The sequence below is a fragment of the Delphinus delphis genome, chromosome 19, assembly GCF_949987515.2.
Source record: "Delphinus delphis chromosome 19, mDelDel1.2, whole genome shotgun sequence".
NCBI classification, from domain to species: domain Eukaryota; kingdom Metazoa; phylum Chordata; class Mammalia; order Artiodactyla; family Delphinidae; genus Delphinus; species Delphinus delphis.
Genome location: NC_082701.1, coordinates 14,187,989 through 14,260,077, shown reverse-complemented (window position 1 = coordinate 14,260,077; position 72,089 = coordinate 14,187,989). Strand labels below are relative to the sequence as shown.

At 43.5% G+C, this 72,089-nt stretch overlaps 1 protein-coding gene and 1 non-coding gene across 3 annotated transcripts; one reads left to right on the top strand and one right to left on the bottom strand.

The window, feature by feature from the left end:
* Positions 1–46,484: 46,484 nt before the first annotated feature.
* Positions 46,485–56,375, bottom strand: KPNA2 (karyopherin subunit alpha 2). 2 transcript variants are annotated; one of them, XM_059996513.1, is made up of 11 exons: positions 56,266–56,375; positions 54,831–54,928; positions 54,541–54,678; positions 52,621–52,709; positions 51,477–51,745; positions 51,117–51,211; positions 50,757–51,020; positions 50,332–50,565; positions 49,908–50,090; positions 48,264–48,413; positions 46,485–46,852 (listed from the first exon to the last, which is right to left on the bottom strand). In XM_059996513.1, exons 2-11 carry the CDS (start codon positions 54,903–54,905, stop codon positions 46,760–46,762), a joined length of 1,590 nt encoding a protein of 529 aa, XP_059852496.1. In that variant the 5' UTR covers positions 54,906–54,928; positions 56,266–56,375; the 3' UTR covers positions 46,485–46,759. The 2 variants fall into 2 exon arrangements, with proteins under 2 accessions (XP_059852496.1, XP_059852497.1); XM_059996514.1 differs by lacking the exon at positions 56,266–56,375 and adding an exon at positions 56,175–56,190.
* A 3,864-nt stretch (positions 56,376–60,239) lies between these two features.
* TRNAR-CCG (transfer RNA arginine (anticodon CCG)) lies at positions 60,240–60,312 on the top strand. The gene has a single exon. It is a non-coding gene; the product is annotated as a tRNA-Arg (tRNA).
* Positions 60,313–72,089: the final 11,777 nt, after the last annotated feature.

Below are 72,089 nucleotides of genomic sequence, written 5' to 3'. Positions count from 1 at the left end.
AAAAAAAGAAAAGAACCACAAACACAGTGCCCGGCATAGAAATGGGCAGATGCATTAATTCAAGTTCCCAGAAGAACAGAAAAAGCAAGAAAACTCTCTCAACACTTGGCGTGACCACAGCAATCTCCAGACAAGCTCTGGGCCTTGTGTTTATGATGAAATGCAGTGAGCAGCTCAAAGCTTGGAAAGTTGTTATGAACATTATGAGTATTATAAGAAAAGCTGAGGTATTTTGTCTTCTTCCTCTCTGAAAACCAAAGCAAGAATCTTTAAGCTTGTCTTTGATAAGACGTTAAAGGTAGCAGGAGGTCTCATCCTGGCAGGCTTCTTCTAATACATTTATTTACAGAAAAGAGCTCATATGGTGCAAAGCATCTGCAACCTACTTTTTTTGCTTAAGCAATTTGTCATGAGCATCTTTTTACATCAATATGTAAAAATCTGCATTCTTCTATGTGCTTCCTGTAGACTGAGAAACAAAGGGATCTTTCTTGATGGAAGACATGGAATCATCTTGGGAATGGCCTGGAGGTGGGCCCCAAAGCAGGCATCCATTCTGCTAAATTCTCTTTTAAATGCTCCCACAGGAGGAGCTCCCCACCCCAGCCCTTGGTCACGTTTAGCAGAAACTGGTCCATCTTTTTTCTGAGCCCCCTCTTCTGTGTGACAGCCAGAAAGGTGGGGACACCTCTAGGCTGTCTTGAGTTCTCCTCGCCTGTAATTTCCCCTCACCTTACTCCCATCTCATTTTTTTCCTTTCTAGAAGCTGGAGATGGAAGGCTAAGCAACCGATCTTTCCGGTAGCGTGAACAACCCTTCCAGTTTGCCTGAGAATGAGGGTTTTTCCCGGGACATGGGACTTTGAGTTTTAAAACCAGGAGAGTCCCAGGAAAACCAGGAGGGTTAGTCACCCTATTCCCAGAATCATGGGGGGTGAGGGGAGACATGGTCAAGTTTGACTAAGTTGCTAGAGATCCCCTTTTCACAGTTCTACCCAGGTCAGGTTGGAAGTTTCTGAAAGGCACGCTCTCTGAGATTCGACTGGGCCTGCTTAGGTCCCATGTCCACCCTGGAAACAGTCGCCAGGACAGGGGATGGACGCTTGGGAGGCAGAGGAGAACTAGCCACCAGGAAGGGGACCCGCTGGGGACGCTGACCCCTTCCACTCAGCAGAGGCTTCACCGGGCTGAAACCAGCCACAACCTCTCCCCAGACTCTCCCACTTGGCCTCACGTGAAATGGCTTAATCTCACTGAGCCTCTGTTTCCTCATCTGAAAGTGAGAAGAGGATTAGAATGCAGTAACATACGTGTGGCCCTTAGCAATATCGAGAAATCTCTAGTGACATGTGGAGGAAGCTCCAAGGTGCTGGAGTGGAGGTCAGGGGATGGTTCAGTAGAAGGTCATGCTGTCACCTCCCACTCAGCCGGGCAGTTCCCCTTGTCCTCCCAGAGCCAGCCAGCCATTCACTCATCCTCCACGAAAGGCAGCAAGGTCAAGGGCCATTCAGACCCTCTGGGTCAGTTTGGTTAGGGGGCGGTTTGCACAAAGCTTTGCTTGTTAACTTTATTGGGCCCAGAAGGCACACATTATAGAACACAATGTTCATGCCAGTGTCTCCGACCACAAACCCCAAGAGTCCAAATGTTGAAACACTCAGGAAGTCTAAAGGGTCCTCTCGTCTTCAGAGGCCCAGCCCAGCTCACAGGAATGGCATGCATCAAAAGGCAGGAAGTCCCTACAAGTCTGTCCCATCAAGCCACCAGACACTGGTCACCTTTCTGTGTCTGTACAAGAAGTCGAGTTCTCAGGGAAGGGTGAGGTAATCTGGGACCTTCGGGGCCAGGGTGGAACCCATGCCTGAGAAACGAGGCCACCACAGGAAGCGGGCTCCCCTCTGCCGATAGAGGGACTCAGAACTGGGCCTCAGCTCCCTCATGGGATAAGTGACATTTTGGTTCCTGTTTCCTTCCCTCTCTGTTTTTCTTCTTTTTTTTTTTCCTGCATACATTCTCCAAGGAAGTATCAAACATGTACTGCAACTCCCAGGAACAAGCCCCCAGAGAAATATGGAGAAGAGTGGGTGGCCTTCCTTCAAGATCTGATGTATCAAAGGCCCGGGACAGTCCTGGCCCAACACTCTCCACTGCCAGCCGTGCCTCACCACTGACTTGGTGGCCCAGGGCGCCAGCTCCCTGTCCTGGACTTCCTCAGGGTTAAGAGGGAAGGTAAAGGAAAGGAAAGGGGATGGCTTGCACCGACGGGATGGCCTGGCGGGTCACAAAGTTGGGCTTGGTCACCATGGCTCCGGGGGGATTTCTCTGCAGCCCATGGTCCGGTCCCGTGAAGAGAGAAAGAAAGAGAGATAATCTCCTAGTGAGCTGAAGCAGCATCTTTGCAGAAGAAGGGAGAATAAATAACAGGTCAGCCAGGAAGACCTCCTGGCCTCCTGAAGGCATCTAAAGGTAAAACACACCAACTGGTCATAGGAGTCCTGCTTAAGGCAGAAGCAACCCAGAAAGTGAAAGTAAAGAAAGCACAGGAGATCAAGAACAGGATGGGAGGAAAAGAGGCAGACAGGGAGACAAATCCCTAGGGAGAGAGGGCAGTGGCGTGCAGCTCCTATTGGCTAAAGCCCTGTCTAGGCCACTGAATGCTGCTAGAAGATTTAGTTATCACAGCATCTTACACATAAGAAAACCAAGCGAATTCCCTGGCCGTCCACTGTTTAGGGCTCAGCGCTTTCACTGCCAGGACCCAGGTTCAATCCCTTGTGGGGTAACTGAGATCCCACAAGCCATGCAGCACAGGCAAAAAAAAAAGAAAAAAGAAAAACAACAACTGAGACCCATGAAGTTAAATTCTTCACCCTAGGACCACAGGCAGGTATTAGCTGAATCAGAATTTGAACCCAGGGCTGTCTGACTCCAAGGTGCAGGCTTTTAATACAACTCTACACTTTATCAGTAATTGCCTCAGAGCTGCCTGCTCTGGGTCCACACTTGGTCCATGGCTGCTTCTCATTGCTTATAATTTTTAAAATAATCATCATGTAAAAGAAAATTTTAAATCATAAGGTTAAGTCAATATATACTGAATGGTATATTAAATAGGAAATAGATTTGGCTGCTGTGACAGAGAATCAAAATAACAGTGGTTTAAAGAAGCTAAGTTTCACTACCTAACAGCATACACAAAAATAAACTCCAAATGGCTTAAAGACTTAAATGTAAGACCAGACACCATAAAACTTTTAGAGGAAAACATAGGAAAAACCCTCTTTGACATAAACCACAGCAAGATCTTTTTTGGCCCACCTCCTAGAGTAACAGAAATAAAAACAAAAATAAACAAATGGGACTTAATTAAACTTAAAAGCTTTGGCACAGCAAAGGAAACTATAAACAAGACAAAAAGACAACCCTCAGAATGGGAGAAAATATTTGCAAATGAAACAACAGACAAAAGATTAATCTCCAAAATATACAAACAGTTCATGGAGCTCAATACGAAAAAAACAAACAATCCAGTTAAAAAATGGGTGGAAGACCTAAATAGACATTTCACCAAGGAAGACATACAGATGGCGAAGAGGCACATGAAAAGATACTCAACATCACTAATTATTAGAGAAATGCAAATCAAAACTACAATGAGATATCACCTCACGCAGGTCAGAATGGCCATTATCACAAAAGCTAGAAACAGTAAATGCTGGAAAGGGTGTGGTGAAAAGGGAACCCTCCTACACTGTTGGTGGGAATGTAAATTGATACAACCACTATGCAAAACAGTATGGAGGTTCCTTAAAAAACTAAAAATAGAACTACCATATGACCCAGCAATCCTACTACTGCTCATATACCCTGAGAAAACCATAATTCAAAAAGAGACATGCACCACAATGTTCACTGCAGCACTATGTACAGTAGCCAGGACATGGAACCAGCCGAAATGTCCATCGACAGATGAATGGATAAAGAAGATGTGGAATCTTCTGGAATGGAATATTCCTCAGCCATATGGAATATTACTCAGCCATAAAAAGAAACAAAATTGAGTTATTTGTAGTGAGGTGGATGGACCTAGAGTCTGTCATACAGAGTAAAGTAAATCAGAAAGAGAAAAACAAATACCGTATTCTAATGCATATACATGGAATCTAAAAAAAAAAAAAAAAGTGGTACTGATGAGCCTAGTTGCAGGGCAGGAATAAAGAGGTAGGCATAGAGAATGGACTTGATGACATGGGGTGGGAGGGCGAAGCTGGGGAGAAATGAGAGTAGCATCAACATATATACACTACCGGATGTAAAACAGTTGGCTAATGGGAAGCAGCAGCATAGCACAGGGAGATCGGCTCGGTGCTTTGCGATGACCTAGAGGGGTGGGATAGGGAGGATGTAAGGGAGGCTCAAGGGGGAGGGGATATGGGGACATGTGTATGCATATGGCTGATTCGCTTTGTTGTGCAACAGAAAGTAACACGGTATTGTGAAACAGTTATACTCCAATAAACATCTATTAAAAAAAAAAAAGAAGTTAAGTTTCTCTCTCTGTTAGCTGTCCTTAGCTGTCGGGGCCAGCCTCTTTCTGTCTTGTTGCTCCTCCATCCCAAGAGCATGGTTCAAGACGGCTCAACCCATGACATTCACACTCTAGCCAGAAGAAGCGGGTGAAAGGAAGGGGAAGGCACAACTTTCCTTTAAGGGCACAGCCTGGAAGTTGAACACATTATTTCTCCTCACATTTTACAGACTAGAACATGGTCATAATAACCACATCTAGGGGCAAACGGAGTAGAGGTGAGCCTGAGAGGGTGGTCCCCTCGGCCCTTCAGGCAATTAGGGGAGGCCGGCATGGTGGGTATCTCCAGCCACAAGCAGCCTGGTGGATTACCCCAGCACACCAGGCAAAAGTCCAACTTTCTGTGTGTATCATGATGTGCAAATGTTGGGCTCCATTGACTTGTAAGGCTATAACTAGGTGGCATAGAGATCTGGAAAAGAACAGGAAAACATTTTTAAAAAAAAAAGAATAGGAAAATATTCTCCTGGTATTGTATGGTGGGGGATGGATATTAAGGACAAGACTCTCACAAAAAGAAGAATCACCAGTACAAGGACATTTCCCTCAAAACTAACTGCAACTGGGGAAACGATCCTTTTGTTGGCTAGAAAATAAAAACAGAGAATTAAAAATCCCAAACAATATAATTGCCGAGTAGAGTCATTAGGGAATAGAAAATAAATTAAAATGATCAAGTAAGATTGATCTCAGGAATTCAAGAATTGCTAAACATCAGAATTATACATATGATAATAATAACAGTCTTGCTGGACATTTTGACCCTTCAAATCCACTCTTCACCCTTCCCCATCCTGTTTTATGTCCCTGGTAACTAAGGGCCACATCAGTGGGCTTCCTCACCCTGGTTTCTGATACGCTCAGCCAATGGGGGCACCAAGAGAACACCAGAGGAAGGGACCATGGTCAGGGTGCTCATTCCTCTAGCTCCCTGTCTGAGAGCTTGCCACCGGGCTGCTACATCCCTCGACCGAAGGTCACAGCTCCTGTCAGGCAGCCCTCTCCACCTCTGGATTTCAGTCACCACTCCTGCCCTTGCCCTTTCAGGACCAGGCACGGCAAAGCATTCCACTCTTCCTTGTTTTCCTCACCTTCCTTTCATTAAGCTCTCCTCATATTACCCAATTTGAATGGGCTACCTGTTTCCTGCTACTAATTGGTACCAGGGGTGGCCCGGTACCCAGGGCAGCCCCTCAAAATAGAATCCTGTGATGGATTGCTTATATAATTGAGGAGAGCGGCAATAACCTCCTTGTAGGAGCGGTGGGCACAGATGGGTCATGTGTCATCAATGGCGTTCGGTGGCATTATCATCACTCAGCTTATTGGGGGTGGCATGGGATGAAGGGCAGGTAGAGGATAAGGCACTAGGATCTGGAAGGACTTGGGCACTTTTATACTATGGCAATAATGGTCATTATAAAGATTGTGGAGTCACTTGGCTTCTAGTGACATCACCAGAGAAAATATGTGGGGAAAAGGAAAAACTGAAAGCTGTGAACGTCGAACTGAGAATCCAATGGACAGTGAGAAAGGCTTGGTGGCAGCTTTGAAGGAGCCCTCATTTCCTGTCCTTGCAGACTGTATATGGCTGAAGACTGAACCCAGGACCTCACTCTACATAAAGCAGAAATGCAGCTCCAATTAAATGTTCAGAGAAGGGCACAGTGGGGAAGTGGTGGGACCCTGAGGCTTAGAATGGGGACATCTGAGTAGCTACAGAGAAGGGTGAGAAGTCTGAACTCTCAAACCCCCTTGAACTTCCCTTTTCATCTCAGGTAACCCTTCTCCTGTCTGGGGGACCAACTCACCCCTGCCTTCAGTGACTGCGTTTAGCATGGTTGCTTCACAAAACGGATGTCCAATCTCCTCATTCCTCCAGGACCAAAAGGAGTGTTAGATTCCCAACTTAGCCCAGCTGGCCTGCCCCAGAAGGAGATGGCCTACGCACGGAAAGAGCTGCAGGACCTTGCCAATTCACAGGAAGAGTCCTGGGAGCATATATGCCTGGGGATGGATTCTAAGCACAGTAACCTAAGGAGGGTAAATAAAGGTTTGATTGGGTTGAATTCACGGACGTGGATGTAGCCAGGTTCGGGCATTGGAGTTTAGCATGAATAATCTCCTACAATGGCTAACTCAGACTGAATTTAATTGTGACCTAAAGTTAATGAGGTTGAGGTGCCGAAAATTCCCTGGCATGCTGACTGTAGAAGGAGTCTGAAAACTCAAAGAAATAGGGATGTTTAAATGAGTCAATTATATGTGACCTCTCAGCCAACCATATCTCCCTTCCTCTACCTCAAGGCCTGGAGGCTACTCCCTTTACCAAGACATTTACAGAAATGTGAGGGGGCACCAGTCTCCTTCAGGAGCTCTGTGGTGACTGTCACTGTGGACTGGAGGTGAGGTCAAGGGTGCCACAGAGGAATAGGAGTCTTTGATCTCAATGAGAATAGCCAAATGCCAGAAGGGTAGAGGTCAGGTGGGTGTTTGTCAGACACCACATGGCACAATTACTACTTAATAAACAACAGAGAGGAATAGTAATCAGACTACACTGACATGTGGGGATCTATATTGATGGCCATTTGATCACAGGGTTCCTGGGAATTAAGTAGGTGAGCGGCCTCAGAAGATGCTACTTGACACATAAGGAGGAAAAATTCCAGGTCTGGTGGGTAGAAATCTAACTCAAGTTTCCCTGATAGTTGCCGTGGCGTCCTGTGCAGTTCCCAGAGCTACCATTTTCCAGATCCAGGTCCCACTGACTGAGACAGAGGCCAAGACCTTTTGAGACAAGGTCTGTAATGCAGTCACAGGTATATACTGTGAATATTTCCCCAAACCCCCCATAGAGGGCCCCAGGGCCAGTTACCATGGTGGCTGTGCACTAGGGGAAAAGATACACCGAGACTTTCTCCAGGTTCTTAGATATTGGCTCTGAATGGATGTCTCTGGAGACCCCAAAGACCACTGCAGTCTACTAGTCAGAATAAGAATTTATGGAGACCAGATGTAAACAGAATCCTGGCCCAAGTCCAGGGCCCTGTGGTTCTTTTCCTAGTCCCTGAATGTATACAAGGAAGACACATACTTCGTGTGGTAGGCAGAATAATGGTCCTCCCCCACAAAGATGTGTACATCCTTATCTCCAGAACCTGTGAATATGTTACTTTACAGGGCAAAGGAGAATTAAGGGAGCGGATGGAGTTAAGTTCGCTAATCAGATTTCCTTGAAATAGGGAGATTATCCTGGAGAATGTGGTCCCAATGTAATCACAAGTATCCTTAAACGTGGAGGAGAGAGGCAGGAGAGTCAGGGTCAGAGTGATGCAGAAAGATTTGACCAGCCATCTCCGGCTTTAAAAATGAAGAGGCCACAAGCCAAGGAATGCACACAGCCTCCAGGAGCTAAAAAAGGCAAGAAAATGGATCCTTCCCTAGACCCTTCAGAAAGGAATGGAGCCCTGTGGACACATTGATTTGAACTCATTGAGACCCATTTCAGACTTCTGACCTCCCAAACTGTGAGATAATCACTATGCGTTGTTTAAAGCCACAAAATTTGTGGCGATCTGTTACAGTGCCATACACTCAATAAAGGGCAGAATTCCCACATTGGTGCTCTGACCTGTGCAGTGAGGATATTATGGTAGGAATGTCCAGATAGAAGCTATGGAACTTCCCTCTTACCCAATGCCCCACCAGGATGGCAAATCAAAAACAGGACCACAGGCTTCCCTGGTGGCACAGTGGTAGAGAGTCCGCCTGCCAATGCAGGAGACGTGGGTTCGTGCCCTGGTCTGGGAGGATCCCACACGCCGCGGAGCGGCTGGGCCCGTGAGCCATGGCCGCTGAGCCTGCGCGTCCAGAGCCTGTGCTCTGCAACGGGAGAGGCCACAGCAGTGAGAGGCCTGCGTACTGCAAAAAAAACACAGGACCACACCCCAATATTCACTGCAGCACTATTTACGATAGCTAAGCCATGGAAGCAACCTAAATGTCCATAGACAGATGAATGGATAACGATGTGGTGTATATATATAATGGAATATTACTCAGCCATAAAAAAGAATGAACTTATGCCATTTGAAGCAACATGGATGGACCTAGAGATTATCATACTTAGTGAAGTAAGTCAGACAGAGAAAGACAAATATCATATGATATCACTTGTATGTGGAATCTTTAAAAAAAAATACAAATGAACTTATTTCCAAAGCGAAAGAGACTCACAGACATAGGAAACAAACTTATGGTTACTAAAGGGGAAAGGGAGGTGGGGGGAGGGCTAAATTAGGAGGTCAGGATTAACACATACATACTACTATACAGAAAAAATATAACCTACTGTATAGCACAGGGAGCTATACCTGAATACATATATGTATGTATGTATAACTGAACTGCTGTGCTATACACTTGAAACTAACATGACATTGTAAATCAACTATACTTCAATTAAAAACAAAACAGGACTTCCCTGGTGGCACAGTGGTTAAGAATCCACCTGCCAATACAGGGGACACGGGTTCGAGCCCTGGTCCGAGAAGATCCCACATGCCACGGAGCAACTAAGCCTAGTGAGCCTGCGCTCTAGAGCCAGCAAGCCACAACTACTGAGCCCACGTGCCACAGCTACTGAAGTCTGCGTGCCTAGAGCCCGTGCTCCACAACAAGAGAAGCCACCGCAGTGAGAAGCCCGCACACTGCAATGAAGAGTAGCCCCCGCTCAACGCAACTAGAGAAAGCCCACGCGCAGCAATGAAGACCCAATGCAGTCAAAAATAAATAAATAAATAAACAGAAAAAACAAAACAGGGAGTTCCTGGCGGGCCAGTGGTTAGGACTCGGCGCTTTCACTGCCATGGGCCCAGGTTCAATCCCTGGTCAGGGAACTAAGATCCCGCAAGCTGTGTGGTACGGCCAAACAAAAAACAAACAAACAAAAAACCAAAAACCAAACCAAGGCCAAACCCCTAGGGAAACTGCAGTAATTAGTGCCTCCATCAAAGACCTGAAATATGCAAGGACAGGCCCTATAACACCCCTGTCTGAATATGTAAGTCCCAAGTGGTTATGGAGAATGTCAGGAGATTTACCCAATGTAATCAGGTGCCAGCTGTGCCAATTACAGCTACAACTCTAGGCACTTAATACATAGCTACTCACCAGAAAAACACTTTTTCCCTATGCCCAGCAGGAAAGAAAATCCCAAGGAGGTACCAATACAGATGATCTTTACTGTTTTGCCTCAGGGCTCCCTTAGCTCTCCTTTCTCCCTCATATTCTAGTCCAGAAAGCCTCGATAATCTTGCTAGCCCACAGACATCACGTTGGTTCATTACAATGATGAGCTGCAAGCAGTAATCACCTTAGATATCTTAGTAAACCAACACATTCCAGAGGGTAGAAGATAAACCGCATAGCCTTTCAAAGCCTACCGTATTGTGAAGTTTTTAGGGTCCAGCGGTCTGCGGCATGTGAGAACATCCCTTCTAAAATAAAAGATAAGTTTTTGCACTTTGCATTGTTCACCATGAGGGAAAAGGTGCAACCCTGGTAGACCTCTGAATTTCAGAGATGGCATATATCACATTTGGACATGCCACTCTGGGTGACCTGAAGTCTGCCAGTGTTGGTGGGGCGTAGAGTGAGAAAGAGCTCTCTAGCAATCCAGGCTACAGTGCAGACTGCCCTGCCTTTGGGCCTTATGACTCAGCACACCTAATGAAACTGGAAGAGCGTCTGGCCAACAGAGATACTCTCTGGCGCACTGACAAGCCCCAACAGGAGAGTGACAGATTGGAGAAAGGTCGTGTCTTCTTCTACCAGTAACTATTCTCCATTTGAAAAGCAGCTCCTGGTTTGCTTCTGGGCCCAGGTAGAGCGTCAACACCGGATCACAGGCCACCAAGTCACATGCACGGCAGCATTCCACTATAAAATGCAGTTGGTATACCTGGATCCAGGCCTGAGAGAATCCAGAAAGCACAAGTGTTCAAATGAGCGGGTGACAAGGTGTTCCCGCTGCTTTGTCATCTTTCCCTCAATCCTATACCTAGGGACTCAAGGCAGTTTCCTGATGACCAGTTAAAAGAGGAGGAAGAAGAACCAGTAGGCCTGGTTTCTGGCTGAGTTCATACTGTCCACTGGCATCAGCTGAAGTAGATGACAACTACATCCCACTCAGGCATAGCCCTGAACAGCAGTGGTGAAGGAAAATCTTCCCACTGGGCAGAACTTCAGACCAAACAACTGGTTTGTCCCCTTTGTATGGAATGAAAGGTGGCCTGTGATATGGATCCACACTGACAGACTGCCAGTGGCTAATGGGTTGGCTGACTGGTCAGGGGCTTAGAAAGTACAAGACTGGAAAGTTGGTGACAAGAAGTTTCTAGAGAATAAACCCACATACCTACAGTCAATTAATCTTTGACAAAGAAGGCAAGAATATACAATGGAGAAAAGACAGTCTCTCCAGCAAGTGGTGTTGGGAAAGTTGGACAGCCACATGGAAATCAGTGAAGTTAGAATACTCCCTCACATAGGCAAAACATTCTCTGACATAAATCGTACCAATGTTTTTCTAAGTCTCCCAAGGCAATAGAAATAAAAGCAAAACTAAACAAACTGGACCTAATCAAATGTATAAGCTTTTGCACAGCAAAGGAAACCATAAACAAAATGAAAAGACAACCTATAGAATGGGAGAAAATATTTGCAAACGATGCAACTGACCAGGGCTTAATTTCTAAAATATACAAACAGCTCATACAACTCAATAACAAAACAAGAGAACTATATCCAATCTCCTGGGATAAACCATAATGGAAAAGAAAGAATGTCTCTATGTGTATAACTGAGTCACTTCACTGTACAGCAGAGATTGGCACAGCATTGTAAATCAACTCTATTTCAATAAAAAAAAAAGTTAAAAGACAAAAAAAAGCAAAAAAAAAAAACCAAACAACCCAATCAAAAAAATGGGCAGAAGACCAAAATAGACATTTCTCCAAAGAAGACATACAGATGGCCAATAAGCACATGAAAAGATGCTCAACATCACTAACTATTAGAGAAATGCAAACCACAATGAGATATCACCTCACACCAGTCAGAATGGCCATCATTAAAAAAGCCTAAAAATAACAAATGCTGAAGAGGGTGTGGAGAAAGGGAACCCTCCTAGGGACTTCCCTGGTGGTCCAGTGGTTAAGAATCTGCCTTCCAATGCAAGGGATGCGGGTTCAACCCCAGGTGGGGGAACTAAGATCTCAAGTGCCGTGGTGCAACTAAGCCCACGTGCCACAACTAGAGAGAAGTCTGCGTGCCGCAATGAAGATCCCATGTGCTGCAACTAAGACCCAATGCAGACAAATAAATAATTTTTTTTAAAAAAGGGAACCCTCCTACACTGTTGGTGGAAATGTAAATTGGTGCAGCCACTATGGAAAACAGTATGGAGGTTCCTTAAAAAACCAAAAATAGGGCTTCCCTGGTGGCGCAGTGGTTGAGAGTCCACCTGCCAATGCAGGGGACGCGGGTTCGTGCCCCGGTCCGGGAAGATCCCACATGCTGTGGAGCGGCTGGGCCCGTGAGCCATGGCCGCTGAGCCTGTGCATCCGGAGTCTGTGCTCCACAACGGGAGAGGCCACAACAGTGAGAGGCCCGCGTACCACACGCACACACACACAAAAAATAGGGACTTCCCTGGTGGTCCAGTGGTTAAAACTCTGTGCCTCCACGACAGGGGCCGTGGGTTCGATCCCCAGTTGGGGAGCTAAGACCCCACATGGCTCGAGGCCAAAAAACCAAAACATAAAACAGAATATTGTGACAAATTCAATAAAGACTTTAAAAATTGTCCACATCAAAAGAAAAAATTGTCCACATCAAAAGAAAAAAAATTTTTTTAAGTTTCTGTGGGAGACCTATGAGGATGGACCCTTTGGAATGGGCCCAGGATGTGAAAATATTTATGCCCACATATATGCTTAATAAGAGCCACATATATGCCCATAAATGAGGTGGATAGGAGGATCCACCCTGTGGATGTCATTTGGGCTCTTTTTCCTTTCACCCCAGTGCTTCCTCAATGCCCATGGCCAAAGTGGCCATGGCAGCCAGAATGGAATCTATGCCTGGACTCAGCAACAAAGACTTCCCCTTACCCAAGCTAATTGGACTACTGCTACTGCTAAGGGCCCTTTCTGCAAACAGAGGTCAACACTAATCTCTCAATATGGCATCCTTCCCAGGGTGGAGAGACCAGCCAGCCACCTCATAACATGTGGACTCCTTCCATCATGGGCAGGGCTGTGTCTTATCCTCACAGGAACGGATGTATATTCCAGGTTCAGATTATCTTCCCTGCTTGCAGTGCTTCTGCCAATATCATAATCTGAGGATTTACAGAATAGCTTGTCCATCACTGTATACTCCACAAGATGTCATCTCTAAACACTTTTAATGCAAAAGAAGTACAGCAATGGGCTCACATCCACAGAATTCACTGGTCTTAACACATGTCCCACCACCCAGAAGCAGCTGGTTTGGAAAAGAGAAGAATGGACTACTGAAGCCTCAGTTACAGGATCAACTAGGAGATGACACCCTGTGAGGTAGGTGTGTTGGCCTACTAGGTGTGACTTTATGTTTTAAAAAGCTGCCAATACTTGGAGTTGTCTTCTTCAAAACTAGAAAGCATAGGTCTAGGAAACAGGAGTCGCACAGGAATGGCCACTCTCACTCTTATACCTAATAATGCACTTGAAGAAGTCTTGCTTTACCTCCCTTTGGCCTTGGATTTGGGGGTTTGAAGGTTCTAGTGCCTGAGGTGGGGACTGTTTCCACTAGGTAATTGTTCCGCCACACTCATGGTTCTAAGGAATTGGAAGCTTAAACTTCTCCCTGGCCATTTGGGGATCTTCATGCTACTAAGCCAGCAGGCGGAGAAGGAGATCCCTCTACTGGGTGGGGTGATTGATTCTGGTTTCAAGGGAAATTTTGATTTCTGCTGCAAAATGGAGGAAAAGAAGGATCATGTCTGGAACCCAGGAGATTCCCTGAGGTGTCTCCTAGTTCTTCCTTCCTCGGGGATACTGATCAATGAAATACTCTGGTGCCCAATAAAGACCAAACCACCAAGGTCTCATCAAGCAAAGACGCTGTCCAGTGGAGCTGGTAGAAGGCAAGGGGACAGTAGACTTAGTGGTAGAAGCTGGTGGCTCTGGGAGCAACTTGGGCCTCATGATCTGTTACAGAGGCTGGGGTTGTCACCTCGTTTTTCTATCCTTTAGCTTATATGAAGAAAAGCTGAAGTTTCAGCTGAGAGTGGTAGTAGGGCCAAATTGACATCACTACGCAATGACATAATATTAATGAGACTCAATGGGCCCCCTTTACCAAAGCCACTCATTTCTCAATGGATGAAGGAAGAGTGTCTGCTGACAGGCAAAATTGCAGACTGGGATGGTAGCTTCTGTTTGCCCTCTCCTCCAGATTCACTTTCCATCCTCCTCTGTGCCCTGCTCTGTGCCATAGGAGGATGCCCTGTGTGAACTACAATGATGGGGCCCCTCACCTCTGGTAACCACTCATGTTTGACCAAAGGGAGTGCTCACAAGAGATAGGAGAGTGGGTTTAGAAGACCCATTCCCTTTTCTCCCTCCCTGAAGGGTCACTGTAGATTGGCTACATCCCTTGACCAAACACCCTGCCAAATGAGCAGTCAAGGGGCCCAATCCACACAGCCTTCTCTACATCTGTATCCCAGTAACTGCCCTTCTTCTTACCCCTCCGGGTCTAAAGGTGGTAAAGGCTGCCCAATGTTCCTAATCCTGGCGACCTCTACAACTGCCCCACACCGTAATGGTTAATTTTATGCATCAACTTGACTGGACTTAGAGATGCCCGGACAGCTGCTAAAACATTATTTCTGGGTGCACCGGTGAGGGTGTTTCTGGAAGAGGTTAGCATTTGAATCAGTAAACTGAGTAAAGAAGGTTGTCTTCACCAATGTGGATGACCACCATCCAATCCACTGAAAGCTCGAATAGAACAAAAAGGCAGAGGAAAGGCCAATTTGCTCTCTCTGTTGAGCTGGAACATCCATCTTCTCCCACCCTCAGACATTGGCATTCCTGGTTCTCAGGCCTTTGGACTTGGACTGGAACTTACACCATTGGCTCCCCTGGTTCTCAGGCTTTGGGGTCTCAACTGGAACTTATTCCACTAGCTTTTCTGGGCTTCCAGCTTGCGGATGGCAGATTGCGGAACTTCTCAGTCTCCATAATGCATGAGCCAATCCCTCATAATAAATCCCTTTCTATATATCTATATCTATATCTATATCTCCTATTGGTTCTGTTTCTCTGGAGAACCCTGACTGATACACACACCTATGTAAATAATCCCTTTATTAAACTCGCCTCTAATTTCAAGTGGGATCCTAACCAATATAATAGCTTATATAGCTTAAATAGCATTTTATATGCCAAGTATTGGTAATAAGATCTTTACATACATCAACTCATTTAATCCTCCCTAGAACCCCATGAAGTAGCTACTGTTGTTATCCATAATTTACAGATGGGAAACTAAAGGACAGAAAAGTGAAGTAACTTATTCAAGGTCACACAGCTACTGACCTAATGCAAGTTGGTTCCAGAATCTATGCTCGTAACAACTGCACTAATCTGTGTCCCTTAATGACCAAGCTAGCTAGTGGGGACTTGAGTGTTGATAATTATAGTGGGCATTTCTCATTCTTTTTGGCCACCCAGCATCTGAACCCTCTTCCCATGTATCTAGGGTACGAGCATATGACCAAGGCTCAGCCATTCAAACACATCCAGCCCAGAGTTGCATGGGCCATGAGTAACTCCATCTCTAGTGACACAGGATAGAGTTCTTGGCTTAACTGTGGCAGTCCTGCTGGTGGATTCACCACCATTTAGTGCTTGAGGTGTCAGCAATGTATCTAGAACTCAAAGGACTGGTCCTAAAATTCTGAGAGGCCACTCTCCTCCTCAAGAACTGTTTTTCAGGCTTCCCTGGTGGCGCAGTGGTTGAGAGTCCACCTGCTGATGCAGGGGACGCAGGTTCGTGCCCCGGTCCAGGAGGATCCCACATGCCGCAGAGCGGCTGGGCCCGTGAGCCATGGCCGCTGAGCCTGCGCGTCCGGAGCCTGTGCTCCGCAACGGGAGAGGCCACAACAGTGAGAGGCCAGCATACCGCAAAAAAAAAAAAAATTGTTTTTCTGCCTAAATCAGCTAGAGTTGATTCTTGCATCCTACAACCAGGAACTCTGATTGGTGCTCTTGTTTGTTCTCTATTTCTCTATGTTTGATGTATTTCATAATAAAGAAAATGAATGTAATCTACTAAATTAATAGATTAAGGAAGAAAATGATCATCTCAATAAAAGCAGAAAAAGCATTCAATAGCATTCAACATTTGTAAATAATAATAAACTCATAGGAAGCCAGACTAGCTGCCAACTTCCTTAACCTGATGAAGTTTTCTATCAATGTGTTTAGGAAAAATAATGAAAATGCAGAAAGCCTTCTCTCTGAGACCAGAAAAAGAAAATGAAAGCCCATTGTCAGTAATTCTCTTTAACATTGTATTGGAAGGACTAGGCAATGCAACAAAGATAAGAAAAAGAAATTAAGAGGTATCAGAATTAAGAAGGAAGATACAAACAGCATTTATTTGCAGAAGATATAATAACTACACAGGAAACTCCAAGAGAATCTTTGGACAAAATACTAGACTTAAAAGAGTTGGGAATGGTGTCTGGATATAATATCAGAATACAAAAACCTGACAGCGTTCTTAGACAATGGAATAATCAATTAGAAAAAAAATCCCTTGTACAATAACAACATAAGCTCTAGGATGCTTAAGAATAAATCTATCAAAATATGTTCAAAACCTCTATGGAGAAATCACCTACCATTATTGAAGGGCATAAGAATAAGACCTATATCCACAAACAGAGAAATATAACCTGTTCACAGATGGCTCAATATTGTAAAGATGTCATTTTCCCCCAAAATGAATCTATACTTTATAATCTATAATGAAACTTCAGTAAAAATCTAAATGGTTTTTTCTTATTGAATTGATAAAAATTTTTAAAAGGCTAAGAAATAGCTGAAGAAGAACAATGTAGTGAGACTTGCCCTTCCAAATGCTGTAATAATAGTATAATAAAGACAGAGTGGTATTCATGCAGGGAAAAACAAAGAGACCAATGGAACAGAATAGAGAGGCCAGAAACTAACCTATATCATATAAAAACAATATATGGCAGAGGGGACATTACAAATCAGTGAAAATAAGATGACTATATCATTTAAAAGTGGTGCTGGAAGAATTAGTTATACGAATGGGAGAAAATAGTTAGATCCTTACTTCACAGAATACACAAAAATAAATTCTGGATGGATTGGAGACCTAAATGCTGAAGCAAAACTTTAAAACTTTCAGAAAAAAATATAGAGAATAGTCTTTATAGCATTGGGTAGAAGAAGATTTCTTAAATAAGACACAAACAGGATAAACTATAAAATTGGGAAAAATAAACACTTCTGTACCAAAAAAAAGAAAATAAGAAAGAAAGGAAAATAAAAGGCCATAATCACAGTGAAAATAAAGCTACAGACTTTAGGATTCATTTTCAGAAGAAATAAAGAACTCCTATCAAAGCAAGAAGAAAATGACAAAAAGCCAAGTGGAAAAATGGACAAAGTATTTTAAAGGAAACTCAGAAATGGTCAAGAGTGCGAGGGAAGAGTTCCTAAACTCATTAACAGGAAAATGGAAATTAAAATCACCCTGAGAGACCACTTTACATCCTTCAGATGGGCAAGAATTTAAAAGACTGACAATGTCAAGCGTTAGCCAAGATGTGCACAAATAGGAACTCACACGCACAGCTGGCAGAAGTGTAAATTGGTACAACCACTTTGAATAAAATGTTGGCCACAGCTAGTGAATTTCAATGGTGAACAAATCCTTCAATCTATCAATTTTCTTCTGGGTTTACACCATAAGCAAGCTCTCACTCACTTACCCAAAGAAGGAGAAACAAGAATGTCCACTGCAACTCTGTAATAGCAAAAACACTGCAAACAACTCAAGTATCCATCAAAAAAATACTGGATAAGTAAATTGCAGTAGGATTGTACATGCACAAATACCACGCAGAAGCTTAAAAAAAAACTAGAGCTACATATATCATCGTGGATAAATTCCAGAAGCATAAATTTGAAAGCATGCTGAAATGGGGACTTCCCTGGTAGCGCAGTGGTTAGGAATCTGCCTGCCAATGCAGGGGACACAGGTTCGAACCCTGGTCCAGGAAGATCCCACATGCTGTGGAGCAGCTAAGCCTGTGCTTCACACCTACTGAGCCTGCGTTCTAGAGCCCGTGAGCCACAACTACTAAGCCCACATGCCACAACTACTGTGTGAAGCCCACACGCCTAAAGCCCACGCTCCACAACAAGAGAAGCCACCGCAATGAGAAGCCTGTGCACTGCAACGAAGACTAGCCCCCGCTCATCACAACTAGAGAAAGCCCGTGTGCAGCAGCGAAGACCCAATGCAGCCAAAATATAAATGAATAAATAAGTAAATTGAAACATGCAGAAGTATAATATATACATGATATAATTTAAATAGAGTTAATAAATAGCCCAAACAACAATTCTATATATTATTTGTGGTTGCTATATATGTTGTAGAATTATGAAGACATCATAGAAATTCAGGAGAGTAGTTACCTCTGGAGAAGGGAGGAAAGGAAACAAGATTGGTTAGAGTTACACTTCAGGACTAATGGTAGCAAACTCATTTCCTTAAAAATAAAATTAAAAATTGGAAGCAAATATAGCAAAATGTTAAAAGTTACTCAAATAGATAGTAGGTGCAGAGGATACTATATTAAACCCTGAACTTTTGCTTAAAGTGTTTAACAGTTTTTTTACATGGAGCCCTTTTTTGCAGAAATTGACAAGCTGACCCTAAGATTCATATAGAAATGGAAGGGACACAGAATAACCAAAATAATCTCAAAAAATAAAAAAGAACAAAGTTGGAGGACTCACACCTTCCAATTCCAAAACTTACTACAAATCTACAGTAATCAAGGCAGTGCCCTACTGGCATAAAGATAGACATACAGATCAAAGGAACAGAATTGAGAGTCCAGAAATAAACCCTTACATTTACGGTCCATTGACTTTCAACAAGGGTCCCCAGACAATTCAGTGGGGAAAGATTAATCTTTTCTATAAATGGTGTTGGGACAACTGGATATCCACATGCAAAAGAATGAAGTTGGACCCCCTACCTCACACCACATATAAAATTTAACTCAAAATGGATCGAAGACCTAACTGTAAGAGCTAAGGCAGTAAAACTCTTAGGAGAAAACATAGACATAAATCTTTGTGACTTTTGATTAGATAATGATTTCTGAGATATGACACCAAAAGCACAGCCATAAAATTAAAAATAGATAAATGGTACTTCATTATAATTTCAAACTTTTGTGTTTCAAAGGACACTATCAAGAAAGTGAAAAGACAACCTACAGAATGAGAGAAAATATTTGCAAATCATATATCTGATAAAGGCCTAGTGTGCAAAATATATTAAGAACACTTACAACTCAACAATAAAATGATAAATAATCCAATTAGAAAGTGGGTGAAGGATCTGAATAGACATTTCTCCAAAGAAGATATACCAGTGGCCAATAAGCACATGAAAATACACACAACATCAATAGTCATTAGGGAAATGCAAATCAAAACCACAATGAGATACCATTTCACATCCACTAGATTGTTATAGTCAAGTAGATGGATAATAAGAAGTGTTGGTGAGGATGTGGAAAAACTGGAACCCTCATACATTGCTAGTGAGAATGGAAAACCTTTGACAGTTCCTCAAAATATTAAACGTAGAGTTGCCCTATAACCCAGCAATTCCACTTCTAGCTATATACCCAAGAGAACTGAAAACATATGTCTGCATAAAAACTTGTACACAATGTTCATAGCAGCATTATTCATAATAGCCCCAAAATGGAAATAACCCAAATGTCCACCGACTGATGAATGGATAAACAAAATGTGATATGTCCATACAACAGGAATATTATTTGGCAATAAAAATAAATGAGGAACTTATATCTCAACAAAGCTGTTGAAAATTTTTTTAAATGTTAAAGCTCAAGAAATAAATAAATAAATGAGGAACCGATACACGCTACAACATGGATGAACCTGGAAAGCATTATGCTCAGTGAAAGAAGCCAGACATAAAAGTCCACATATTGTATGATCCCATTTGTATGAAATGTGCAGAAGAGGCAAATCCAGAGACACAGAAAGCAGATGAGTGGTTGCTTATAGCTGGGAGGAGGGGTAAACGGGGAGTGACTGCTAATAGGTACGGGGTTTCTTTGGGGAGTGAAGAAATATCCTGAAATTAGATAGTGGTGATGGTTGTATAACTCTGTGAATAGACTAAAAGTACTGAATCATACACTTCAAAAGGGTCAATTTTATGGTAAATGAATTATACTTTGATTAAAAAAAAATGCATTGCAGATCCTACGTTGGAGTTTGTAAACCACTCTTCCCCTCCCCCACTTCTCCCCCGGAGAAGGCTCAGGACAGCATACAGGTATATGACTTAGAGGCTGCTCAGAAGCCTGTCCTCCCTGGGAGACCATGAGGAAATGAAGCTGGAGCCCTGTGTCAGAAGTCCAGTCTTACAGGCTGCTCTGTGGCTTCAAGAGTGTTTGCCAATTTATCCTATAGACAAGCAAAACACACCCTCGATTGCCGGAAACAAATGAGCTCTGGAGTGCATGTGATGGCTTAAAAAGTTGCTCCATATTTAAGAGGGCATCATTGCCTTGAATGTACATGCGAGACTGCTCTAGTCACATCATGATAATTGGTTGTGGTCTCTCAATGCGCAATCACTTTCACTCGTTTCATGAGCAGATCTGAATACAGTTGCATTTCAAATAAACTATTTGTAAATAAAAATATGCATATTTCATATGCGTGTGTATTCATTCACTTATCCATCCATCTAACAAATAGACGTACCTAACAACGGAGCACCTATTACTTGCCAGGCACTGTTCTAGGCACTGGGGAGACGAGATGAACAGAGGAGAAAATGCTCCGGCTCTAATGGAGATTACGTTCTAGCTGGGGAGACCGAAAATGAACATAGATCATATAAAGCAGGTGGTGATAAATACTATACTGTCAGCGAGAGCAGGTTGAGGGGATCAAGTATCTGGACAGCAGATAGGACGTTCATGGTTGGCTTCTCTGACAGCGTGATGCTGAGCAGAGATCTGGGTGAGAGGCAGGGGGAGCAATGACAAACTTTGCATACACCAAAAAGCACACATGTCCCGACGTGGAAGCAAGCTTGGTGAGGCTGAATCACAGAAAGGAGGCTAGAATGGCTGGAACGGAGTGAACAAGGGAGAGAGGTGGTAGAAGATGCCGCTGGGGAAGATGCTAGGTTCCACCTAGGCCTAGATGTCACCATCCAGACTTGGCATAAATACAAGGTGACATGGGAGGTCCAGGGAGGGTTGCAGGCAGGGAAGCCATATGTTCTGCTTTGTATTAAGAGGCTGGCCCACTGTGACTCTGTGCAGAGGATGGAGTGTAGGGGGGCAGGAATGGAGGCAGAGAAGCACAGCTTTCCATGTACAAGCAGAGATAAAGGTCAGATGGACACATGGCCAACTCTCAGAGCAGTTAACCTCCAAGTCACATTGAACTTCCTATTCTTTGATATAGTTTGGATTTGTTATAATGGGTATGCATTAATTTGGGTGTTAGAATACAGACATTTTAAAAGGTAACCTCTCATCTGGAACCCTCGTGCATTGCTGGTGGGGAAATTAAATGATGCAGCCACTGTGGAAAACAGTATGGTGGTTCTGCAAAATGTTAAGCATAGGGACTTCCCCGGAGGTCCAGGGGTCAGGACTCTGTGCTTCCAATACATGGGGCACAGGTTCGATCCCTAGTCAGGGAACTAAGACCGCACATGCCGCGTGGCCAAAAAAAAACAGTTAAGTATAGAATTACCGTATGATCTAGCAATTCCGTTGCTAGGTATATACCCCAGAGAACTGAAAGCAGGGACTCAGATACTTGTAAGTTAATGATCACAGCAGCATTATTCACAATAGTCCAAAAGTAGAAACAACCTAAATGTTTATCAACACATGAATGGATAAACAAAATGTGGTGTATATATGCAATCGAATATTACAACCTTAAAAAGAAATGAAGTTCTGATACATGCTGCAACATGGATGAAACTAGAAAGCATTATGCTAAGTGAGATAAGCCAGATACAAAAGGACAAGTATATGATTCCACTTATATGAGGTACTAAGAATAGGCAAATTCATAGAGACAGAAAATATAACAGAGATTAATAGGGGCTAGGGGCAGGGAATGGGGAGTTCTGTTTAATAGGTACAGAGTTTCTCTTTGGGATGATAAAAAAAGTTCTGGAAATGGGTAGTGGTGATGTTTGTACAATGTTGTGAACACACTTAAAGCCAGTGAATTGCACACTTTAAAATGGTTAAGATGGTCAATTTTTTTTTTTTTTTTTTTTTTGCGATACGCGGGCCTCTCACTGCTGTGGCCTCTCCCGTTGCAGAGCACAGGCTCCGGACGCGCAGGCTCAGCGGCCATGGCTCACGGGCCCAGCCGCTCCGCGGCATGTGGGATCCTCCCAGACCGGGGTACGAACCCGTGTCCCCTGCATCGGCAGGCGGACTTTCAACCACTGTGCCACCAGGGAAGGCCCAAGATGGTCAATTTTATGTTATGCATATTCTACTGCAATTTAAAAAATCTGAGCAAAAAGAAAGTCGATAACCATTCAGGAACAGTTAGGAGACAAACCCCCTTTCCCCACATTTATCAAAGAAGGGTGACATTTAAAGACGGTGGGGAGAAATCTGTGTAAATGCTGTGTAGCGAGCACTTGGGATGAATACGCTTTTACAAGAGAATGACATCATACGTCTAAAACTCTCCTCTATTAAGAAAAAATGCCTGTGATGTGGTCTACAGCAGCACTGTCCAGTAGAAATACAATGTGAGATGTGTGTAATTTTACATTTCTAGTAGTCACATTGAAAAAAAAAAAACCAACTGGGAGGAGGATTTATTTTTCCAAAATACTTGTTTAACCCAGCATATACAAAATATCATCTCAGCTTTAAATAGTATAAAAAATCAGTAAGGAGATATAGTACATTCATTACTTTTTCATACTAAGTTTCTTAACCGATGTGCCGATGTGTATTTTGCTCTTGCCACCCATCTCAGTTCTAACCAGCCACATTCCAATGCTCAAGGGCCATATGTGGCCCCTGGCTTCCATACTGGGAAGCTCCAGGCTAGTTTGAGGGGCAAGATTCTGAATGAGCACTCAGTCCCCTGGCTTCCTGCTCAGCTCCACCACTAACAACCATGGGACCTATGCAAAGTGCCTTAATAGCTGAGAATCTCAGTCCTAGTCCTGAGAAATTCCTAATAAAATGGAGTTAAGAGTTCACCTGCCTAGACCATAGGGTTGTTGGAAGACTCCAGCGAGACAATATACAACTATAAAGGTTCATACAGTTGTGATGTCTGATTGAATCTATTTATCATTACCAAAATGCAATATATTAAAATTATAATCCGGACTTCCCTGGGGTTAAGAATCCACCTGCCAATGCAGGGGACATGGGTTTGATCCCTGGTCTGGGAAGATCCTAAACGCCGTGGGGCAACTAAGCCCGTGTGCCACAACTACTGAGCTCACGTGCCGCAACTACTGAGCCCGCATGCTGCAACTACTGAAGCCCAAGCACCTAGAGCCCGTGTTCCACCACAAGAGAAGCCACCGCAACGAAGAGTAGCCCCCACTCGCCGCAACTAGAGAAAGCCTGCACGCAGCAGCGAAGACCCAACGCAGCCAAAAAAAATTATAGTCTTAGATAATCATAACCATAGGCAAGATAAATACTTCTGGACAGGAATTCCCTGACAGTCTAGTGGTTAGGTCTCCATGCTTCCACTGCAGAGGCATGGGTTCGATCCCTGGTCAGGGAACTAGGATCCCGTGTGCTACGTGGCGTGGCCAACAAAAATAAAAATTAAATTAAAAAAAATACTTCTGGACAAGTGAACTTGGGGGGAAGCATGCAGGGAGGGTAGAAGGAGAAGGTCACGGCAGTAAGCATCCGTAGACAACTCCAGACTAGTGTCCTCCAGGAAGAGAAGTCCCAAAGCCACAGTCACTGACTTGTGAGTGTGTGGAGCCTGAGAAGCACATGGTCATAATTGCTCTGCAAGTGGATTTTCTTCCAGCCTCTAAGATGCTATTTCTCAAAGGAAGGAGCTCAGAGCTTTCTTGCTTATGAATTTATTTTTCAGGGGTGGGGTGATTTAAAGAGCCGGGGCTGTTTCCTGACAGTGTATGCTGAGCCGGCCTGGAAGCCTCAGGCCCCAGCCAGGCTGACCACGAGCCAGACCCAGAGTAAGCTTCGTCCCACACTTCCTGTCGGGTCCAGCAGCCTGAGTTTCCTGGTGACCCTTTCCTGCACCCAGCTGATTCAAAGACCTGGCAAGACCTGGTGCCAGCCAAGAAAATCTGAGGCAGCCAGGTTTGTTATTTCAAATCTCTAACCCTGCAGACCTCTGTGCTTGGCTGGTAAATAGAAAGTTAAAACAAGGATGCACGTGATAGCTGCGATTTATAATACAAGTGGGCAAAAATCCCTCCATGACCAGACTTCATTAAATTCGGAAAGTGTCAGCCCATTTCAAATTTAATGAATTTAACTAGTATAGTAAAATAATAAAAATGATGAACAGTGGGAATGTAAAGATGATACAGCCATTCTAGAAAACAGTTTGTCAGTTTCTTATAAAGTTAAATATACACTTACCATAAGATGCAGCAGTGGCACTCCTGGGAATTTATCCCAGAGAAATGAAAACATGTGTTTTCCTGTGTACCAATGTTTATAGCAGCTTTGTTTGTAATAGTCCTGTATTAGTCAGGGTTCTTCAGAGAAACAGAACAAATAGGGAGAGAGTTTGAGAGAGAGAGAGATTTATCATAAAGAATTGGCTCACATGATCACAGAGGCTGACGAGTTCCAAGTTTCGCAGTTGGCGAGCTGGAAACGGAAGAGAGACAATGGTGTAGTTCCAGTCTGAGTCCAAAGGCCTGAAACCCAGAAAGAGCTGATGTTTCAGTTTGAGTCTAAAGGCAGGAAAAATCGACATCCCAGCTCAAGGCACATCAGGCAGGAGGATTCCCCCTTATTTGGAGGAAAATGGGCACATAAAATTTCATAGAATTACACACACACCCATAAAAGAATGCATGGGGTTTTTTTTTTGTTTTTTTTGTTTTTTTTTTTGCGGTACGCGGGCCTCTCACTGTTGTGGCCTCTACAGTTGCGGAGCACAGGCTCCGGACGTGCAGGCTCAGCGGCCATGGCTCATGGGCCCAGCCGCTCCGCAGCATGTGGGATCCTCCCGGACCGGGGCACGAACCCATGTCCCCTGAATCAGCAGGCGGACTCTCAACCACTGCGCCACCAGGGAAGCCCCATGGGTTTTTTTTTTTTAAATGATGATGAGTGTCTGTAGTGAGTTCATGTTCTCAGCACTACTCTTGCAACTTTACATACATAACACATGAAATTGAAAGTAACCATGTGAATAAACACTACTGACTCATTTTATTTTCTTTAAACTTTTTTTTAAATTTTATTTTATTTATTTATTTTTGGCTGTGTTGGGTCTTCTTTGCTGCACATAGGCTTTCTCTAGTTGCAGCGAGCAGGGGCTGCTCTTCATTATGGTGCACAGGCTTCTCATTGTGGTGTCTTGTTGCTGAGCACGGGCTCTAGGTGCGCAGGCCTCAGTAGTTGTGGCACGCAGGCTCAGTAATTGTGGCTTGTGGGCTCTAGAGTGCAGGCTCAGTAGTTGTCGCTCATGGGCTTAGTTGCTCTGCGGCATGTGGGATCTTCCCGGACCAGGGCTCGAACCCATTTCCCCTGCACTGGCAGGCAGATTCTTAACCACTGCACAACCAGGGAACCCTACGGACCCATTTTAAAGAGGAAGAAACATGCTCAGAGAGTGCAAGTACCCACATACAATCACACAGCAGGAAAGCGGCAAAACCAGGACTTAAACCGAATCTGTGTGACTCCAAGCCTTTTGCTCTTCCCCTGCCTGCCTCAAGTAACCTCCTAATCCATAAATAAACTCCAAAGAGTGGAGCCTCCATTGCTCACACAGTAGATCATTCCAGCCCTGATGTCATCTCAAGCCACAGCTGAGCATCCTACTTGTCCTTCTCACACGCCCTGAACCCCTCACAGCTGCAGCTGGGTCTTGAGATAAATGCAGAAAATCCTACTCTAGGAAGAGGTGGTAAGAATTAGCAGAAAGTTGAGGCCACTGAAGAGTAAACTACACGACGAGTCCAGATAGGCAGATGGCTCTGCCCAGGGTCAGGGGTCCCGGAGTAAAGGGAGCAGCTTTCCTCCATAAACCTTATTTAGATGGTGACTGGTTTTTTAAGGTTGTGTGTGTCTCCTTCAGGATGTCTCCCCGACCCCCTCCAGCCTGAGCTAGGAGCCCCCGCTTCAATGCTCTCATCAACAGGATTTATCAGGGACTTACCATATGATTCTAGAATCACTAGTGTGTATGCTGATGATCTAGGAGCCTAGCACAGAACTTGGTCTGAGTAGGGGCTCAGTGAGTGTTTGTTGAGTGAATAAATAAACTGTAAGAATCTAACACAGGGGTTGTGGACGAAAATGCCTTCAGAAGCCAGGCAGGATGGACCAAGACATCATCATACTGAGTGAAGTCAGACAGAGAAAGACAAGTATCTTATGATATCACTTATATGTGGAATCTTAAAAAATGGTACAAATGAACCTATTTACAAAACAGAAATAGAGTCACAGATGTAGAAGACAAACTTATGGCTGCAGAGGGGAAAAGTGGGGGGGGGGATAAATTGGGAGATTGGGATTGACATACACACACTACTATATATAAAATACATAACTAATAGGAACGTACTGTATAGCACAGGGAACTCTACTCAATACTCTGTAATGACCTGTATGGGAATAGAATCTAAAAAAAATGTGTATATATGTATATGTATAACTGATTCATTTTGCTGTACAGCAGAAACTAACACACCATTGTAAATCAACTATACTCCAATAAAAATCAATTTAAAAAAAGAAACCATGGGCTTTCCTGGTGGCGCAGTGGTTGAGAGTCCGCCTGCCGATGCAGGGGACACGGGTTCGTGCCCCAGTCCGGGAGGATCCCACATGCCGTGGAGCGGCTGGGCCCATGAGCCATGGCCGCTGAGCCTGCGTGTCCGGAGCCTGTGCTCCGCAACGGGAGAGGCCACAACAGTGAGAGGCCTGTGTACTGCAAAAAAAAAAAAAAAAAAAGAAGCCAGGCAGACATTCCAAGTGATTGAGGCTGAGGGTGGTGAGAACTAGAGTGAAATGGAGCACATGCACCATGGCTAAAGAGGCAGCCACTACTCAGCTCCAGCCACTTGCTGCCATGGGAGAATGTGGACCATCTATTGCCTCATTTGATTTTTCAAGAGAAGCCAAAATCCAGACTTTTATGATGAGCTCCTGACTTTTTTCATGTTGTGAGCTAATTTTACACTTTTTAAATTAAGTGAGGGCCAAACAAAACACATATGCTGGTTGACCACTGCCCAGAAGACATGTTTAGAACTTCTACTCTGAAACGTAGGATGTTCTGTCGTTTCTGATGCAGTGATAGTGATTTTGCTGATAACTGATAGGCAAAGAGGTCAAGAGCAGGCACAGGAAAGCCAATGTCACCATCATCCACAAGCCAATTCCATCTGGATGGCCTCCTCTGCAGGTATCCCACTGGGAGAGGTCCAAAGAGCAGGAGAAACTGAAGGCTGGGAAGGAGGGTGGGGGGAACAGCCGCCTTGTGACTGCTACCTGGTTTGGTTATAGGATTCTTATATAACTCATGGAAAATGCATCATTTTTGAATTATCAGATTATCTTCATCCTGGCACTAGAGGCACAAAGACCAGACAATCTCATCTAATGGACAAAAGATGGGCTTGCCAGCTCTATTTAAAGAGGAGCCCTCATTGCCTCTTGCACCAGACACGGAATTTAAGACAACACTGGACAGGGCTCTGGGGAAGAGACCATGGGTGGTGAATCACCCTGGCTGACAGAACTAATATGGATGTAACGTCTCCCCACATCCCACCCTTCACTTCAATACCAGGGACCTTTTTCATCTCCCACACTGGCCAGTTCTTCTTCTCAAACAAGGCAAGTGGCACAAAGCTCAGAAAGGCGCAGTTTCAAATCCTCCCTCCACCACTTGCTGGCTGTGAGTTTAGGCAGGTGAAACCTTTGGAATCTCAGTTTTCTCCATCTTTAAAATGTAACTAACACGTGTGATATGACACACCCCTTGATAAGCTATAATCAGAAGGCACTTCATCTCTTCGGTACCTGTTCCCAAAATCTACATCCCCAGTCTTACCATGAGAAAACATCTGACGAGCCCAAATTGAGGAAGGTTATACAGAATGTCTGAGTGGACTCTTTGAAAGTGTCAAGATAAAGAAAAACAAGGATCGACAGAAACCATCATAAATTGGAGGAGACTAAGAAGACAGGACAACTCAGTGCAACGTGGTACCTGGGACTGGATGCTGGGATCGGAAAAGGTCGTGAGTAGAACTGGTGAGACCTGAATAAAGTCTGTAGTTTAGTTTTTAAATCATGGGACTAGTAGCTCTTCCTTTTCAAATCCCTTTCCCCTTTCTCTTCCTTTCTCAAACAATTCAGTCCTCAAACTTAGTTGGGACAGAGCAAGGTGGGCGCCCACCGTCGAAGGAGGTGGGGAGATGTGGTGACCCAGAGTGGGTGCCCACGTAGCGGGGAACCTGACATAAGGAGTCAGAGCCCGAGCAGGGTGGGAAGAGTGTCCATCCAGGAGTGGCCTGGAATGAGGGGTCAGAGGCCAACAGTGAGAGGAAAGCATGGCTGTTCAAGAAGAGAGTGACAAGTATGGAAGGGAGAAGGCTGGAACGAACCCTGTGGTGTTGGATGGAAATCGGACACAGTGTGAACTCATGGCTTGCAGGATATACAGAGATACATGAATCATTACAGAGATGAGTGTTTAATAGGTCGAGTTTCAGTTTTGCAAGATGTGGATGGATGGTGGTGAAGGTTATACAACAATGTGAATGTACTTAAGGCCGCTAAACTGTACACTTAAAAATGGTTAAGATGGGGGACTTCCCTGGTGGTCCAGTGGTAAAGACTCCACCTTACAATGCAAGGGGCTCGCGTTCAATCCCTGGTCAGGGAACTAAGATCCCACATGCCACGGGGCAACTAAGCCCGTGCACCACAACTACTGAGCTCATGCGCCTTAATTAGAGAGCCCGCATGCCGCAAACTACAGAGCCCACATGCTCTGGAGCTCGCACGCCACGACTAGAGAGAAGCCTGCGCACCACAACGAAAGATCCCGCATGCCTCAACGAAGATATCCCGTGCCGCAACTAAGACCTGATGCAGCCAAAAATAAATTTTAAAAAAATAAAAATGTTAAGATGGCAAATTTTACATTATGTGTATTTTACCACAGTTTTTTAAAATGATAAATGTAGATGTAAATGATTGTGTGTATGTCATGTTGTATGTGTGTGTCATATTGTGTGTGTGTGTGTGTACACACCTACATTCCCTCCCTCTGTCCACTGAAAGGGACTGGGAGGCCTTGCCCTGGTAGCAATGAGCACAGTCAGTATTCAGATCTTGACTTCGAAATATCATTTTCACTAAAACCAACCATGTTCCTTGGAGAAATGGCTGATTCCAGGGTTGAAACAGGAAAATACAAGATGAGTCTAGAACATCTAGTGCTAGAAAGCTCAAAGAATGACAGATCATGGCCAAAGGACACAGCAACTAGCTTGAGTGGGCTCCCACCAGCCACACCGGGAATAATTTAATTATCAAACTAAGTAATGAGAGTAATGGACGGTAACCCACTGAATCCACAAGCCCATGCAGACATAAATAAAGTACTTGCCCAAGATCATGAGGGGGTAAGGTGGACACTCACTTTTTCCTGTTTCATTTTTTCCTATTTAAAAAAAAACGCTTTGAGTGGGAAGGATATGACACATAGAGCAAACTGGAGGCCCATAAAATTCCTAGAGAGACAGTCCGGGACATATGGACTTCTGAGATCTGTCCAGTGTCATTTCCTGTTGGTGGGAAGGGAAGGTGCAGGAGGTGCCAGTGAGGCATGGGATGTGGGAGGGGAGCGGGAAAGAGGGGATGGGGCTGGGCTACCAGCTGCTGCTTCTGATGGCCCCCTGCAGTGGTCTCTGCCCTGCAGAGTGAGCTGCTCCACCTCTGGTTCACATCGAAGGATAAAAGCGAACGGGTTTCTGAGCTGGAAGAAGCCCAGAAGACTTGGCCAAGCCTGCTGCTTAGACACGAGGGCACAGCATCACCTCTTCTGTGGGTCACCAGGCCTGGCCAGCTCCCCAGGGCCTGAAAAGGGGCCGTGGTTGGAATGAGGCCATCTGCTTAGAACCCCATTATCTGGGCCCAGTTCTGCCTAATGTACAAAACAGCATCATCATGTGTACAGAGGGGCAGGTTCTATGACTTTCTGATGATTCATTTCAGGACTAGAATGAAGCTGGATCTGTGCACACACCAAATGCAATCGCCTCCACCTACAGGGCTTGTCTGTGCCTCCCGTGGTACCTCCCTTGGCTGGGAAGGCACAACTGCTTGCTGTGGAATCTGGAGAAATTTCTTAACTTCTCTGAGCCCCAGTTTTTCCATCTGGAAAATGGGAACAAAAATTCCTTCCTCACGGGCCACAGTAAGCCTATTAGAGTCACGGGGACAAAAGGCCCATTCAAACCCAGAAAGCTCTCCATCTGTGTCTGCCATTCCTATTGGTCATTTGGATACCAGTATTCTCTCTTCTATTGGGTAGTAAAAATCTTAGGGGGGGAAAAAAGGACTTTTTCTTCCAGGCTTTGTACCCCAGCAATTAGTACCATCTCTGACAGTATGAGGCAGGAGACAGACAGATGACATTTCATTTTCTGGTTTTACTATTTGGTGGTTGTGTGACTCCAAAAGGAAGCTTCCTTAACCTCTCTGAGCTTCAGTTTCTTTCTCTGTAAAGGTGGAATCCTTGCCCCTGTGACCCACGTGTTTGTGAGAATTGAGAGAGGCAATGCATGTCAGGGTATATGTGCTATTTTTCTTCCCAGACTCATATTAAAGGCTCAAAGAATAGCTGTTGAGTTGAAGGAACGCACATCAGGAAAACATCTCTTAAAACCATCCAGCTTTGGCCCTTTCTCTGCCTGGCATTAGTTCTTTCCTCTTCAAAAATTGGCAGCTGCCAGAAAAGAGCTGATTCAGTCTGAGGAGAGCTCTGAGTCTCACATCCCAGCCAGTGGAGGTCTCAGCTTCCTACCTTGGTCTCGCCTGTTGCTGTCCTCAAATATATAGAAAGGACATGGCCTCTTTGCCAGATGCAACCAGCTTCTCTTCTCCGGTGCCCTCCTGGGTGTTCCCTGGGAGCCACGCGGCTTCAGTGGGACTCTTATCTGTGGCTAAGAGCCCCGGCCAGAAATCAGGTCTGCAGAGCAAAAGGGTCTGGGTTCTAGGGTACCACCTTCCTTGGTCCTTTGGAGAAGAAGGTGAAACCAGAGAGGCTGGTTACACCTTAGCAAACCATTTGGCCTCCTTGTGCCTCAGTTTTCTTATCTGTTAAAAGGGCTTATAGATACTACCCACCTTACAGAGTACAATAAGGCTTCCTTAGAGGTTCGAGTATGTAAGGGGCATACTTAGTACAGTACCTGGCACATAATAAGTGCTCACTCAGTGATCACTATTATGAACGTTAGTTCTCATTTGGAATCTCTCCAGCCCTAAATAATTCCTCCTGAGTAGCTTAGAAGTTGCCAGGGTTCAAGCTCAACTCTGCTTTACCAGGGGAACTGCGGGAGAGTTATTCTCTCATTTGGTTTCTCTCTCTTCCTTTCACAAGTGAGGAATCCAGGGACTTCCCTGGTGGTCCAGGGGTTAGGACTCTCAGCTTCCACTGCAGGGGGCACGGGTTCGATCCCTGGCTGGGGAACTAAGATCCCACAAGCCACACCGTGCAGCCAAAAAAAAAAAAAAAAAAAAAGTGAATCATCTGATCACCCAGATTCTAATACACCCAATTAACCCCCCTCCTCCTCCAAAAATTAAGTCAATCCCTCAAACAATCACCCACCTAACTACCAGCCACAATCTAACTACCCCCCTGAAACTCGGACACTGCTCAGGGTAATCAGCACACAAAATTGAAAGCTTCTGCTTTAAGCTCTTATTTGAAACCTTGAAACAAGAAAAAGAGCAGAAGCAGCAGCCTTCCCCACTTCTGTGAAATCCTAAATTAAAAAAACCTCAAAATAAAAAAACCAAAGATAAATTTTATACATAATTTTAAAATATAATTGCATACTCTATTCCATAATATAATTATTATATATTAACAAAATAATTCTAGAATATACATCATTTCCATGTGTGTGTATACACTCAACCAAAGGCTAAGAGAAAGGCTGTCACACTCAAAAGCAAAATGGAACAAATTACACAGCCTTTGCATGACAAGAAAGAGCTAGAGGAATAACTTTGTGGAGGGCCGCCAAGTTTTCTCTGAAGCAGCTGTTGAAATTTGCTTCATGATTACAGTGGGATGTGATTGTAGGTGAGGACTGGGGACAGGTTCTTTGAGTAACTGTTTAGATCATTTTGCACAGCCTTAAATATATTGTGCTCTCAAAAAAAATCTATTCACTTATCTATCTGTCTGAAATTTGTCTCCCTCCATCCTTAAACTCCTGCTTTTTTAAATTAAGACTAATTAAGAGCTTACTTGTTGAGCTGTTTATCTATTCACCCTTAAAACATCCCTAGGAGTTTGATACTAGTTTCATCCGCAATTGGCTGACTTGGAAAGTGAGGCACAGAGCAGTTAAGTAACTTTCTGGAGGTCACACAGCTATGCAGTGCCAGAGTCAGAATTCAAACTCAAATCTGTCTGATTCCAGAGCCCACACTCTTAACCACTAGGCTCTACTGCCTCCCTGTGGTGGGTTTTCCAGTCAGGAGGAAGCCACCAGCTTTCACAAATCCCTCCCTACCTGATAACACACAGAACTCAGTGCCCCCCTGTTGCTTCTCATAACAAGCCCCACACCTTGTGTTTACATTTTCAACACGCATAAAATATTAATCCACCAGGAGAAAAAAGTACATTGGTTTGAGTTTTCTTAAACCAATAACTTCCACTTTCTCTGACTCTAGGCCATCGTAAGGAAAGCATTTTTTTCTCACCCTCCTATGTGAAACCAAAAGAATTCACTCACTGTCAACTCTGGATCTGGGGTAGGTTACATCTCCGAAGTTTTAGAAACATCTTGTTCTTCACATCGGTGCTTCAGATACCTCCAGATGGCAGGAAGGCAGGTTTATTTTCTTCCTGTTAAAACTTTTTTTTTTTTTTTTTTTTTTTGCGGTACGCGGGCCTCTCACTGTTGTGGCCTCTCCCGTTGCAGAGCACAGGCTCCGGACGCGCAGGCTCAGCGGCCATGGCTCACAGGCCCAGCCGCTCCACGGCATGTGGGATCTTCCCGGACCGGGGCACGAACCGGTGTGCCCCTGCCTCGGCAGGCGGACTCTCAATCACTGCGCCACCAGGGAAGACCCCTGTTAAAACTTTTGAAGTTTAAAGCAAAAGTTTTTGGCCTCGGAGGCTGGTTTCGTGCTACGGTGGGTGAGGCTTGGGGTGGCAGGGGGGGAGGGTCCTGGTGGGTGGGGCTGGTTTGATGTATCTGGTGGGATTAGGAGCAAATGTGTAGAAGATTAGAACAGAGCCGATGGGGTCTGTGGGAGATGGATTGAATTAAGGTTTGATTAGCTATTTGGTTCCTTACTATTTACCAAGTAATGTGGAAGGTGACAAAAAAGCAGCCCAAGAAAAGGGCAAAGAAGAGAGTGGGGGAGGTGATGCCACCTGGGATGTGTCATTTCCCTTCTCTGCGCCTCGGTTTACCCATTTGAGAAAGAGGAGGTGGAATTAGTCTCTTCTCTCCCTTGCGGATCTAATTCCATGACTGATATGTGCCTTCTCTTCATTTCTCCCAAATTGTTGTCCCAGTTTTCTGAGTTTTCACTGGTATCATGATGAAGGCACTTTGTGCCCATCTATTGGGAAAGTAAGTGTGTGTGTGTGTGTGTGTGTGCATTCAGTGTGAATGCCTGTTTTATGCATATCATATGCCTGCCACTGTTCTGGGTACTGTGATGAGTGCAGCAGACAAGGTAAAACCCTGTACACACAAATATCCAAGTCCTCCTCTCCCTGGACACACCACTGAACTACACTTCGTGGCCTCCTGTGAAGTTAGGCAGAATCACGGAACAGTTCTGGCTGGTGAAATGTGGGCAGAAGTGATATATGTGATTTCCTGGCCTGGTCCCTAAGAACACAGCTGTGGTCGTCCATGCTCTGTCTTCCCTGTTTGGTTGGTCAGATACTAAACCCCTAGAAAATGACAGAGCCATTTGTGGATGGAAGAAACCTGAGTCCCTGAATGAGCATGTGGAGCAGAGCGCCCCCCCCCCCGCCACACACACAGACACACGAACCTGCATCAGAACCTTGATGTGAGCAAGAACTAACCTCTTTGTGTTAAGCCACTGAGATTTTAGGGTTCTTGGGCCTATAAGCAATGCTTTTTCGGGAAATAAAAGCACTGCAAACAAAGTAAAGGGATAGTGATTAGGGAAAGGGGTGATGTCATGAAGAAGTAACATTTGAGGCAAGACCTAAGGATGAGAAGAATGAGTCACATGGAGATGTGTGGGGAGACTACCTCAGGAAGAGGGAACAGCACAAGCAAAGGCCCTGTGGCAGCAGCAAGGTTACAGTTTGAGGAATAGAGGAAAGGCCAGTGTAGCTGGAGCACAGTGAGCTTGGCAAAGTGTGAGAGATGAGGTCAGAGGGGTGGGTGCCCGATGGCAGCTAGTTCACAGAAGGCCTTGCAGGCTGCAGTGGGTTTTATTCTAAGTGTGATGTGAAGCCATTGGAAAGTATGAAATGGAGGAGTGATAGGATATGATTTGTGTTTTTAAAGACCCCTCTGTGGCTGAAGTCAGATTGGTGGTTACTTCTGGCAGCTGGGGAGTGGGGACTAGGGGTTAAGGTTATGGAGGGGAGGGTTGAGGGAAAGATTAGTAGGTGATTGACTGGAGAGGGGCCTGAAGGAACCTTCTGGGGTCCCAGAAATGTCCCATATCTTGATCCAGATGGTGGTTACCTGGGTGTGTCCATAGGTAAAAATGCATTGAGCTATACGCTTAAGATTAGAGCATTTTACACACATTACTGTGTGTATATTTACCTCAATAAAATCAAATAAAGACAAATGAAGCAACCTAATGTCCATTGACAGATGAATGGATAAAGAAGATGTGGTACAGGGACTCCCCTGGCGGTTCAGTGGTTAAGACTCTGCACTTCCACTGAAGGGGGTGAGGGTTCGATCCCTGGTTGGGGAACTAAGATCCCACAGGCTGCACAGTGCAGCCAAAAAAAAAAAAAGAAGAAGAAGATGTAGTACATATATACAATGGAATATTACTCAGCCTTAAAAAATGAAAAAATGCCATTTGCAGCAACATGGATGGACCTAGAGATTATCATACTAAGTGAAGTAAGTCAGACAGAGACAGACAAATATCATATGACATCACCTATATGTAGAATCTAAAAAAAAAAAATGATACAAGTGAATTTATCTACAAAATAGAAACAGACTCACAGACTTTAAAAACAAACTTATGGTTACCAAAGGGGAAAGGTGGGGGGGGCAGATAAATTAGAAGGTTGGGATTAACATATACACACTATTATATATAAAATAGATAGGACTTCCCTGGTGGCACAGTGGTTAAGAATCCACCTGCCGGGCTTCCCTGGTGGTGCAGTGGTTGAGAGTCTGCCTGCCAATGCAGGGGACACGGGTTCAAGCCCTGGTCTGGGAAGATCCCACATGCCGCAGAGCAACTAGGCCCGTGAGCCACAACTACTGAGCCTGCGCGTCTGGAGCCTGTGCTCCACAACAAGAGAGGCCGTGACAGTGAGAGGCCCGTGCACCGCGATGAAGAGTGGCCCCCACTTGCTACAACTAGAGAAAGCCCTCGCACAGAAACAAAGACCCAGCACAGCCAAAAGTAAATAAAATAAATAAATAAATAACAGTTTACGCTTAAAAAAAAAGAATCCACCTGCCAATGCAGGGGACACGGGTTCAAGCCCTGGTCTGGGAAGATCCCACATGCCGCGGAGCAACTAAGCCCATGCACCACAACTACTGAAGCCCGCGCTCTAGAGCCTGTGCTCTGCAACAAGAGAAGCCACTGCAATGAGAAGCCCGCACACCGCAATTAAGAGTAGCCCCCGCTCACCACAACTAGAGAAAGCCCGCGCACAGCAACGAAGACCCAACACAGCCAAAAATAAATTAATTAATTAAATTAAATAGATAACCAACAAGGACCTACTGTATAGCACAGGGAACTCTCCCCAATACTCTGTAATAACCTATATGGGAAAAGAATCTGAAAAAGAATGGATATATGTATATGTATAACTGAATCACTTTGCTGTACACCTGAAACTAACACAACATTGTAAATCAACTGTACTCCAGTATAAAATAAAAAGTAAATTTTAAAAAAGTCACGGGAATTCCCAGGTTAGTCCAGTGGTTAGGACTCTGAGCTCTCACTGCTGAGGGCCTGGGTTCGGTCCCTGCTTGGGGAATTAAGATCCCTCAAGCCGTGTGTCACAGCACCCCCCTCCCCCCCCACAAAAAAAAAAGTATATTAAAGAAAGACAAATGAAAAGGAGAAATCCAGGGGAAGATGTCGTTAAGAGTGAGCAAGTTTTACCAAAAAACAAGTCCCGGGGACTCCCTGGTGGTCCAGTGATTAGGTTGCGGGCTTTCACTGCCGAGGGCCCTGGTTTGATCCCTGGTCGGGGAACTAAGATCCCACAAGCCCGACGACTCAGCCAAAAAACAAACAGAAAACAAGTCCCTCGGGCTGCTGCATGAACCGGAGGGGTACTTGCTGTTCCAGTTTTACTCTCTGTTAGGGAGACAGGGAGAAGAAAGGGAGCATGTCCTTCTCATTGCCACCGGCTTGAGTTTTACCTTTTAAAGGCAAATTGGTTTCATGTTCTTCTTTTTCCCTGTTCTATCTCAAGAGACAGAGTCTCTGCCTCTACTGTCCACATCCTGGCCCATCTCTGCCCTCCAATGCCACGCGCTGCCCTGCCTCTGTGCTGTTTCCATCCTGCAGTGCAGCATCATCCAACCGGGAGGCCATATTCAAATGTTGCCAATGGCCTCAATAATCCCTTTAATGTAATTTTTCCCCCAGTCAAGGATCCAGTCCCAGATCAGGGACTGCATTTAGTTGTTGTTATGGATTGAATAGTTTCCCCACAAAAAAAAAAAAAAAGATATGTTGAAGTTCTAACCGCCAGGACCTCAGAATGTGACTTTATTTGGAAATACAGTCTTTACAAAGGTAATCAGGTTAAACTGAGGTTATTAGAGTGAGCACTAATCCAATATGAATGGAGTTCTTTTATTTTATTCTTTTTTTTAATTTTATTTACTTTTTTTTTTGGCCACTCTGCACAGCTTGTGGGATCCTAGTTCCCCAAGCAGGGATTGAACCCGGGCCCTTGGCAGTGAAAGCACAGAATCCTAACCACTGGACCACCAGGGAATTCCCGAACGGAGTCCTTTTAAAAAGGGAAGTTTGGACGCAGAGACAGACACGCATCGAGGGACAATGACGTGAAGAAAGGCAGGGGGAAGACGCCATCCATCTACAAGTCAAGGGCAGAGGTTTGTTACAGACCCTTCCCTCACATTCCTCCGAAGGAACCAACCCTGCTCACACCTTGACCTCAGACTTGTGGCCTCTAGAACTTGAGACAATACATTTCTGTACTTTAAGCCCCCCAGTTTGTGGTATTTTGTTACTGCAGCTCTAGGAGGCTAAGACAGTTGTCAGGTCACTTTAATAGCCCTTCTGACTCGACTGGAAAAGGAGCAGATGATCCACCATACGAGCCCCGAGGCCGTAGGCTGCCCGGCATTTGGAGCAAGTTTTCGGGCATCCACAGCACCCATCTGGTGAGATCTGACTGGACTTTCTGCCTTTAAATGTCCACCTGGGGTGTTGGGTGGGCCAGTGCCCAGGGCTGGGCCCTGGGGGAACCCAGGGGGCACCAAGACTTGGACGCTGCCCTCAGGCTGCCCATGGGCAGCAGGATGGAGGGGACACCCTTCCCCCAAGGAACAAGGTAGACACAGCTTGGTGAGGGCGGCAGGAGTAGGAGGCCAAAGGGGGCAGCAGAGAGAAGGGAGGGGCCACATGGGGATGTCCAGGGGGCTCCCTGGGGGAGATGAAGGTTTCTCAGGTTTTCTCCATGAAGGACAGGTTTTAAGAGTTTTTTTGTTTGCTTTGGGGTTTTGGGGGTTTTTTTGGCTGTGCTGTGCAGCTGATGGGATCTTAGTTCCCTGACCAGGGATCAAACCCACACCCTCGGCAGTGAAAACGCAGAGTCCTAACCACTGGACCACCAGGGAATTCCCCAGTTTTTAAGTTTGCAAAAAAGAAAGACTGAAGTAAAATTCCTGGTCTTTGTCTATTGGCTGAATTTCCCTGTGGCTGCCTCTTGCTGAAGGTGGGACAAACGGTGACAGCCTGCGGTCTCCCTGGCAGCTGGGCCTTGAGGAAGGAGAAAAGAAATAGCTGCTTGCTGAATAGGCCCTGTCAGAGAAACAGAGCAGCTCATTCACTGCAGGAAAAACAGGACCTCAAAGCTCTGGGGCCTGACCGTGAACCATGCAAAAAGTGGTTCCTTTTCCACAAAGATCGCTCACAAGATGCACAATGCACCCGATTCCCAGGGCACCTGGTGCGGTGAGAGGTGTGTCTTCAACACCCCATGGTTTGGGAGATTGTCATCACCCGCAGGGCTGAGCCCAGGAACCCAGGGTGCTTCCAGGAGCTTAGACCTAGATCTGAATGGGCTGAAAGGTCACCAATGTAAGATATATGGCTAAGAGGGAAGACACAAGCCAACACTGAGTCACTTTGAACCTTCAGATCCGGGTTTTTCAACCTCAGCACTATCGACATTTTGGACAAGATCTTTATTGACATTTGGACCAGATTCTTTATTGCGGGGGGTCTGTTCTGTGCATTATAGTACATTCAGCAGGATTCCTGACGTCTACCCACTCAGATGCCAGTAGCGTCCCTTTCCCCAAGATGCAACAACCCCGAATGTTTCCAGATTGTCAAACATCCCCTTGGGGGTTGCAAAATCACCTTTGATTGAGAAACACTGCTTTAGATAAAAATTCACCTTAGACTTGTTAAATTTTTTTGCAATTACCTGAAATCTACCTCAAAAGTCTAAATGACCCAATTTCAACACCAGTATTTGAACCCCACTGAATGCAACAGAAAGCAAATCAAGGAGGCAATTAATTACATACTGCCTAACTTGCTGCTTCCTTGTAGCTCCAGTTGCATTTGGCTGTTGGCTTTCCTTCCTCTCCACTGTTTGAATTGTTGCTGTGCAGAGCAAAAACAGCTTCAGCTCCACCTCAGAGCTGGCCGCATTTCAGCAACGGCTGGGAGGACTCTCATGGGGCTTTCCAAGCTTAATTAGTTCATATTTGTCAAGTTCCTTAGGAAGCTCAGGCCAGGATGCTATGGGAAGTCCAAGTTACTGGGATTCTCGCCACACTCTTTAAAAGAACATTCCCACATAAAAAGGCTGGGGTAAGCCAGAAAAGAGCTCATAGGAGCGTGTGTGTGAATAGTGAAGGCGTCCTTGGGAAGTGCATTTGAGACCATAAAGAAAGAGAGTAATACTTTCCAACTTTCTGGCCCTCCTCCTATTCTCTAGAGCAGGAAATTATTTAAAGTATTTCCTGAACAGCTGAAGTATGTTAGAAACCTGCTAGCATTCTCTACATTATCTCCAGGAAATAGACCCCGAAGAATTTCTTTGCAACAAGAAACTATTCGGGCTCTGTTGCTCATTTCCACCTGAATGGGATGGATACTCTCATTCTGGGAACTGGAGATAGCAATCTTGTTAGATCATTTTGATGTCATACTCAGTGTCCGAAAGAACATTCCCTGAAAGAGAACTCTCTTAGCGTGTGTGTGTGTGTGTGCGCGTGCGCGCGCGTGTGCGTGAGTGTGTGTGGAGACAGAGAAACTTTCTTTGCCAGGTAATTTAGCATCATCAGTAATAGCTTGCTAGTTATCTAGTTACCCCCACTTAATCTCCAGGGTGGGGTAAGAATGAGGTCAACCTCTTCTGTTTTAGGCAGAATTCTAGAATGTGCAACAAAAGGAAACTGATTAGTCCCATCCCACCTCTAGAGATTTGCTCTCTCCAAGGCTTGAGCCCATAAATCTCTCAGGGTGGGGGTCCACAGGCATCCTGCCCCCCAAGCCAAGTTTAAGCCTCCCAAGCAAATCGATGTTGGGATGTTGGTGAGGTCACGGGACGGAGAGCCATCTGGGAGCCAGCTGTGACTTTGGCTAGCAAATTCCCCCAGCCTCCTAGGAGAAGGGCAAGCATGATTACCCCAGCAGAAATACCAGGGGAAAATGGCAGTCGTTACATCCAGAGCAAAGCACAAGGCCTAGAAAGAAAGCCAATTTCTGAAGAGAATGACAGATCTGATTATGCTGGTGAAGGCCAGGCAAGTTCCCTGCTTCCTTAAGAACAGTTAGGAACCACTCCCCCTGCGGCAGCCGTGCTCAGGATCCAACCCTGGGAAGTGTGTGATTTGCCTCTCGGAGACCTGGCAGCAGGATGGGGAGCCAAACAGTATTTTTGTTGCCGCCCGCCCTCTGGGGCCTCCAGGGAAGCCAAACTTGAGGCCAAAGAGAGAAATACAAACCCCTGCCATCTTCTCTTGCCGGGGACAAAGGCACCACATTCTTCGTGTGCTTCATCATGCTTTTGGAATGAATGTCCACCAAATGCCATCTTTTAGGGACAGCAGTTAAAACTCCCGTTCAACCTGAGCTCTTCAGTCAAATTACAGCTAAATTCTTGGCCTGAGGTCTTAAAGGACTGCGTGAAGCGGGCTCAGATGGTGACGTTCAAGAAAATAAAGCACGCCTCAAATGTGTAGAAAATAAATTGGAAAGATCTACACCTGAAGTTTCTAATATTTTGAAGGTGGCTACACCTTTAAGAACCTAATTTTCATCAGCCTATGAGCCCCTTTCTCAGAAAAGCTCATACTCATGTATCTAACAGTAAACTTTGCATACGATTTCAGGGGTTCATGGGCCCCTTAAGGTGTATCCTGGATCTCAGGTTATTCACATTAAAAATTTCTATCTCTACAATCTACTATGTATAAAACAAATAAGCTACAAGGATATATTGTAGAGCACAGGGAATATAGCCAATATTTTATAATAACTATAAATGGAGTATAATCTATAAAAATTTTGAATCACTATTGTACAATTAGTTGTACACCTGAAACTAATATTGTAAATCAACTGTACCTCAATTTAAAAAATCCAATACTGTTCACGTGTTTAAGTAAATGCCTTGTGGTTATATTTTTTCCTTGTTTTCTTTTTTAATAAAGTTTAAAATAACTTGAAAAAAAAGAATTCCTATCTATGAAAAAATATACAATCCAATGGTGGGACTTTAGGCTATTTTAATCTTTGTGGTGTTGTATTTTTTAAATTTTCCAAAATTAGCATTAGTTTTGTAACTAGGACAAGTTATTTTACAAAGTTACCAAAAAGAAAGAAAAGAAAGAAGTTTCATATTCACTAAGTTAATGTTTCCTTGGAATGACAGACATTGGCTGAGAAGATGGTCAAAAATGTAGTGGGGGGATACTCACTGGTCACCTAAAAGTTTGGTCCAAGCCAAAGAGTTTGAAAAGGTCTTCTCATTTCTACGTGTTTTCCCACATTTCTCCTGTTGTCCAACAGTTTTGCTAAAAAAATCATATGTGTCTTTCGTAGCTACAATCAGAACAGCCTTCTGATCCTTAGATATCTATATTATCCTTCAACTTTTCATTCATTTTGAATGAATTCAAAGTTTCTGATTCATCCAATCCTTTCTCAAGTTCCCTTGTTTTTGTGGCTAAGCTTCCAATATCTCTACCTGAACCTGTTTTCTAAACATCCAACCTTTTTCAGAGCAGAAAATACAGCTTTGTTTGGCTGTCTCACTGTGAAATGTTTGCTCACTTAAGGAACTTTATATCACTCTTAAGTAAAGGCCAATTTGTTGTCTATAGTGACAAGTTTCTAAGCAAACCATTACCAAGCTGGCTTGGGTGGCTCAGATGGGGCTGTTCTCATGGCTGGTGCCCCAAATAAACTGCTCAACAGAATTCAGAGAAAGGGGAATGGGGGCGGGGCACAGGAAGAGAACTCAGAGCTCTTGCAGGGTTTAGCTGCAAAGGCCATCCCAGAAAAAGCTGGTGAGCCTTGGGCCAGTTCCAGTTTGGAAAGCTCTGGCAAGCCTGTAACAAAACTAAAGGCTGACAGAACATCCAACGTTGGGATAGACTCCTACCATTGAGTACAGAAACAAGCCATGTAAAGTCTCATGTTGATGTATATCTGTGACTGATTAAAGGGGGAAAAAAAGGGAGAGTAATAACAAACTTAGTCTAGGAGATAAAATGTGCCAAAATAGAGGTCTGTGGAAGAACTGAAGGAAAACTTTGCTGTTAAAAGGTTGGGAATAGCTGTTCTATGACTATGATACTTAGCTAGGATATTAATACTATATAGTAATTAGTACCTGTACTACTTTAATAGCCCAAAGGTCACTCACTCACTAAAATACAGTAGAGACAGATTTTGAACTCAGGCTGATCTGGCTCCTAATTACTAGTCCATTCCATAGCACTACCTCTCCAAACTAGGACAGGGAAAGACATTTTTGATTGTGAAAAGCGTGGGGGGAATGAACAAACTGATCAGTTTAAGAGGGTTTGGTGACTACAACACCTACACAGTGTTATGAAACTGTCCCAAATATTTAGGAGGAACTGGGCATTTGTGGACACCAGAATTATGCTTTCAAACTATGCCCAAAACATGCCATTTAACATACAAGTGTTCAAAATTAAATTGCTCTTCTGCCCTCAAAAAGCCCTACTTGATAGCTTGAGTGTTTTTTATCATCTTTATTAGCTGGGGTTAGGAAAGTTGAATCAGCGATGTAACTAAAACACTTTTCACGAACACTTTCCCTTGGGGGCGGGGAGCACCGCATGATTTGGCCAGGTTTTGTTAATCACAAATTAGGTCAACAGCCCAACCTCAAAAGAAAGAACCATTAATGACATATTTCAAGGGCTTTGCAAAATCAGCCAGCTGGGTCTTGGCAAGCTTCAGCAAGGGTGGAGGGAGGGAAGGAGTGGCCAGCTACACTTTCCTTAATGGCCTTCTGAACTTGGGGTCCTGTAGCTCACAAGGTTTCCAACTGCCCATACAAACAAAACTGAAGACTTTGCTTCCACTGCTAATGGAAAGGAACCTGCCACTTTGGTGACCACAATTTTGGTTTTAATTCTTGGTTCTGAGAAGCTCAAAAAAATAAATAAATGAATAAACAAGAGCAATTTAAGAGGCCTAATGCTGAAGCAAAAATCCTATTCAACAATGAGGATTTACTGTAACAAGAAATTATCCAGAATTTCTTTTCAGTGATGCAGCCACAGAAAGGTTGAAGAGAGGGACGGAAAAAAAATCAAACATCAGTAAGAAAAGGAATGTTTATTTCCTACCTTAATTCTAAAAATAGTTAAGTTGCTTGATAGGATTTAAAGCCAAGATACAATGTAGCAATTTAAAGAATCAGGGACTTCCCTGGTGGCACAGTGGTTAAGAATCCGCCTGCCAGTGAAGGACACATGGGTTCGAGCCCTGGTCTGGGAAGATCCCACATGCCGCGGAGCAACGAAGCCCGTGAGCCACAACTACTGGGCCTGCTTTCTACAGCCCGTGAGCCACAAATACTGAGCCTGCGTGCCACAATTACTGAAGCCCGCGCACCTAGAGCCCGTGCTCCACAACAAGAGAAGCCACTGCGATGAGAAGCCCGTGCACTGCAACGAAGAGTAGCCCCCGCTCGCCACAACTAAAGAAAGCCCACGCACAGCAAAGAAGACCCAACACAGCCAAGAAAAAAAAAAAGAATCAATACTCCGGGAAATATTTAACACTGACGTTCAATCTTCTAATGATAATGTTAACTTTTTTTTTGGCTGCGTGGCATGTGGGATCTTAACTCCCCAACCAGGGATCAAACCCACAGCCCCCTGCATTGGAAGCACATAGTGTTAACCACTGGACCACCAGGGAAGTCCCAATAACGTTAACTTTTTAAAGATTTTTGCAACAAGCAAAATAAGTGTCTGCAGTTTTTACTTTTATATTTCACTAAAATTCTGTGTTACCTTCCCACCCTTACTTACAACTAATACAAAAATCAAACAGGGCTTCCCTAGTGGTGCAGTGGTTGAGAATCTGCCTGCTAATGCAGGGGACACGGGTTCGAGCCCTGGTCTGGGAAGCTCCCACATGCCGCGGAGCAACTAGGCCCATGAGTCACAACTACTGAGCCTGCGCGTCTGGAGCCTGTGCTCCGCAACAAGAGAGGCCACGATAGTGAGAGGCCCGCGCACCGCGATAAAGAGTGGCCTCCGCTCGCCACAACTAGAGAAAGCTCTCGCACAGAAACGAAGACCCAACACAACAAAAATAAAAAAATAAAACAAAGGTCTAGTCTTAAAAAAAAATCAGTTATAGGCAAAGATCATTAAAATCTTAGACATTTAAAACTGCTAGCTTAAAAATGTAGTGCATTAATAAAAGCAATTTAGACATTTTATGAAAGAGGGAAAAATTGGTGGCTGTACAGTGTTTTATCACTTTTTAAAATCAAGCTGAATATAAAACCTCAAAAAATACCTAAGATTTTATCCAGTTAAGTTCAATAAGAACATACAAATGGCTCTCTGGATTTTAACTCCAAGGAAACTAGTATGTTAAGAATTTTATCTAAAATATGAAAATGTATTTTTAGAAATCAGCTGCCTCCCGTCCATTACTTCACTGAGTCATGCCTTTACGCTAACAAATCCAGGCCTTGTACTCTTATCAAAGTGTGTATTACACTAGTCCCTTTAAAGCCATAAAGCTCCACCTACCTTAAAGCAAAAGCCTAGGATGTCCAGGTTTACTTCCACATTTTCTCAAGTGAAAGACTTCTGGATGCAGCAACCAAGAAGGGACTTATGCTGGGGAAAGGGGAGGGAAAAAGGGGAGTGGAGCACGAGGTAGGCAGGGAAGGGAGGACAGGCTGCAGAGCCGCAGTCTGGTTACTTCTCTCCTCCTCCCCCTCCCACCCCCCACCCCCCGCTTTTATAAAATATTTATTTTTGGCTGCGTTGGGTCTTCATTGCTGCACGCAGGCTTTCTCTAGTTGCAGAGAGCAGGGGCTACCCTTCGTTGTGGTGCATGGGCTGCTCACTGCGGTGGCTTCTCTTGTTGCAGAGCACGGACTCTAGGCACATGGGCTTCAGTAGTTGTGGCTCGCGGGCTCTAGAGCGCAAGCTCAGTAGTTGTGGTGCACGGGCTTAGTTGCTCCGCGGCATGTGGGATCTTCCCCAACCAGGGATCGAAGCCATGTCCCCTGCATTGGCAGGCAGATTCTTAACCACTGTGCCACCAGGGAAGTCCCAGCTTTTATCTTCGGTGGTGGAAAAAGGCAGTGGAGGCTTTGCTCATCACTTTTCCACCAGTCAAAAAAGCAGCCAAAAATAAATTAAAAAAAAAAAAGGCAGAAACTAACAGTTGTACTTTAAAGATGCATTTTCCTGAGACTTCTCGGATACTGTAGCTAACACTCCACCCCCCAACCCCTTCCTTTTCTGCTAACAGCATAGCAACTCTTTCAAGTAGTGGCTTTCACAACCCAGGCTGCACAGATGGAGCACCTGGGGATTAAATTAAAAACTTAAGTACACTATTTCAACCCCACCCCTTACCAATTAAACTTTCCCAGTTGTTGATGCCAAGGTGCAGCCTTGAAACCACTTTCAGCCTTGAAATTTCAGAGGAATGAATTCCACTTGTAGCTCCAGGAGAAATTTATGATTAAATTTAAGATTTTTATCCCATCTCCCTGGCCAGTAAGCCTTGAGAAGACATTGGCTCAGGGCTTCTGCGAAATTTTATTTGTTCTTTGGTGAAAACTTGTGAAAAAAATTTTTCTGACTGGTGTGAAATGGATGTGAAGACTGGAAGTGCCAATGGCCATTTTCACCAACCAAGAGGGGAAGCAGCCTGGAGCAAAGCCAGAATTCAGAAGTGGGCAGGAAGTTATCAATCTTGTATCCTTGATGACAAAACAAACCTTACATTAAATGATGTCTGCAACCAAAACTACACCCCTGGTTAGAGTCACATCCGTTCAATTCAGCTCCCCTTCATTTGCAGCCTTTAAGAGCTCTAAATTAGAAAGTAACACATCGGCATGGTGAAGTAAAGAAAAGGGTGGAATTTAATCTTTATTTACAGGACACTGCAAGATATGAAATTCCACAAAGAAATAAGAAACCCATTGAGAGGAGAAGCTTCATACAGTATGTACAGTTTGGAACTGTTCAAGTATAGTTTCTTTGTAAAAAGTGCTACAATGACAAACCACGTGTAAAGAGTTCTTAGTAGAGAAACAGTAAGACAAACTTCTACCAAACATAGTACACAACAAACAACTTTATGCCTCAGATGTACAATCTAAAAGTTGAAGGTCCCAGCAGTGCCATCCTGAACTTGGAATGTATACCCTTCAGAGGTAGTTTCTGGCACAACATTTTGATCTTCCTCTTCCTGGAAGTATTTAAAAACAAACAATATAATCCCATAAATATGGCACATTTCTAAGAGGTAGCTGCCTAGAAGTCTATATTTACTTTTTTCTTCTTTTATCTCAATTTATTTAGGCTAAAAACAAAAACAAAAAAAAGTTTACACATTTCTCCCACCTCTGGCAACCACCAATCTGTTCTCCATATCTATGAGCTTGTGTGTGTGTTTAACATTCCACATATAAGAGAGATCTTATGGTATTTGTCTTCCTCTGTCTGACTCATTTCACTTAGCATAATGCCTATAAGGTATTCACTCTTAAAGTCTTCATTTGTATATTTCACCTTTAATCCTGAAACACACTTCAATATCTCAAATAGCAGAGGGAGGGATACTGAACTTGCCTGAGAGGGGAAGATTCTGAATGGGTTAAGAAATGCTACTACAACATGGATACAACTAGAGATTATCATACTAAGTGAAATAAGTCAGAAAGACAAATACTGTATATTACTTACATGTGGAATCTAAACTACAACACAAATGAACCTATCTGTGAAACAGAATCACAGACATCAAGAACAGACTGGCGGTTGCCAAGAGGGAGGGGGATAGGGGAAGGATGGAGTGAGAGGCTGGCGTTAAATGTAAGCTATTATACATAGAATGGATAAACAAGTTCTTACTGTACAGCACAGAGAACTATAGTCAATATCCTATGATAAACCATAGTGGAAAATAATATATACAAAAAAGAATATATATGTATGTATAACTGAATCACTTTGCTGTACAGCAATAATTAACACAACATTGTAAATCAACAATACTTCAATAAAAAATTATAATACTAAAAGAAAAAAATTTTTAAAGAAAGTTTCTACAATTAACAGAAAAATAGAGATTTTTTTAACCTGTCACTTTGCAGTAGGCAAGAGCAAAACGGATTAGGCCAGAGAATGGCTGTGGGGTCGGCCTACTTCTCCAACTCCTACACAAACTTAGTCTCAAGATTCCAAGATTCATGGGACTTCCCTGGTAGCACAGTGGTTAAGACTCCGCGATCCCAGTGCAGGGGGCCCAGGTTCGATCCCTGGTCAGGGAACTGGAGCCCACAAGCATGCCGCAACTAAGACCCAGCACAACCAAATAAATAAATTAAACAACAACAACAAAAAAGATATTCTAAGATTCGTGAGGCTTTTCATTCGAAAGTAAATTGGTGACTTTTTAATATCTCAAGTTACAAAGATGGTATTATCATCAAGCCAAACATTAAAGGTGCAAATATGTATGTCATCTCCTACTTACACTAATATTTTACTGTATTTATCAGGGCTCATTAAAGAAGTATGAGGGAAAAAAAAATCTTACGGGCTTAATCCTAAGTGTGTATTTTCCCAGTGCTTATTAACATTACCAGCTTACTCACCTCCACAGAGAAATACTTCTCAATCAAGCTTAATGAAGCTTTGTACACAGACTCATTTTCATGGTTTTGTAGAGCTTCAATTTTGTCCAAACCTCCACATTCTTCAATCATTATACTAAGTTTCTCAGTTTCACCTAGTTTCTCAGCAGCCTAAAAAAAAATTTCCAAGTTTAGTAGCTTAAACTTTGAATGTTCTGTTTTAATGAAGAAAACAAGGTCTATGTTTGACTATCAATATATATCAGACAGAAATAAACACAACAGTTCCTTCCATAATCCTATGAGATAAAACTATCTCCATTTTTATCTACATTTTACATTTTTTAAAAATTCAAGGGAATCAGACCTGTACTTGCTCTTAGCAACTACTTCTGTAGCCTTCAGCCACAACGATCATAGTATAGTTCTCAATCTTTTCTGTGCATCAAAATCACCTTGGCAACTTTAAAAATGATGGTATATCCAGGTTCAATTGGTCTGTGATGGGAATTGGAAACTACTAGTGTAAAAGCACCCCAGATAATCCCAAAATGTATGTAGTCAAGGAAGAGAACCATTGTCCAAGAGTAAAGAGGGCCTACGGTATGTAAAAACAAATTCCCTGGACTAGATTATTTGATGATATCAAGAACCTATTAGGTGTAAGAATGACATTGTGGCTAAATATGTTTTAAAGTTCTCAACTTTTAGAAGAAACATAAATTTTTAAAAATGAAATTACTTACTTGCTTCAAAATAAAATTTTAGGGCTTCCCTGGTGGCGCAGCGGTTAAGAATCCGCCTGCCAACGCAGGGGACACGGGTTTAAGCCCTGGTCTGGGAAGATCCCACATGCCGTGCAGCAGCTAAGCCCGTGCACAACTGCTGAGCCTACGCTCTAGAGCCCGTGAGCAACAACTACTGAGCCCACATGCCACAACTACTGAAGCCCATGTGCCTAGAGCCTGTGCCCCACAACGAGAAGCCACCGCAATGAGATGCCCGCGTGCACCGCAACGAAGAGTAGCCCCCACTCGCCGCAACTAGAGAAAGCCCGCACGCAGCAACGAAGACCCAATGCAGCCAAAAATAAATTAATTAATTTAAAAAAAATAAAATTTTAGGTAAGGTGAGTAGAAAAAGAGGCCAAATGTTGACAATTATTTATGCTAGGTGATGGATACACTAGGGATCATTATTCTAAACTCAACTTTGATATGTACAAATTTCCATAATCTGAAGTTTAAAGTTGTTGAGTAAGACCTACCTACCACCAAGCACTATGACAAGTGCCCTGTGCTAGCATGCTTGGATCAATTAGGAACGGAACCAGAAGAAAAATATAATTAACTAGGTCATTCAAATTTAATTTCACCAAAATTCAGTATGAAACTGGGGAATTAAAAACTCTTGACAAAATAAATAGGTATGAATAGTGTCCACATATGTACCTGACCTCAATTCAGGTGACATCATTCACCTGTCATCTCCTTTATCTCTCTTACAATCCGTTGTCACACCTTTTATCAAGAGTGTGGCCCCCATAAATGTCTCTCTGATTCTGTGGCCCCCTGAGTAAGCTCAGCTGCCCCCACCCCAGTCACCTTCATAGCAAACCAATTATCAAGTCCAAATTCAAACACATGCCACCTTCTTAAGACTTACCTGAAAGATATTTGAGATGGCATCCAGAATAACCAGAATAATTTTAGTGTCTTTCGCAGTTAGGAGGTTCATCAACGGTTCTATTATGCCACAATGAACAAGGTATACAATCTGCTCAACTGTTCCGCCGCTTGTGTAGTTGGTCACAGCCCATACAGCTTCCTTTTGTGTCTTAAAGTCGGCCTAATTAACATAAGGAAACAGGTTTATTTCAGAATGGTCATAAAAATAAGATTCCAAAAGTACTGTTTTAGAAAAACGGTGACTAAAACTACCAACTGGTTCTATCCAAGCTTAAGTAAAAGAAATGACTATTATTTAGCAAAAGCAGTTAAGTACAACTTTACATTAGTACATTAAGAATCTACCAAGTGCCTGTCCATAAACACTAACAATCCCTTATTAAGTCCTAAGACTTCATTACCTTAGAGAGAACGCCAACAAGGAATGGAACTAATCCATGATTTACAACTTGCTGTATCTGGTCCTGGCGGCCAGCCGTGATGTTTGACATTGTCCACGTAGCTTCCTTCTGAATATTAGTTTTGGAGTTCGTAAGCAGGCTGGGAAAGATGGCAAGTGCTCCTGCATCTATTACAACCTGAGTCTGTTCATCTGTCCCAGTGACAATATTCCCTATGGCTCTTAGCGCGGGAGTCTGAAAAGGAAAAAAATGTTGACGCTGGCGGTTATCCTTTATCTTTTCCAGCACTGCTCAAAATCTCTATACCCTAAAAGTTTTGACAAGTAAGAAGCTCATTATATGGCCTAAAATAGACAATATGTCAATATTAGTACCAATTGATTATGCTCCTTAGAGTTTATATTCTCACCTGAAAGTTAACTTACCACAATTGGCAATTCAGTAGCTCCTAAAAGCTTCACAAGTTGGGGTACAACCCCAGTTTTCACAACCATTTCAATCCGTTCATTTGGACCATCGGTAAGGTAGGAAATAGCCCAGCAGGTATCAGCTAAAACTTCTGGATCATCGTGATGCAGGAGACGAACTAAAGTAGGAAGAATTTGCTCAACAGCATCTAAGGGGGGTGCAGGATTCTTGTTGCGACAAAGATTTGAAAGTGTCCAGGTAAGATTACGTAAGTAACCACACTAGGGGAAAAGAAAAATGCAATGAAGTGCTCTGTTTTTTGAGAAGGTGGGAAAATTAGAATCAATGAATAACTTGATGTATGTTAAGTAACTTACCGCTAAAGATGACAAATCAGGAACCGCCAAAAGTGCCAACAGCGGGTCAACTGCACCATACTTGATAACCAAGTCTCGGAAAACTGAGCCATCACCTTTAAAAAAAAAAAAAGGCAAAAGTTAACCATAACTGCTTGTTTAGCACCATCAATTTCAGTGACTGAGTGCACCAGTGTCTTGAAGCAAAGAAAACACTCTCAGAAATTCCTTAAATTAGATGCCACTTCCACCCCTTATATGCACTGGAAGCAAGTAAGTTCAAAACCCAACACAGACGTCACTATTACTTATGACAAGGCACTTCTACTAACCTCAGTATGACTGAAGACACTCAGTCAAAAGAATCTTAAATCCAAGTACCTGCAATGTTTCCTAGAGCCCATACAGCTTGTTCACTGATGTGAGTGTGGGGAGATGCCAACAGAGAAATGAATGCTGGGATAGCACCTCCATCTACCACAGCCTTTGTCTGTTCTGATGTCCCGGAAGCAATGTTAGTGAGGGCCCAAGCAGATTCAAACTGAATGGGACTACAATCAGTTCTGCCCAAGAAGGACACAAATTTTGGAATCAAACCAGCCCGGATTATGCTGTCTATAGGGGGCTGTTTTTCCCTGGAAAGCAGCTTCCTAAGGGTAAGCAAAAAGAGAAACAAAAATTGAAGGTGATTATCAAAACACATTCATATAAAAAAACAATTTAAAATGCAACTCAAGAGTTTAGAACTTTAAACAACCTTTTACAGTAAAGCACTAAATGCTGAGACATTCTGGAATTTAAGAGGAGCTGAGCAGACTGGCTGCATGGCGCTACCATAAGTTGCGTCGTAAACTACTTTTTTTCCAAAACTGAGATATTACCAATAATGTAGAGCCTTCTCTCTGCATCTCTGCAGAAATCTACTTTAGATCTTATCACTTTTTAAAAACTTTGACAATCTGATAGCATTGCACTCTCATTGTTAATTTGCATTTCTCTGACCACTAATGAAGCTAAACATCTTTTCCATGATCATTTGTCAACTGGATTTGCTTTTCCCCACACTGTCAAGCTACAGAAATTATTAATCCTTTCTATTATGGATATCACAAATATTTGTGTATGGTGGAAGATAAGAGTCTACATATATTTATTTCCTAAATGGATGGACCATTCTAAATAAATGGGATAGCACCTCCTTCCCATTAGCTATTAGGGATAGCTAATCCCACTTCCTGAATAATTCCTCCTTTCCCTGACAGACTTGAAATGCCACTCCGACAAAAACTTTGTAATTTTGTTAAAAAGTACACCAAAAGGTTAACAGTGATTATCACTAGAGGTAGATGGAATTTAGGCAATTACAGAAAATTTTACATCCTCCTAAGGGAAGATTCTAATGAAAATAGGCCTAGGCCTGGCTTAAACTTTACTTTACCCACACCACCTGCTCATCACTTTCCCGCCAAAAAATGTAAAAAGGCTGATTTCTTAGGTTACCCATGCTATAGCAGACAAGGCTTACCTAGCAGCTTGAGTAGCTTGGAGCTGGCTTTCCAAATTGTTGCTATTTATGCCTTTGACAATGTCATCAACAGACCAATTTACAGTGCCCTACAAGAAAATGGAATTAATTTTGCAAATTATCATTTTCAAGATTAAATATAGGACTTCCCTGGTGGCGTAGCAGTTAAGAATCCACCTGCCAATGCAGGGGACACGGGTTCAAGCCCTGGTTCGGGAAGATCCCACATGCCGCGAAGCAACTAAGCCTGTGCACCACAACTACTGAGCCTGTGCTCTAGAGCCCGTGAGCCACAACTACTGAGCCTGTGTGCCACAACTACTGAAGTCCACGCGCCTAGAGCCCGTGCTCCACAACAAGAGAAGCCATTGCAGTGAAAAGTCCGAGCACCGCTAATGAAGGGTAGCCCCTGTTCACTGCAACCACAGAAAAGCCCATGTGTAGCAACGAAGACCCAACGCAGCCAAAAATAAAGTAAATAAAATAAAATAAATTTATTTAAAAAAAAGGATTAAATACAAACAATAAAATCCCAACCCTAAGTTTATAATCAGTTACTAAGAGTTTAGCCCTACATTAAAATTTGCCTGTTAATGAAATATTCATTTTTAATATGTAGAACAATTCTCAAACTTGGTGTCATGATTAAACAAAGTCTCAAGTAATGGAGTATCCCAGCATTTAGTCACTAAAGTAGCTGTGAACAACTTTAAAAAAATGAATTAGAGCACTGTGAAGGTTATTCCTACCTTAGTCTAAATCACTTGTATTTAGATATGCTGGGATTTTTCATATCTAAGTTTGTTATCTATTCATTTCCATAGTAGTGTTACAAATATAAATGTATAGGTTGTGATCATAGGTTTGAGTTAACTGTAGCATTGCTTTGAGAACCAATGCTACAGTTAGCTCAAAAAGACAGTGTCCCTTTCTCCCTATAGGCTTACAACTTAACAAGGAAAATGTGACAAGCAAACAACCATATAATAAATGGCTATATGTATAACACTATATATATATATATATATATATATATATATATATATATATATGGTGTTATATGTATATAGGGTTATACAGAATTTACTCTCCTTTTTTGGTGCAGAATGGGGTGCTACAGGAATTCTGAGAAGGGAGCATTTTTCCTGTTAGGCTAACCAAAGAGTGCTATAAGGAGAAGATGGGATTTGAGTATAAAACTCGAGAAATAGCGCATAGGTGGAATTCAATTAAAAAAAAACTGATAAAATACGGAGCGCTAAAGTAAAGCATAACATGAAAAAAAGTAGGAAAGTGCCCAATATCTTTGAAAGATGAAATACATAAATTTGAAAATCTAAGATGGGTCTAATTTACAAAAAACCTTCAAAAAATAAGGATTTAAAACCATAAAGTTTCTAAGATGTTTAAAGCAGAATTTTAAGAAAATTTTTAGGTAAGTAGTATGTGGCACAGAATGAAGGGAAAGATAAAATTAGGAGACTACTGAAAGTATTTCAGTACTGAGGAAAAAGACCTGAATAAAGCTGGTGACAAGTATAAAAAATAGAGAAGGAAGGAAGGAAGGAAGGGAAAGAGAAAGAGAAAGAAAGAGGTAGAAATAAGATGGTTCTGGACATGATTAACTTTCAATTAACAGTTAAATGGCCAGGTCAAGGTATGAGCTGGCAACTGAAAATGCAGGGAAACTTGAAGGGAGATCAGAGCTAAAGACAACCTTAGGATCAGCTTCAGTAGATTTCGAAGGGTGGGCAGGAAAAAGACAACCCATCAGAATTACTGCCGGGGAGCACACAAAAACAGATCTTCACATTTGATAGTTAAAACCACAAAGCTAGGAATGTTAATTTAAATTTCTAAGAAAAGCCCCATATTGATTTTTCTGGGTTTACCGTAATTCATAAGCTAAAATATCCTTACCTGGTTGTTGCGGTTTTCCTGCAGTGGAGAAGCAGCATCATCTGGAAAAGAGCTGACATTTCTCCTTTTCAGCATCTGGTCATCCTTCTTAGCTTTCCTGAGCTCCACATTAACTTCTATTCGGCGCCGCCTCATTTCCTTGAGAAAAGACAACATATTATCTCACCTATTACAATCAGTTTTTGTTGCCAAGTGAGGGTACTTTTTCAAATTCGCTCAAAATTTTGACCCCCTTTCCAAATATATTCCCGTTTAAAAAACATCATAGGAAAGCAACAGAAGGTACTCACTGTACTGTCTTTCCCCTTGTTCTTGAATCTGTTAAGGCGGGCAGCTGGTGAATTAGCATTCTCATTGGTGGACATGGTTATGAGACAAAGGGAGAAAGCTGTAAGATGAGGGAGAGAAAAAAATTTCCCTTTTATCATTTTGTTGTGCAATAAGATGAGCATTAATGGAATTATCAAACACATATTGAGTCTACATTTCTATATGAGAGGAAGAACTTCCTTTTTCAGCACTATTAAACAGCTTTGGCCAAATGATCTTCGGCCCCTCCCCTCTGAAGGGCTGATAACTTCCTGGAGCAGTACTGTCCACCAGAAATATAATGCAGGCTGCATAAATTTAAGTTTCCTAGTAGCCACATTTTTAAAAAAGCAAAAAGGAACAAAATGAAATTAACTTCAATAACATATTTTATTTAACCCAACATATATTTTCTCATTTCAACACGTTACATCAAAAAATTACTGAGATATTTTACATTCTTTTTTCTTCGAGATCTTGCAGGGACTTTAAGCTTACAGCATAACTCAATTCAGACTAGCCACATGCGTTTGGGGACTACCACACCGGACAGTGTGCCTCTAAACTCTATATGGGATCTATAAATAGTTAATTGAAGACAAAGTAGGGGAAATGAGGTTACAGTTAAAATCTATGTCTTAGGGGCCATAAATTCCGATCCTCTGGAGACTCTACTGTCTTTAAAAGGCCCAAACAGGTACATTCTCCACGTCTGAAAATTTTTTTAAAATCGGATTCATCATTACATTGTGGAGTCTTTCATAAAATTTCCTGCCCACCCACCCTGAACACCTGCGACGCAGTTCTGCATCTTCAGCATCTCGCATACATTTTCATTTCCAGAAATTCTGAGCGAATCCACTAAACTAGGCTGATTATCAGCTGTGCTTCACTCAAACTCAGCTACTTAAGAGCATTCTCCAAGAGAGCACAAAAGTAAGTCTTCCTTACAAGTGGCTATCTTTAATTCCATTCTGTTCTTTTACGAAATTGTGACACAACCAAACCTGGGCCTACGTGTTAAGAGACAGAACTTGCAACTGCCACCTCCATCTCCAGTCCCTTCCCCTGCCCCACGCCCCCAGCCCCGACCCCATTTCGGGGAAGCAGCAGCGGGAACGGGCGGAGGAGGAGCCAGAGGCGCTGGGCCCCCTACCGAGGCTTTCCTCCTCGGGCCTCACTCTGATTCTCTCTCAAAGACAATCGCGGCTGTTCGGAGGGCCTCGAGACCTACAGCCAAGCATCGTGCAACGCCCGTCTCGCCAACGAACTACGCCCCCGAGGCCTCGTTAACCAGAGAGGCCAAAGCCAGGCCCGGCACCTACCCCGGGCCTCCCCTCCCGCCGCCTGCAATCCGAGCGCGGCCTTGCGGGCCAGCCGTTGCCGCTCGGGCCGGGCTGCGGCCTCAGTTCGTACCTACACAGCCGGCTCAAGCTTCCACAGGAGGCGGTGCGGGGCGCACAGGCTGCGGATCGACCGCGCTCAAGACGTCCACCACGGTCAGCCAGAGGACGGTGTGGCTCGAGCAGCCGGCCGGCGCGATTTAAATTTCCCGGTGGCCCCGCATTCCGATTGGCTGGTTCGAGCTTACGCTATGCGCCCATTGGTGGATTTGAAAAACACGTTGGGGCGGGGGTCAGAGGGCCCCGAAGAAGAGAGGATAGCATCGCGAGATAAGGGAGAGGCCGGGCTATCCCAGAGCGCCTTGCAGTTCGGAGGAGAAAGACTCCAGATCCCGGCATGCAGCGCGAAGGGCCAGTTCCCAGTCAGCCATGGCTGGAGCGTTGGCGTTTAGCAGTGGGTTTATGCCTGTATGGTGGATGGTAGTTTCCCTGGATGTTTGCCTTAAACAAGTACCACAAATGATTCCCCAAATAATTCTCTTTCAAAATCTTGATATAGAAATATATTGCTATGCATTTTTCCCCTGATAGGACTCAGAAGGAACTTGGCCGGGGTTTCTGGCCATCAAGGAGGGGAGGGGTAAGGCAGATATGTGCTGCATTTTTTAGGTGGTGTTGATGTTGTTGTTTAACTTGCGTCATGCAAAAGACTGCATAGAAGGCATAAATATGGTAACAAAAGATTTATTATGCCTGTTTCTCCAGTCTTATTTTTAATAATTTCAAATACAGTAGAGCTGCAAATCTTTATCCATATTTGCCAAATGTTAACATCTGCCACATTTACTATTTCTTTCTCTATGTAAATATATATACACACGGCTTTTACATATTACTTTTTGAACCATTTGAGAGCAAGTCTGAGAAATCATGTCCCTTTACCCCTAAATATTTCGGCTTATCTCTTGTAAGAATTCTATTATATAACCACACCACAATCATCAAATTCAAGACAACTGAACTTTGATGCGATTACTTATTTATAGCCTGTGTTCAAATTTTGTCAATTGTTATAGTAATGATCTATGCTATATTTTATACATTTCTGAATAAAATGTTTGTATTTTCTTGTACTTTTTAAAAAAGCATCAATGATGGTTATCAGAACCTCAGGATTATGGGCCACTTTGTTGTCTTTTTGCAACTTTTCTGTATTCTGAAAAGGGTATTTTTAAGAAAAGCTGTATTGGCTTATTTTTTACTATAGATAAATTCAAACAATTATCTTCATCCCTTCTCGCAGGCACTTTTGCCAGCCTCACTCATTGTGTAGCAGCTATGAGAGTCATAGGAGGTTGATTCTACTCCCACCTAACCAATCAGCACAATCCTATCTCCCTAAATGCAAAAATGTGGAAGGATTTCACCTCCAAACCAGTCACTACAAGGCATTCTCTTGGCTACTGTGAATGGTTCTGGGGAAGTCATGTGACCTAAATTCATCCAGTTGGGAAGCCTGTGCCTTTTGTTTAATGATTAGAGGTTGGAAAGCAGGCTCTGTTCTTCTGAACGGAGAGATGTGAGTCCTAGAAATCTGAATTAGACAGTTGTAGAGAAACCAGGATCAACAGCCTGCCTTACCTCAGAAAGCTGCTTATATGACTTTGAAATTACATCATCCAATACATTTCCTTTGTTGTTTAAGCTCGTTAAATTGGGTTTTCTTTTTTTTTTTAATTTATTTTTTGGCTGCGTTGGGTCTTTGTTGCTGTGCGTGGGCTTTCTCTAGTTGCGGCTAGGGGGGCTACTCTTTGTTGCGGTGCGCAGGCTTCTCTTGTTGCAGAGCACGGGCTGTAGGCGCGCGGGCTTAGTAGTTGTGGCGCACGGGCTTAGTTGTTCTGCAGCATGTGGGATCTTCCCGGAGGAGGGTTCGAACCCATGTCCCCTGCGTTGGCACGTGGATTCTTAGCGGTTGGATTCTTAACACTGCGCCACCAGGGAATCCCCAAATTGGGTTTTCTTTTGCTTGCAAGTATTGGGTACTATGTGCCCAGAATTGTTATAAGTGTTTTACCTTTATGAATACATTTAATCTTCACAACTCTGTGAGGTAGTATTATTACTTGTTCCATTTCACAGAAGAGTGGATGGTTAAGTAACTTGTACAGGTTCGCACAGGAGTAAATGGCAGACAGGATTCAAACCCCGGCCATCTCATTCCAGGATCCGTGCTCTCTGACCACTATTCTGTGCTTGCACCTGAAAATAACCTGAAACAGAAGTAAAATGTCAAAAGTGAAAGTTGCCTTTGAAAGATACAACCTTGTCCTGGGAAAGCATACACCCCCAACTGTTCCTATTGTAGTTTGGATGGAGATTCAGGAGAGGGTCTGTCTGGCCTAAGCCAATCAGTACATTCCATCTGCCAGACACAGGAATTTGGTGATAAAGATGTAACACAATGCAGTAAAATATTTACTGAGACTTTTGTGAGATATCCCCTCTCTTCCAGTGGACTGCGTGCTCTGATGATGTGAGCCTGAGAGTGAAGCTGCTCCAGAGAAGCAAACCCAAGTGTGCCCAAGTCTGAATAATTATAGTTTTACCTGTCAGTCATTCTTTCAAGAACTATGTTCCACTGAAAAAGCAGCCAGTTTAGCCTGCAACTCAAACACTGAACAAATGTTTTCCTCAAGAGACAACCATTGAATTCTGTGGTAAAAGTGATTTATGCATAATTCCCATTTTGTCACACAAAATATTAAAAAGATGTGTACTCAAGGGTCGAGATTTAAATTAATAATTCTTATAGTGTCATCAAGGATGTTCTTAAGTGAAGCTGGCCCAAATTCCCTCCCCTCCCTCCACTGCACAAAGGTGAAGAATAACGATTATTGCTTAGTGTCACTGCCTTGATTCGCTGTGTCAGTTTTACCCACCATTGCTTCTGCACCATCGTTGCTATATGATTATTTATTATTCACTAATAATGTCCTAGTTTTTGTGAAAAGTATTTCCTGGATGACTCAGGATCCACAGGTAATAAAACTGACACATAACACACTGACACATAAGGTTTGAAAGATGCACACCAAAATGTTAATAGTGGTTAACTCTGAATGGTAAAATTATAATCAATTTCAATTTTTGTTTGGCTTACCCCCATTTTATACAATTTTTTAAATGAACAGGTATTATGTGTCTAAGAAGAAAACGAAATCGTGTATTTTTAAAAATAACAAATGCAGCACCTTTATATGCAACAAGCATACAGATACTATGCATGGAACCAGAAAATCTCTAAATCTTTATCGAAGACCTAGCTTTAGGATAAAAACAAAACAAAATTCGTATTATTTTGTATTTAGGGACCTCGTTATATTTATTTTCCCTTCAATTCGGAGGGAAAGAAGAGATGGGGAGAAAAATGTTTGTAGGTGACTGGGGGAGAAGGGCAGATTTGAAGAAAAGCCTGTTCACCCTGCAAACTCCCAACAGCTTCCAGCACATAATGTTATCCAATTAACGTACTTTGAATAAATGCAGGGGAAAAAAGGGAAGGAGGGAGCTGTTAGGGACGGGAAGGTTGGGGGGATGCGGTAGGACCTCACCCCAGAAGAAGGTCGCAGGAACTCTGCAAAATGCAGAGGCCCGGGACCGCCCTGGTAAATAGAATTAGAACGGGGAGAGTCCAAGCATTGGACTTTTGTTTAGAGTTCCCCCGCCCACCAAGTGCGCCTAGTATACTGCCAGGACTGAGACCCTTCCGAAAACCCAAGAGGAAACAGCTCCCCCAGAGACACCCAAAGCCACCCGCGTGCGGGCCACGCAGTACCAGGGCAATGGGGTGGGGCAGATCCTGCGCATGCGCGCGGAGGCTCTGGCGGCGGGACGGGTCGAGGGCGCGGGAGTGCGCAGGCGCGTGCTGCAGGCACTGGGGGCGGCTCCCAAATCACACACCGCCGGAAGGGAGGCCGCAGAGCGCGAGGGCGGTGCGCGATGATGGCATTGCGTAAGGGGACGGTGTGAGAACCCGGATCCCGTGGTGACCCAGTGGCCTAATGGATAAGGCATCAGCCTCCGGAGCTGGGGATTGTGGGTTCGAGTCCCATCTGGGTCGCATGGAGATTAATTTTGATGGAGAGAAACGCCCTGATGAGCTCAAAAGTAGATTTTGAAATGTCGTAATTTCGCTTTCTCTACAGCGATCTCGAGGGCTATCCTATTTACAAATTAGGAAATGCATCTCCGAGTTCTAACAGCACTGGAATTGAGACCTTGCAAGTGAAAGCTAAAATCTGACCCAAAAGGGGAGCATTTACTCTTGCTTAGTTTATACTGATCTTTAAAAGAGAAAAGCCTTAGGAAACAGCAACTGCCAACTGGACAGATGGCATCATTTCTTTTTCTATCTTTTAAAAATGGGTTTCATCATGGGCAGCCACACATGCAAAACTTCCTCCCCATTCTTATCCCAAGGGGTGTGTGAGCAGATTCAACTGTGCTGGGTCCAAACATTTATTTCCAGTACTAAGGAGAATATATAAGCAACTGTGTTTTTATCTGTGCTAAAACATACAAATACAATAAATATAATTTATGGTTTCTGCCCCTAAAGTATAATGAACAACAAATTGTAGTTGGAACATAAGGTTTGTATGTGTGTGTGTGTGTATTTAATTTGCAAATTACTGTAATAGAAGAAATACAATCAGAGTTTAAGTTTGTCAGACTGGTTCAGTTGACTAGCTTGAAAAGTTTAAACTCTTCTTCTAAAACTTGTACAAGAGGAATATCGAGGAATAAGTCCTACTTCTGAAAAACAACTTAAATACTAAGTGCGATGTGGTATCCTGGATTTGAGTCTGAAAAAGATAAAGGACGTTAGTGGAAAAACCAGTGGAATCTGAATACATTCTGGAGCTTAGTTACCAAGAGAAGAGTATGCCAATGTTGATTTCTTAGTTGTAACAAGTGTACATGGTAATATAAGATGTTAGCATCAGGGGAAACTGAGTGAAGGGTATATGGGAGCCCTCTGTTCTATCTTTGCAACTGCCATGTAAATCTGAAATTATTCCAAAATTAAAATTTATTAGAGAAAGAACCCCTAAACAATCAATGGGGAAATTTAGCTGATACCTTTACCCCCAACCCTTCTTTTTTCTTTTTTGGCCACACCGTGCAGGATCTTAGTTCCCCAGACCACCCATCAAACCCGTGCCCCCTGCATTGGGAGCGCAGAGTCTTAACTACTGGATCGCCAGGGAAGCGCCCCCCACCTTTTTTAAGATTAGGAATGTAGGGCTGAATTTAAAAACCGGAACACATTAACAAATAAATAAGCCCAGGACAAAATTTCCAGCTGCATTCTTGGTACCTCAGCGCTGACGGCCACATTAGGTCCTTGCTACAGTAGGTGCTCAAAAAATTGGAGCTGCATTGTCTCCTGCCTCCTACCTGTAGGCAGCATCTGGGGACAACGGAGAGTGACAATGTCTCTGTGGTCCAAAGGCAAGATTGCTCTCGTACACAATACTCAGCCTGAGGACTGGGCAGGACAAACTCCTCACACGTCCTCCCCTCTCTGGGCTTCTGACTGGCCTGCTCAGCCTCCAGCAAGCTCACTCTCCCACCTCATTTCTCTCCTACAGCCTCTCCTCTCAGCCCAGCTCCTTCTCTCTGGCAGATGTTTTGTGACTCATTCACCATAGTTCATTTGGCTGAAGTCAATGCCTACTGAACACCCCACATTCAAGTCATTCCATGCAAATTCCACATTTTCCTCTTCCCTCACCTCCATCATCTCCTCCGTGTTTTCCCTCTTCTGTCTCACATGAAGAGATGTCTCTCCTCCAGTCCCAGGCCAGTCCCTCCCTCTGATTTTGCTTTGAACCCCTCTCTCCTCAGGAAACTTGTCTGACACTTAGTAAACACTCAGAAGGTGGAAGCCCGTTAATTCCCCCCCTTGACTATGTCTTTCGTTTGCCTCTACTGGCTGTTTCCTTTGGGCCTCAAACATTCTACAGATTCTCCAGTCCTTAAAAGCTCACCCTTGGTCCTGGGCACCTGGCATGAGTCCTGGGCACCTCCCTCCATGCATTCAGGTTGCCTCAAGGGCGGCTCCTGAGTCCCCAGGGTCTCCTTCCCTCCACCTGCCATGTTCTCTTCATTCCTCTGTCGCCGGCCACACTCCTCCTGGAGAGGGACCTCTTAATTGGCAAATTTAAGAAATACCTTTCAGTCATTTTCTTGCTTGACTTTGACCTGAAGTTTGAAATTCATTTTATTTTTTATTTATTTATTGTTTATTTTTGGCTGTGTTGGGTCTTCGTTGCTGTGCACAGGCTTCCTCTAGTTGCGGCAAGCAGGGGCTACTCTTCATCACGGTTTGCGGTCTTCTCATTGTGGTGGCTTCTACTGTGGCAGAGCACGGGCTCTAGGCACGCGGGCTTCAGTAGTTGCGGCATGTGGGCTCAGTAGTTGTGGCTCGCAGGCTCTAGAGCACAGGCTCAGCAGTTGTGGCGCACGGGCTTAGTTGCTCCACAGCACGTGGGATCTTCCTGGATCAGGGCTTGAACCCATGTGCCCTGCATTGGCGGGCGGCTTCTTAACCAATGCGCCACCAGGGAAGCCTCCGGCCCTTTCTTCTTGAAACACACCCTTTTCCCAGGCTTCCAGAAAAATGTGTTTTTTCTCAGTTCTCCAGTCAATTTCTCAATCTCCTTTGCTAGTTCTGTCTTGTTTCCAACAATGGAAACAAACCAGCCCAACCCAAGCAAAGCAAATGAGAATTCATTGGAAAGACATGGGGAAGGGAAGTGCTTACTAAACAGGGGGGCAAAACCGGAGGACCAGTCGTGGGAACCAGCCAGAATAAGGACACACCAATGGACCCCCAAAAGCAAGAAGCTGGAAGCACAGTGACTCTCAGAGCCAGGGACAATTGTCAGGAGGCCACCACTGCTGCCATCATTGCCCCTTGTCACGCAGCTAGACCTGCAGTAAGTGCCTCTGATAGTTTTCTTCATCCTAGGGTCACTTGCTCCAGAGTCAAGTTTCCCAGGAAAAGCTTACAATTGGCCCAACTTTCTCCCGTTGATTCATGGGGCCACAAAGGAATCACCCTCCCACCAATTCTTCCCTAAAAGGGGAAGAGGTAATTCCGTAAAAAGAAAAAGAGGCATGAATGCTAACTAGCCATGCAAAACACCGGCACGTATCCTCAGCACAAACGTTGTACATTTTATTTTGAGTATTCCATATTAATTGTTCCACCATGACTGTTGATTTTAGGTGATGTAGACTGGTTGTTTTTTTTTTCTCATTCAACTTTGTTTTAATGAGTCTCAAAATCCTCTGACACATTTTTGGTCCAGTTGCTTCCATTAAAAAGTTCTGATTTTAAGAACTAATAACTTTAAATTGCCACAGACACACACACACACACACACACACACACACACACACACACACGGTCCACAAAACGTTCTCCCTTCCGTCTGAAAGTTTTACGATGCATTGTTATCATCAACCAGGCTCATACTATTAAACTTAAATGGCCCACTGAGACAGTTCTGAGACCGTTCTTCCACCACTGATTAAGACTGGGGTGGCAGGTATTGGGGATAACACTCGTTTAGCCTTCTGCACTTCTGGGCAGACCTGGTAACCTTGCCATCCTACAATGCACAGGTTAGCCCCATAACAAAGAATCATCTGGCCCCTTGTCTAGGAACTGCCTTAGAAGCTTGACAAACAGGGATGGTATGACTATATTATTGATGGACCTCATGAAAAACATTTTAGGGCCTTACTAATTGTCCCCTTTTTTATCATTTTTCCTTTGTCCCCAAGCAATCTCAGGGGCAACGTGAGGAGTGGGTCAAAGGGTACAATATTAGTATTGTATTAGTCCAATTTTTCAAAACTCATTTAAGAATGTCAGAAAGTACACCAGAATTAATATTAAAATACAAGCCAATGATATTAACATTCAGAGTGATCATACGTTTAAATTTTACCAGATTTCAGTATTAAAAACTACAGTAAAGTTGCCATTTTTCTCCACTCCCCTCGAAAAGTCCTACAAAAGCACAAGGGGAATGAGAAGCAGAACCACAAACAACACCATCAATGAAACTAGGAGATATCTGCAACTCCCCAAATAAAAGGAGAAGAAAGGGCTACCAAAAGCAGTGAGGAACCAACACGGATAGATACCAATTAGAAGAGGATGCTCATGGACGCAGATCTTAGGAAATGCCAGCAGAGGGCGCTTCTCCAAGGGGAGGGTCGCACCCTGACAGGCAAAACAATAATCCCTTGTTTGCAGTAAGACTGGGATGTGCGGACAGCGTCCCGTCCTCACAGGGACAGACACGTGTCCTGGGTATGGATTTGTCTTCTTTGCCTGCAAGGCTTCTGCTAGCACGACCATTCCTGGACTTAGACACTGCCAGAATGCGCAGGTCCAGGAACCAAGGAGAGGAGGTAGGGGTGGCTTCTCCCACTATGACCCCTAATAATTCCCTGGAAGAATCTTTTTGCTTTCCTTGACAGTGATCTGAGACTCAGTGGGTCTAGAGGTTCTAGTGCCCGGTGGAGAGATCTTTAGGCCAGGAAATACTATCATGGCCCCATTCAATTGGATCTGAGGCTGCCCCTTGGCCATCTGGGACTCCTCAGGCTGCTGAATCAATAGGCAGAGAAGGGGGGCAGTCACTGTTATGAGCTGAATGTTTATGTTACCCCCAAATCGATGGGTAGAAGCCACAGTGTTATGGTATCAGGAGGTGAGGCTTTTAGATGAGGTCAGGAGGGTGGAGCCCCAGGATGGGATTAGTGTCCTTATAAAACGAAGAAGGGTCCAGAGCCCTTTCTATGTCTCTGTCTCTCTCTGTCTCTCTGTTGCACTCTGTCTGTCTGTCTCTCTCTCTCTGACGTGTGAGGAGACAGCAAGAAGGCAGCCATCTGGGAGCCAGGAAGAGAGCTCTCACCAGAGCCCAACCATACTGATACCCTGATCTCAGCCTTCCAGCCCCAGAACTATGAGAAGTGAATGTTTGTGGTTTAAGCCATGCAGGCTGTGGTACTTTGTTATAGCAGCCCCAGGTATGACAGTCCCTGAACTAAGCCTTGGTGAACGATGTGATTACCAACGGGAAAACGGTCTGCTACTTAGTGGAGGAAAGAGGAAATGTCTGGAATCCAAGGATTCACTGGGGGGCACATCTTAGTGTGCCCTTGTCCCAAAGACCCAGTTAATGGGAGAGTACAGCAATCCAGTAAAGACAGGACCACCAAGAACTCAGGTCCTACAGGAGAAAAGTTTTGAGTCTCCTTACCAGGCATAGACCCCTGCCCAGCTGAGGGTAGGAGGAACAGGGAATAAATGATGGAAGAAGGCAGTTAAGATGATCAACTTAGACCTCATGGCCATTTGCAGAGGAACCTTCTAACAGCTACATTTATGTGAATTGGATCTTTTCCCTTCTCTTTAATTTCTACCTTATATAAATAGCACTGGTAGTAGCTAATAGCTTTGGAATCCATTAATTACTAGCTGTATAACCTTGGGCAAGTTACTTAACCTTTCTCTTATCCCTAAACTGGGATAATAAAAGTATAAGCTCATATGTTTATACAAAGATTTAATACTTGGAACGTGCTCAGTAGATGGCAGCTATTATTATTTTTATTAACAATAGATTTTCCTTTACATTTCATTGTAATATTAGACAAGGCAGTTCCCAAATTAAGAAGGGAGAGATTTCCCGATTTTATTATTCATTTCAGAGATGATTTATTGAACTACAATTGCATATTTATATGGAACGTTCCAAAATTTGTAATTATAATTTTTAAACCCCTCAACATTAATTTATAAGATATCTTTTTACCATAGTTGACAAAATCATAGTAGGAAAAACATCCAGGAGAATGGTAGAGACCCCAAGTTCAGCATAATGATTACCTCTGGGAAGGAAAAGAAATTGGATGAGGGAGGAGCCTAAGGGGCCTTCAACTGTGTGTTAGTTATTTATTGCCACAAAACGAATTACCCCAAAATTTAGCAGCTTAAAACAATGAACATTATTACTCACACTTTCTCTGGGCCAGGAATCTGGGAGAGGTTTACCGGGTGGTTCAGGTGTCTCAGGGGGAGGTTTCAGTCAAGCTCTGCACTGGGGCTGCAGTCTTATCTGGAGGCTCAACTGGGAGAGGGTCTGCCTTCAGGCTCACTTACTAGCTGTTGGTAGACCTCAGCTTCTCACTGACTGTTGGATGAAGACTTCAGTTGCTTCCTTGCTGTGGGCCTCTCACAGACTGCCTGAGTGTTCTCCCAACACGGCAGCTGGCTTCCCCCAGAGGAAACGATCTAAAAGAAAGAGGTGAGAGTTCAGTCTTTTTGTAACCTAGTCTTGGAAGTGTATATTATCACTTTTTCCATATGCTATTGGTCACTCTGACGAGTCCTGCTGCAACTACAGGGGACTTGTAGTAGGAAGGAACTACACGAGGTGTGAATACCAGGAAGTAGGGATCACCGGGGACCAGTCATCCTGGAGACTGGCTACCACTAACTATATCTGTAATATTTTTTTTTTTTTTTGCGGTACGCGGGCCTCTCACTGCTGTGGCCTCTCCTGTTGCGGACCACACGCTCCGGGCGCGCAGCTCACCGGCCATGGCTCACAGGCGCAGCCGCTCCGCGGCATGTGGGATCTTCCCGGACCGGGGCACAAACCCGTGTCCCCTGCATCGGCAGGCGGACTCTCAACCACTGCGCCACCAGGGAAGCCCTGTAATATTTTAACATTAAAAAAAACGAAGCAAATATGGAAAAAATTATTAAGAGTTGATAAAACTGGGAAACTGGGTCATGCTTATGCAGGTATTCATTATATTATTTTCAATAGCTTTCTCTTTTTTCTTTATTATTTTTTGGCCACCCTTTGCGGCTTGTGGGATCTTAGTTCCTCGACCAGGGGTTGAACCCGGGCCCACAGCAGTGAAAGTGCTGCGTCCTAACCACTGGACCACCAGGGAAGTCCCTCAATAGCTTTCTGAATGTTATTTTCCCCTTAAAAATGCTCAGAGGAAGACAAAGCTCAATTAATGATGACAAAGATTCCCAAAGACAATTTCAAGAAACAGACATTTTCACAAAAGCATAAGAAATGGTCCTTGTGAATCAGGAAATTATAAGCAGGGAGTAGACTCAGATGAAAGAACAATAGGATGAACAACAAAAAAGAACTAACTAATAATAATTTCTTAGGATTAAATTCCTTATTGGAAGGAGCCAAATGCATAGCTGATGCTACTGAAAATGAAATCAGGATGAAAAGGAAAAAGATAAATTGATAAAAATGATGAGTGAGAAGATAAAATACGTGGAAGACACAATCAAAAGATCAGTATTGGGCTTCCCTGGTGGGGCAGTGGCTGAGAGTCCGCCTGCCGATGCAGGGGACACGGGTTCATGCCCCGGTCCAGGAAGATCCCACATGCTGCGAGCGACTGGGCCCGTGAGCCATGGCCGCTGGGCCTGCGCGTCCAGAGCCTGTGCTCCGCAACGGGAGAGGCCACAACAGTGAAAGGCCCGCGTTCCGCAAAAAAAAAAAAAAAAAAAATCAGTATTAAGAAAGTAACAAAAGAATAGTAATATTTGTCAGATTCCCAGGATGAAATGTGGATGTATCTGAAGCAAAATGAAGTCTTATTCATTTGAAAGTGAAACATTTGAGGTGTTCCCTGTAAATGAGAAATACCTATAAAGCAAAGATGATGACTATGATTGATATTATTCAACAGTTTGTAAAGTTCTCATCAATGCAATACAAAAGTTTTATAAATATTTGAGAGGAAGAGGTAAAATATCATTATTTATAAATTATACAGTTTTCTACTGGGAAAACCCAAGGGAATCTATGGACAATATTTGAAATATTATTGTATATACACATATTGGGATATAAGCAATAAATATGGGTATACACAAATCAGTACCTATTCTATACACCTTCCAAAACCAGTTAGAAAATATAAAGGAAAAAAAGATAGGGCTTCCCTGGTGGCGCAGTGGTTGAGAGTCCACCTGCCGATGCAGGGGACATGGGTTCGTGCCCCGGCCCGGGGAAGATCCCACATGCTGCGGAGCGGCTGGGCCCGTGAGCCATGGCTGCTGGCCTGCGCGTCCGGAGCCTGTGCTCCGCAACGGGAGAGGCCACAACAGTGAGAGGCCCGCGTACTGCAAAAAAAAAAAAAAAAAAAAAAAAAAGATTGATGGATTTTACTATACAAAATTTAAAATTTATATGGCCAAAAAATCACTAAAAAGCTTAAAATCAAATGAAATTCTGTGAAGAAATATTTCCAATATATATAATGGACAAAGGGTTAAAATTCTGAAGCTATAAATAGCTCTTAAAATCATAAAGGAAAATCTGATCATTCATAATAAATAGACAAAAAATATGAAGAGGCTATTAACAAAAGAAATCCAAATGGCTAACAAATCTATGAAAAAATGTACAATGTCACCAGCAATCAAAGAAATGTAAATTTTTAGAAAAGAGAAATCTTAAAAAAAAAAAACAACAACCCTTCAGAACAGAAAGAATATCAAATAATGATGCTTTGATATTCCAATGTGGAGTAATACTCATTATTACACACCTACACTGATTGATGGTCAGTGTAAACTGATACATATCTGGGGAACAATTCAGCAATACATAGTAAAAAGATTGAAATTATCGTATCTTTTGACTCAGCAATGTAATAGTCTAGGAATTCAGTCATTAAAAATCATCATGGAAGCCTATATTTATTGAAATGAAAAGACGTTACCATATCATTAAAAAATTTAAAACCATGTCATAAAATATGTATATACCATGTTCCCTTTTTTATATAAAGAAGTTATATAACATATTTACATGTACATATATGTATAGGAGAAAAGTCTGGAAAGTTTCTGAGCTTTATTATTTTTTTGGCCGCAACGCACTGCTTGCCGGATTTTTTTTCCCGATCAGGGATTGAACCAGGACCTCAGTAGTGAAAGTGAGGAGTCCTAACCACTGGACTGCCACGGAATTCCCAAAAGTCTGGAAATTGATCCATCAAAATATTTATAGTAGTTTTTTTTAGACAATAGGATTATAGTTGATTTTTTTCTTTTTTCTTAACTGTAATATCTAATTATTCTGCTATGAATATGCATTACTCATATACATTTTAAAAGCTTTTATAAATGGATGGAAGACATCACAAAAAAATAACCAATAGATTCAACCATATAAACAGTAACATTTCTTTTTTTTTTTAAGAACAATTTGTTCTTTTTTTAAATGTTTAAACATTTTTAAATTTATTTATGACATGTGGGATCTTAATTCTCTGACCAGGGATTGAACCCTTGCCCTTTGCAATGGAAGCGGGGAGCCCTAACCAGTGGACCACCAGGGAAGTCCCAACAGTAACATTTCTTATTTAAGATATCAAAAATTAATAGATCAGGGACTTCCCCGTTGGCACAGTGGTTAAAAATCCACCTGCCAATGCAGCGGACACGGGTTTGATCCCTGGTCTGGGGAGATTCCACAGGCCTCAGAGCAACTGAACCCATGAGCCACAACTACTGAGCCTGCATGCCACAACTACTGAAGCCTGAGAGCCTAGAGCCTGTGCACTCTGCAATAAGAAGTCCGTGCACCACAAGGAAGAGTAGCCCCTGCTCGAGGCAACTAGAGAAACCCATGAGCATCAATGAAGACCCAACGCAGCCAAAAATAAAGTTTTTAAAAAATTTAGTAGATCAAACTATACAACACTTCAACACCACAGAACACCTCCCCCTCTGTATTCTTTCCAGTCACTACCCATCCCCAGGATAACCATAACCTGACTTTTAACTCCATAGATTAATTTTGTCTATTTGTGAATTTATAGAAATGAAATTACATAGTATATAGTCTTTTGTGTCGGACTTCTTTTACTTGATATCATGTTTATGAGATTCATGTTTACTTTGCTTTTGTAATTGTAGCTCATTTAATTTCATTGCTGTCTAGCAATGATTATGGGTCACGATTTTGTCCCCAGGAGACATCGCAATGTCTGGAGACAGTTTAGATCGTCACAACTGGAGGTGGGGGGCGCTACTGGTATCCAGTAGATAAAGCCAGAGATATCGGTTAACAATGCATGACAAAGAATTATCTTGCCCAAAATGTCAATAGTGCCGAGGTGGAGAAACCCTGCTCTAGAGTATTTCAGTATGTCTCAATACGTTCATTCCTTTGTTAACGGCGACATGGAACGTTTTACAACAGCAAAAATTGAAAACAGCCTAAAATGTTCACAAATGATGGTTTGTCTAAATGAGAACATATTATGGACTTATGAGATTCCGTATCTACAAAGAGTTTGTTATTTTAATTTTCATTGAATACAAAATTGTATACATGACAGGTGAAATGGGGAAGTGCCCTTGTCATGGTGTCATGTGAACAACACAGGATCCAAAATAGTGTTGGTCCTCTGATGGCATCTGTGTGAAATGGTATCTAAGAAAGAGCCTGGAAGGAAAAACATGGGAACATTGCAGTGATTGTTGTTTTTTTTCTTTTCCTTTACTTAATTAATTAAGGCTGTGTTGGGTCTTGGTTGCTGCAGGAGGGCTTTCTCTAGTTGCGGTGAGCGGGGGCTACTCTTTGTTGCAGTGCACGGGCTTCTAGGAACGCGGGCTTTAGTAGTTGTGGCACGTGGGCTCAGTAGTTGAGGCCCGCGGGCTCTAGAGTGCAGGCTCAGTAGTTGTGGCGCATGGGCTTAGTTGCTCCGCGCATGTGGGATCTTCCCAGACCAGGGATCGAACCCGTGTCCCCTGCATTGGCAGGCAGATTCTTAACCACTGTGCCACCATGGAAGTGATTGATGGAGACAGTTCTTGTGTCTACTTTATTTTTATTTTCCAAATTTTTCATTACAGTAACATAGAGTGATAGGAAAACAAAATCAAGAATTAAAAAGCAGCTACTTAGGGAATTCCCTCGAGGTCCGGTGGTTAGAACTCGGTGCTTTCACTGCCAAGGGCCTGGGTTCGACCCCTGGTCGGGGAACTAAGATCCCACAAGACGAGTGGCATGGCCAATAAATTTTAAAAGTTAAATAAATAAAATTAAAAAATAAAAAGCAGCTACTTACCATGGTCCATCTATAGGGCATCGAGGCTCTCAGCATCTTCCCCCATTGGGGCTCCTTCCCTGGTGTGCCGTCATGCTTCCCGGGCCTGGGTAGATTCACATGCTCTCTTGTACCCTGGTGCCATTGCATGTGCTGTTGTCTCAGCCTGCAATGCCTGCCCTCCTTGGTCTATCTGGTGCGTCCCAGTCATTCTTCAAACCAGAGTTTATGTGATGTCTCCTGTAGCCTTTTACTATTGCACTTAACACTATAACGGAACGTTATTCCCCACAGCAGTCTGTCAGCCACTTGAGGGGAGGATTTATGTCCCAGTATTCCAGGACCTAGCCTGGTGCCTGTAGGAGTAAACCTAGCAGCTATCTGTGAAAGCCTGAAGAATCTGGGGAGACCTCGGCCCCAATCAGGATGGTCCTGAACTCGAACTAGAACATGACCCTAATTTACCTAATGGGAACCAGAACAACAGTATTGTACTCTTTTTGAAGAAAGATGATGACGACGGGTATTTCCAGCTTCTAAAACGCCTGGCACATGGTGTTTCTTTGTTTTTGTTTTTCCTTGGCCGTGCTGCGCAGCTTGTGGGATCTTAGTTCCCCAGCTAGGGATTGAACCTGGGCTCTGGCAGTGAAAGTACCAAGTCCTAACCACTGGACCGCCAGGGAATTCCCAGGGCACATAGTG

Excerpts from the sequence above, each read along its gene's own strand:
- KPNA2 (XM_059996513.1), bottom strand. The coding sequence starts at position 54,905 with ATGTCCACCAATGAGAATGCTAATTCACCAGCTGCCCGCCTTAACAGA. Across the intron at positions 52,710-54,540 it reads AGGAAAACCGCAACAACCAG|GGCACTGTAAATTGGTCTGT; the intron begins GTAAGGATATTT and ends ATTTTCTTGTAG. Across the intron at positions 46,853-48,263 it reads AGAAGTATTTCTCTGTGGAG|GAAGAGGAAGATCAAAATGT; the intron begins GTGAGTAAGCTG and ends AAATACTTCCAG.